Genomic DNA, 72,089 nt, shown 5'->3' on the forward strand with positions numbered 1-72,089 from the left:
CCCAGTGTGAAGGCCATGTGTAAGAATTTGTGTCCATCCTAAAATAAAAATAAAATATTTTCTAAATAGAAAAACAATGTCCGTTATAATAAAAAAGAAATAAAAAACATGCTATGCATATTTAATTAGTTGTTCATATGGCCTAATATAATTTCATGTAAAGCAATTAGAAGTAAAAAAAGAATATGTGAGTAAGATGTTTAAACCTTATACTTTTCAAAAATATTTTAACACGTGATATCAACTTCATATATATCTATATATATATATATATATATATATATATATATATATATATATATATATATAAATGTTAAAAGAAAACATTTAAATGTTGTATAGAATTAAATATCAATGTGGGTTAAGAATAAAATATTTAATATGAATTAAAATTAACGTATACTTAAAAATATAGGAATAACAACATAAACTAGTTTAATGTGCACTTATAAAATGACTCAATGCATATGTTATGTAATCTCTAAAAAATTTGAGAATACAATTTAAAAAATAAAAAATTACACATTATTTTTTATACTTTAAATTAAGTTTGCACTTGAAAACTTTTGATGACTCTCTATTCATGTTAGATCTGTGGTTAAAATGAATCTATATTGGTAAATAGTGTTAAAATAATTATTTATCTTCCTATATTTTTTATTGTATATGTTGATATCTTTTTAAAATTCCTAACATATTTAACATTTATAAAAAATTAACAAATATTTTAAATTAAAACTAAAACATTAAATTTATTAGTTTAAAACCCAGGGGAATCTTCATGAAAGATTCATACCTGTGAGTGTCACTGCTGAGACAAATATCACGAGTAACAACAGCAGAAGGCGAGGCAAAGAGATTCATTGCTGTACTCTTTGCCATGTGAGTGTTGTGATGTTGAGGATTCCCGATGGCTTCAATGGAGCTAGCTAAAATTTTACCAATTGGGTAGATGATTTTAATAGTATAATTCTGGAAGATGTCAGAAAATCTGATGGTATCTCAAAACTGTTTAGCAAAAAATAGTTGTTTGATTATTTATTAAAAATATCTATTAAATATTTTAACTGTTATTTTTTTTTATAATTATTAATATTATTATCTAAAACTCTTTCATCATCTAACATTCCATCCAATAATACAAACTAATACGCAATGGCGGCCAGGGAAATTGTTCTCAAAAACAAACTGAAGTTACGACGTAATTAAAAATTTTAGCTTGCTTAAAGGGACATAATATTGTTAAAGAAGATGCTCGTGGTCGCTGCTATTCTCAGGAGGTTGTTCTCTTTTATTCGCAATCTCTATAATAGTTAACCCTTGTAAACTTTTCACTAACCAAGCCCTTTAACATATTTAAAAGAGATATAACTATATCATAGAGAAGGTGCATAATTAGTTCTTGAGAATCATAACGCATTCAAATTCATTTGCTTAGTACTAATAATAAATAAAATAAAAACCACTAAATGACAAATCTGTATAAAAATTTGCAAATTGAATAGCATACAATTTCACAGCATTTCATTTTTTTCTTACAAACATTATTGACCAAAGCATTCATACCCCACCAATCTCCAACATCTTATTAAACAAATTGTGCCCAACCACATGTAGGTCCTAACTACTCCAACTGCTCCGAAACCATTTTATTTTAACTTTAAAGAATATTTCTTTTAAGTCGTCGTTATCACGTCATTTCAAACACAAGCTCGCAATGTCAGCCGCATAATAGATTTTCCTAGCTCAACTCACACATATTAAACACCAGTTTATCATTGATCATTTTAGTTGTTGGAACTTGGAAGAGACGGGCGCACAGTACTTTAGTCCATAGGTTGCCATGGATAAAGCTATGCGCGCGGACTAGGTGGTTGTAATGGTTGTCACGTCTAGACAATGGAGAAACCCCACACAACAAAAGTTGAGACATAGACCAGCTAGGGTTTATGCGGATATTCCATTGGCTTCTTAAGTTGAATATGGACTTCATGTAGTGAACGCGTGACCGCGATACCATACCAACACTCGGCTATAATAATTCTGGATACGTTGAATATGGACTCCATGCAGTGAACGCGTGACCGCGATACCATACCAGCGCTTACCTATAATAATTCTCGATACGTTGGTTTTTTTTCCTAAGTTGAATCTTTCCTTGACATAATTTTTTTAGGTTATTTTATCTTCACGTTTGAAAAGGAAAAATGCAATATATGTACCGATATTTTCTTCTTTTTCTTTTTTTTTTAATTTTCAAATGTAGTATTGTTTTATAAATTTTTTTGTAATTTTCTCAGAAACTAACCCATAATGACATCAATTGGCAATGGTTTTTTTAAGACCCTAAGTAAAAATAACGGAAAAACGATAGTTTTTTTTTTAATCTTTTTGAAATTCCATCAAATATGAATATATATTATCATTTCGAAACTTCAAAATTATAAATATTTTTCTTTTAACGGTCTTAAAAATGAAAAGTTCAAAAAATAAATGAACCAATACAATAAAATAATAATTATTTCATATGAACATCATTAAAGTGTTTCTCCGTGGATGGTCACAATTATAACTAATCACGAGTAATAAAAATATGCTTCATCCTAATTTGAAAATGTCTTCATGGTGATAAGCTACAATTATAACTAATAAGGAGTAATAAAAATATGCTTCATCCTTATTTGAAAATGTCTTCATGATGATAAGCTTTATTTATGAGCAAAAGATGAAATTAGTGATGTGTGATTCGCATGTGATAGGGAATTGTTTGTCTAGATTCCAAGCTACAAAGGACTTGGCCACTCAAAGTTGGTCTAAGTATCTAAGTTACCAGAAAACAAGAAATTACCGAGCTACAAAGGATTTGGCCATTCAAAGCCGGTCTAAGTGTCTAAATTACCAGAAAACAAGAAATTCCGTAACCCAGTGTTAAAATGCTATTGTTGCCCTCCCATATATCATGTGGATTGATGTTTATGGAACAAAATCGTACTCACACCCATCGTGGCCTACAATGCAATGACCAAATGGCCATCCCAAATCAAAGCCATAATCAAATGAAATATTAGATGATTTTACTGTGCAGAGATGCGATTAACAAAAATTGCAGAGAAACCACTTACTTGGATCACTTTCAGAGATGAGAGCTGCAGAATTGAAATAGCAGGAAGCCCCCTGATGCTGCCAGTAACTGTTAAACGCAATGGAGGCATGGGAGGCCAGACTTTCTCGCAAGAAGCACTCTGGATTAGGCTATATTTTAGTGCAGTCTACTCCTCCATAACCACGTACCCAATCTATTGCGCTCTGCAACATGTCATGAAGTGACTATGGATATGTTATACACCACTTTGCCACAGCTCCCTCTGCTCAACACTCAATATACCCAAATACTAATACATTATTCCAGTGGGGGAAATGACTGTGTAACTAATACAAGACATTTGCCTTCCTTCCTGAATTGACAGGTAACATCCATAGATTCTTTGGGGAAAAACAAGAGAATTCATGTCCACAGAAAAGACAAACTGAATATAATTCAAAACATATGGGAATCAAATTATTCATTCAATGCCGAAGAAGAGACGAAATTCAAAGATTCAGAGTTGTGAGGGTTGCTGCTAAAACACATATCATGAGTACCAGCAGCACGGGGCGAGCCCAGAGACTCATTGCTGTACTCTTTTCCATGTGAGTGATGTGATGTTGACGATTCCCGTACATTCAGTGCTGAAGAAGAGAAATGTATTCTTGGACATAGTCAGTTCATTAATTATGCGTGAGTCTTATATTAGGATTTAGTTCCTACATTTTAAGAGTTTGTTCTAACTCTCTTATCTCATATTTACTTGTAAACTATATATTCTTGATGCTTAATGAGAAAAGTGTAGAGCATTCTGCCAAAGGCACTCTCCAGGTGAAGAGCTTTATCTGGGCTGCTCAGTTTAATGAATATATCTTCTGTCTTCCATTTTTAACATAGTATCAGAGCTTTAATGTGGAGTGAGTCAAAGCCTGAGTTCTTTGGTGATTGAGAGTGCCTAAGTGGATGTATTGTGGCCCTGAGTGATATGAAGGAGGCCTGGTAGTGAAGAGGCAAAGTGTTGATGTATAGCATGAGGATTTTTTTTCTTTGAGGATAATTGTTGCAGCGCTTGGATTTATACAAGGAATTCGCGCTTTAAAAAACGCGCTTATTAGTGTTTACTCTGAACGTTTCCCGTCAGCGTGCCCAATAAGCGCGGACCTGACACCAGGATTGCGCGTTGCGGCTGTTGAGCTGGTAGATCGCGTGAGATCGGGAGAGATCGGATTGCTTGAAAGGACCAATCTACATATTGACTGCCGAGCAGTTGAGTAGGCGGTGCAACGTGGTCGAGCCGGCGGAGTTGGTAAGTGTTGAGGCAAATCTGCTGGTTTCGTGGCTCCCATCTGCATCAGGAGACTGGTGGATCCTTGAGTTTAAGCCGGAGACATTGAGTCGTGGTCTATGGGGGAAACAGTGAAGTGTGGTGCCCTCGTTACAACTCCAACGTCGTTTGTTCAACACCACTACTACCATTATATTGGCCACTCTTTGTTTAAATTGCAGATGCTCCACCATTGTTGATAGAAAACCACACCGTGCAGTAGGAGATCTGCAGGCACTGTTGCAGTTCAAAGTCGACATTAGCGATGATCCCTCTGGTCGTTTACTGTCATGGAAGGGCGCCAAATGTTGCTAGTGGTCGGGGGTATCGTACAATAGACAAACCGGACACGTCGTGGGGCTTTTGCTGCCGAGGCTCATACTTAGTAATTCAACATATGCATATATGAAGGGCATAGTCTCGGAGTCATTGGGAGATCTTGATTTTCTTGAAATATTGGAACTGTCGGGCCTGCAAGGGCTAGCTAGATCCATTCTATCAGTGCTTGGCAATCTCACGAATTGTGAGCTGTTGGATTGAGTGGTGGTGCCTTCGCGTGTGAGGTGTGGGAGGTATTAGATTCTTGTGCACGGAGTGATCAAATTGATCAAATATTTGTTTGCGCGTGGAGCCAGTTGAGAAAGCAGCGTGAGGAGGGCAGAGTTGGTGCAATAAAAAAAATGGATACCTGTGGGGAGGAGCGACTGCAAGTATTTCTGGTTTCCGTTAATACCCGTCTTTGAAATTGTTTCTTCTCCTTTGAATATTTTTAAAGGGGTTGTAATATCTTTGAGAGGGAAAGTGTTTGGGGCGCATTTAAAAATGGGGTCGTTTATTTTGAAGAGGGTTTCTATATCCTTAAAAAGGATTTATTTTTTGAGCATCCATTGGAAGGAATTGTTTTTATAGAGAGAACACCCATTTCTTTTTGAGATCGCTCCCGGAGATACATCCGTTTTTAATTGATCGAGGTCCATTTTGTTTTTGAGGTAGCACTGTCAAGATGAATAACTAGATGGCATAAACATATATGAACGAGAGTAATAAGCTCGACGGATCCAATTAGTCTAATTGAAAATTTAAGTTGCAGACCTTGCTTGAGGGGAAAAACACATGGGCAATTGCAAGCAGTGATGAGTTGAATCGACCATAGCTACAGGCGGAACAACAAAAACAATCGAGGACTGGGAAGAGAGGAAGAACAAAGAAAAAGTGTTGTTAAAATTGTCAGTGAAAGATTGTATTATCCCTCACATCCGAGAATGTAAATCAACAAACGACATTTGGACAACTCTCAAGGACCTGTACGAGATCAAAAACACAAATCGCCTGTTGTTTCTGAAAAGAAAGATTCTCTCCATTAAAATGGAGGAGAATGAATCAGTGGCTGTGTTCATCTCTCAAATCAAGGATCTCAGAGATAAGTTGGGTGACATAGGGGAGACAATGTCAAACACTGATCTTGTCACAATTACCATGAATGGTATGACTGATGACTATCAAATGTTTATCACAGGCTTGAATGCGAGAGAGAAAGCCCCCAAATTTGAAGAATTGACAGGGATCCTGATGCAAGAGGAAGAAAGGTGGATGACTCTGAAACCCCAGAGTTCAGATCTTGCTTTAATGGTGAAGAAGAAGCCCTTTAGAGGGAAGGCAAGTGCAGGACAAAAAGGTGGAGGTACACCACAAAGAAAACCACCTCAAGGTATGTCTTCAAATAGAAGTGATCAGGGACCTAAACGTTTTTATTGTGGTAGAGTTGGTCACATTGCTAAAAATTGCCATAAGAAGAAGCTTGATGAAGGTCGACATAGACATAAGAAGTATGCAGGGAACTTTTCCGATGAAGATCAAAATCAGAATCTTATATTGTTTGTATCTCATTCTGCATTCTTTGCTGAGGATGATGAAGGAGAAACTTGGTTTGTGGATTGAGGATCTTCCACTCACATGACAAGTAACAGACATTGGTTTGAAAATTTCAAAGAAACCAGGAGTGGTGCTAATATCTACCTTGGTGATGATAGAGGGTACCAAATCAGAGGGTATGGTAATGTTCTTGTCGTCTTTCCCGATGGAAATATTAGGAATATTCAAAATGTAATGTATGTACCGTGAATAAAAAAGAATCTGATCTATGTTTCTATGATAACAGACCAGAATATTAAGGTAGAATTTTTTAAGTCTTATTATGTTATTAAAGATCTGCTAGATCATATGGAGCCAATTGCATAAGGTATTCTAGTAGGAGGATTGTATAAGCTGAATGTCAGAAGCCGACTACACTAAGCCTTGACTTCAAGAGTTATGACTGCAAAAGACTTATGACATCAAAGATTTGGTCATATCAATTTCAATGACCCGCTGCTACTTCAAAAATGAGGTATGGTCGATGGTCTTCCTGTATTAAATAATGTTCATGTTGGTTGTGAAGCGTGTGCTCTTAGGAATATGCGCATAGATGATTTTCCTTTAAATTTAAATAGAAAGAAGAGAGATATAATATATCTTGTGCACACTGATTTATGTGGGCCAATGAAAATGAGGGCATTAGGAGGTGCCTATTATTTCTTATTATTTTTTGATAATTGCATGAGATTTACTTGGGTATATTTTATCAAAAAGAAGAGTCATACTTTTGAATATTTTAAGGAGTTTATAAGCATGATTGAAAAACAGACAAGGAAATTCATCAAAATTATCTTCTCAGATTAAGGGGGAGAATACAAGAATGGTGGTTTCATGAAATATTACAAGGACCATGGGATAGTTCAGTAGTTCATAGTACCCCACACTCCTCAACAAAATGGGGTTGCAGAGAGGAAGAGCAGATTCCTTGTGGAGTGTGCTCGAAGCATGTTAGAAGATAAGAACCTGTCTAATGACTCTTGGGTAGAAGCAATAAATACTACAGTATATTTGAAGAATAGGAGCGCAACAAAAAGCCTTGATTTTAAAACTTCATTTGAAGATTTATTAGGTTTTAAGCCTACATTTAATCATTTAAGAGTCTTTTCCTCCAAAGCTTTTGCTCATGTTCCAAAAGAGGATAGAAAGAAACTGGATTCAAAGGCCATTAAATGCATTTTTATTGGGTAATGCACAAAGTTTCAAGCTTATAAATTGTTTAATCCCTCTACTCATAAAGTGTTTGTACGTAGAGATGTAGTATTCCATGAGAAATTTGATGATGGAAACCCTGATAGAAGCAATGAAGAATGGCACATGATTTTTCTAGTGGAAGATGGAAGTGATGAAAGGGACAACCATGAGCAACAGCAGCAACACCAACAACAAAAAAAGGAAGAAGTGGATGGTAAAAATGCAGGTAGCAGACCAGGTCTACCAAGCGATCATCAAAATAGATTTTAAGCCAGTTCACCATTCAGGAGATCAGGTAGGCAAATTCAGTTTTCAGCAAGATATAGGGATCATGCTCTTATAACTAGTATGTTAAATGTTGTTGATCCCTCTAATTATAAAGAAGCAAGTCAATATAGTGAATGGAGGGCAGCCATGGAAGAGGAATATGAGCCAATGCTTAAAAACAAAACCTGGGATCTAGTTGAACTACCCAAAGGAAAACAACCCATAGGTTGCAAATGTTTATACAAGCCTAAATCTAAAGTAGATTTGAACATAGGCAAACATAACCCTAGGATGGTTGCAAAGGGGTAGTCACATAAAGAAGGCATAGAATATGAGGAAACCTTTGCCCCTGTAGCTAATTTAAACAAAATTAGAATGTCACTTGCTTTAGCTACCAAACATCATTGGATGATACACCAACTAGAAGTGAAATTTGCATTCTTAAATCGGGAATTAAAAGAAGAAGTGTATTTAATGCAACCTGAAGGGTTTGTTAAATAGGGGAAGGAACATTTAGTCTATAGATTGAAGAAAGCATTGCATGGACTAAAACAAGCACCCAGGTCATGGTATGATAAAATTGATTCATTTTTCCTACAACATAGTTATAAAAGAAGCAAGAATGACCCTAATCTGTATACCATGTTTGATGAAAAGAGGAAAATTGTTTTGATTTCTTTATATGTAGATGATCTTATCATTATAGGAAATGTTGATGAACTCATTAAAGAAATCAAAGAGAAGATGTCATAAGTTTTTGAGATGAAAGACCTTGGAGAGTTACACTATTGTTTGGGTCTTGAAGTCTGGAGGGATTCTGGCCAGACTTTTCTGTCTCAAGGAAAGTATGTCAGGAGCTTATTGAAAAAGTTCAGAATGGATCAGTGCAAAGCCGCCTCAGTGCCTTTACAACAGAATACTAAACATGTGAACAATGATGGTTCTAAGGAGGTTGATGCAACACTGTATAGACAGCTGGTTGGGAGTCTAATTTACTTGACTACAACTAGGCTGGATTTAGCTTTTGCAGTCATTGTATTGAGCCAATTCATGCCAAAGCCTCTTGAGAATGTTTGGGTTACAATAAAAGGCGTCTTAAGGTATCTTCAAGGAACCATAGACTTTGGTATTAAATATAATGATTCATTTGATGTTAGATTACAGGTTTCTTGGACTCAGATTGGGCCGAAAATCTAGATGACTGACGATCCATAACAAGTTATGGATTGAGCATTGGGTCCGGGGTCATTACATGGAGCCACAAGAAGCAGAACATTGTATCCTTGTCTTCAGCAGAAGTAGAGTATCAAGCAATGTGTGAAGCAACGTGTGAGCTAGTTTGGTTGAGGAGACTTCTCCATGATGTTGGAGAAGAAAAAAAGATGCAACAATTATCAAATGTGCCAACCAGAGCTCAATCAAACTTGCAAATAATCCAGTGTTTCATAAAAACACAAAGAATATTGATACACAGTTTCACTTTGTTAGAGATAAGGTTCAGTCAAAGGAAATCCATATTGAATATTGTAGTACTTGTTACAATGCTGCAGATATTTTTACCAAGCCTCTTGGAAGAATTAAATTTGAGTTATTTAGGGAGATGTTAGGAGTACTAATGAACCCTTTCTCCATTAAGGGGGAGTGTTAAAGTTAATGGAGAAATGTATTCTTGGAGAGAGTCAGTTCATTAGTTATGCGTGAGCCTTAGATTAGGATTTAGTTCCTACATTTTAGGAGTTTGTTCTAACTCTCCTATTTGCTTGTAAAATATATATTCTTTATGCTTAACGAGAAAGGTGTAGAGCGTTCTTCTAGAGGTAGTCTCCAGGTGAAGCTCCTCACTTGAGAGCTCCTCAGTTTGATGAATATATCTTTTTTCTTCCATTTTTAACAAAGAAAATCAAAGATTCAGACCTGTGAAAGTTGTCGTTGAGACAAATATCATGAGTACCAGCGGCGGAGGGTGAGGCCATAAACTAATTTTTGTATTATTTACCATGTGAGTGATGTGATGTCGACGATTCCCAATGGCTTCCATGGAGCTAGCTACAATTTTACTAATTGGGTAGATGTTTTTAATAGTATAATTGTGGAAGATATCACAAAATCTAATGGTATCAAGAAATGGTTCAACAAGAAATAATTGTTTGATTATTTGTTGAAAGTGATTATTACTTGTTTTAACTATTAGTTTTTTCTTAACTATTAACTCTTAATCTGGTGATATAAAAATCTTCAATCATCTAACATTTTATGTAATTGTGTACACTGGTATAGAGTAGTAGCTCCGGGAGTTGTGCTCAGAAAGAAACACCTTACGACATATACTTACGACATATATTTGTTTGGCATCTCTAATACAAAATGGAATATGGTTCAAAATAAAATATTTAAAAAATAACTTTGGTGATATAGATGAGAATATAGTAAGTATTAATTAGGTTATTAACGTTATTTTAAATGACATGTTACACAAATTTTAAATATTTATCATTTGTCTTATAGTAAAATGGAAAGCATTTTTATTTCATGATTTGAAAAGTCTCCTAATGTGAGAATAAATAGGATGGAGTAAAAATTTGAATAACACTTTTGGAGGTTGATCATTGAAATAAAAAATTCATACAAAGTAAAGGGATGGTAATGTTGGCGAAAGTTTAATGTAAACTACGTTAAGGTGGGGCATCACCATGGATAAATACACGTGTGAAGAAGAATAATTCATAACGATATTTGGGTAAATTTTAAACATTATGCTGAGGAAAAAGAAGTTTCATAAACTCCAATATAAAAAACATATAGGAAATTTTGTTGATTGAGAGGTAACTTGTAAATTATAATTTCAAAAATAAAAGTTATTCACTGTGGATGTTTCTTTATCACTTAAAATAGATGAATGCAATTCATGGTTCATAAATTCATTCTTTTTGTTCATATTACATGTCATAGAGGCTTGTTTGAAACATATTATGAGAAAACTAATGGTGCTATAAAGCCTGTTTATGTGCTGATAAATGCCATGAAATAAAAGGTTATGCTGATTTGTGCTACTTTCCTAATTGGTCATGTGAAATAAATCAATAAAGTAGTATATATATATGAGGGATGAAGAAAAAAATGAACTCAATTTCAGAATTTATGAAGCTAGGTTTTCATGTGAAGGGCATACACGCCATTACAACAATATAGTAGAAGGAATAAACTAGCATTTGCACCTAATGTTGCAAAGGAAATGCTGTAAGGTATAGAGTGGAGAAGAATAGCATAGAGTGGGGAAGAATAGGTAATCAAATCCGTCAAAATTGAGATTAAATTGATCTATTAATTTTTCATTTACATACACTGAAATCGTATGCAGCGTGGGATAAGAATCTCAAGTTATCATTCAGATAAATTTCTATAGTCCATGTTCTATTTTAAATATTTTACTCTTTTGTCATAACTGGAAGAATCTCAAGTTATCATTGAGATAAATAAACTCTATAGTACATACTCGTTATATATATATATATATATATATATATATATATATATATATATATATATATATATATATATATATATATATATATGAATGAAGATCTCTGTTATGATTTATATTACTTTCTATAGTCCATGCTCTATTTTAAATATTTTACTCTTTTGTCATCACTGGAAGAATCTCAAGCTATCATTGAGATAAATAAATCTCTATAGTACATACTCATTATATATATATATATATATATATATATATATATATATATATATATATATATATATATATATATATATATATATGAATGAAGATCTCTGCTATGATTTATATTATTGTGGCAATGCCATTTTTCTCTCGCAAAGTTGCATCCATTGGTTTTTTTTAAGACATTAAAAGAATCTAGCTGCTATGGTTTGTTATGATCGATGGGTTATCTTTCATATTATATTGTAGATGATGTTAGATACATTAAATCATTTTGAAATAAACACGGACATGCCGTTGGCATTGATTAGCGGCATATGCTACAATAACTTATCTTCATTGAAAAAGAGGTTGATGTATTGATTGAGAATCTCTCACACTAAAACTTCTTGAAACATGGCTTGAAACACCATGTGTTAATGATGTTTTTATAGAAGTTGCAACAATGAATGTTGAAGGCAACATGGATGTTGTAGAAAATAAAAATGTTAATGAAATTTCCATGCAATACTGTCCTTGAGAGACAAAATATTTTTATGATTTATTTTGGAACAAATTGATGAAGAGCAAGCTATGGAAGGTGACATGTGGTAGTCGTTTACATACAAGCCAATTTTTGAAGAAATAGAGGACGTGCATGGACAACTTGGAATAATCAAACAGTTGCACCAGCCAATAAAGACATTGAAATCTGAAGCTTACAACAAAAAGACAAAGCTAAAGCAATGAAGAAAAGAAAAGGAAATCCAACTGATGTAAAAAAAAATTAAATTGTAAGCATAGCTTAGACTTGGACCAGAAAATATCTTAGTTTAATTTTATTTTTTTGTAATTAAAGGGGAGTGTTGCATAAAATAATTTCAACCACCCATTTAAATAGGAGACAAATGTTTGTTGGAAATCTTCGAAAATTTTATATCGGAACGATCTCAAAACATACAGGTAATGACTCATTTTCTTCGGTCAAGGATAGTGTGCATTTGCATGGAGTGCACAAAACAATTACAAGTGATAAGTATATTTATTTTCAAAGTGATTGGTACATTTTTTCCCATTTGCAAATCGATGGTACAACAAACATGGTAAATAAAGTTCTAAAAACATGTTGCAGATAAATTCTGGAGAGCATATAGACAAAATGAAATTTAACTGGTGTCAACAAAGTACAAGAAAACCACCCCTCCTTATCGTCCAGAGTTGTAAACTTAGTGGAAGTACCAATATGAATAGGTCAGCAAAGGTGTCAAAGCCTCTAAAGCTCAGGAAGGATAGCGTGAGTACTGTGTATGCGAACACAGTTTAAGCTCAAGAGGGATAGCTCTTAAAGAGCTTTACCACTATATGTATAAACTTTTATGGAAACGAGCAGGGGCTTAGCATAAGGTGTTAAGAGGTTTGGCCCTTGTCCCTATGCGCGGGCACTGTAACCAAGCGTCAAGGGTGAAAGAGCCCAATCTATCTTCTTATATGCATGTGTTGTGGGTCTAGAAGTTAGGGCTCAGAGGAGCATGGAGACGCATGTCTTATAAACCATATGGCCAGGAGCCATGTCCACAAGCACATGCAAGAGAGGTCCTAGTCGTCGAATGTCGCGAACTGTTAGCGCTGACCACATGTCCCAGAGATTACGATGGGAGGCTTGACAAATCCCACCAGGAATGAATTGTTGAGATGACATGGCGGGTGGGGTCGGTTGTTCAACGATTGGCACGGTGAGGCGGAGGACCCCCAAAACACTTATAACGTGAAATTTGAACTTACTATGCAGCAGAGGGCCAAGCAGGACCCCCAATTAGTGTGGCAAGTGACTTGGACTCAGAGCCACGTGACATCCTGGAAGGTAGACACATGTTACTTGAATTCGGGGGTTTTATGGTCCCAAGTGGACTGGATCTAAGTGACACATGGCATACCTAGTGTGGGGCCATGTGGAGGGTGACATCACCCCGGGACCATGAACCCGCGATTTATGTTGGAGTGAGGTGCAACCTCGCTGAGATTTAGTCCCCAGGGTGATGTGGCACGACGAAGCCCACCTACACAGGCATAAGGGACCACAACCACATGATTGGTTAGAGCGGAGTTGAGGTGGTGAGTAGCCAGGTGGACTTCCACGAAACCTTGGCGGATTGTAAGCCTCGCAGAAGAGAATGGGTCGGGACGACATGGTGTGGTGGAGCCCGAACGTGCTGCAGTAGCAAATGACGATGGGACGCATGGAGGAGGTCTACCAAGGATCTGTGTAACCCCAGAAGATCTTTCCCAGCAGTTTCAGTGGGGAATCACAATGGAATCTGTTGGGATTTTAATCTCGGTGTGATGTGGTCGTAGAGAGGGGTTAATTTATGACCCGGTATGAACGGGCCGACGGCTAAGGTAACGCTGCCATGTGGCGATGAGGTGGCTAACTCGGATAGCTTGTGGACACCACATGGCAAATCAAGACGACATGGCACTATCTGATAGGCTAATCTTCGAATGGCCATATATTTTGATCCGAGAATCGTATTGAGACAAATCTTATATTTTCATAAAGGTCTTGACAAGATGAACACAACAACATCATCTGTTTTAAGTCTTAAGAAAGTCGAAAAAGGTCGAAAAATTTAGACCCCATTTCCATAACAAGACTTTGGAGGTTGGGTCAGCTTAATAACTGCCTCCTTCTACCCTTAGTTGGGGCTAGGGATAGTAGGGGATGTGTTACAGAAAGGCACATGCCAAAGGGTGAGCACAATGTAGAATTGGTGTTGGTTGAACAATAAGGTAACATGCTATTCTAACACACTAAGACTTGGTAAAGGTCTAGAGCTCATCAAAAGCACCCAAATGCACAAATCAATTATTCCCTTTTTCAAAAGAAAATTATAAATTTTTTCATCTCTATATTGATCAAGTTTCACGTCATCCCCTAGAAATCTTCAACCACTAAAAGTTATCACTCCATACCTAAGTTACATGACACAATGAGACGAGACATGAAGGACACTAAAATACAAGTGTCTAACACATGACATGGTGACCCCAATAACAAGACACGAAGAACAAGGTTTATATATATACCTTAAAAGAAAACAACGCATGACACAAATAGAAATTATAGACACAAAGATTCAAATTTTGTTAGAATTTAGAAACTAGAACATTTACATGATACAAATTCGATCATGCAACTAAATACTACTTAGTACTTACTTGTCCTAAGTCAATGACGTTCAAGTGACAAACACAAGAAATTAGAACCATAAACTATAGTTTCTCATTAAGTCATTAAAATCGAAATGTATTACATAAATAATGAGTCACTATTACTACAAGTGGGAATGCCAATGAAAAATACAAAATAGGGTAGATACTAGAACCGTAAATGGAAGAATCTCATAGCTTGTGATTGTCAATAGTCCTTCTCCATGTTAGAATCATCAAAATCAGCATCACTTCCATGACTCTCTCCTCCATCCTCCCCCTTCTCTTTCTCATCTATATCCAATCCAATCAATGCATATGTTGGTGTGGAGAATGAACCCTAAACTGGATCACCATCAGAAAAATTAAATGGCTCTATCACTGGTTCATTAAGATCCAAGTTTGCTAATGCCAACTCAACACTACTATCCAAACCCCATATCATTAGGAAACGCATCCCACATCTTTGTCTTTCCCTTCAACCACTCTTCCCTCTATTTAGAAATAAGACGGAGGTTGATGTGCACATACACCATACACCATTGTCTTGCACTTGGAATCCTTTCAAAGCTACACTATAACCCTCAAATGCACTCCAAAATGCCTATGAACTTCAACCTACTAAATGAAATGAGGAAAAAAGACAGACAAGTCACCTTTTTCAAACCCACGGGCCACTTTTGAATAACATGTGTCCTAAACTTGGGATACATTTAGAGCACATGTCGAACATGAGTTTGGCACATGCCCTAAACTCGTCCTCACGAATCCATGTCTGACATGTGGAAATTGTGACACGTGACCCCCTAGGTGTGTGTCATCTAACTTAGAAGACTTGTAAGATACCAAACATGAACCGGACATGTGCCAAACTCGTCCTTACAAATCCATGTCCAACATGTGGGATTCATAACACATGACCCCCGAGGCATGTGTCCTATGAATTAGAAGACTTGTAGGATACCAAACACACATCATTTTGCACACGAGAGAAATTTTCATAATGAATCCTCACACGAACGCTACAACTTTCAAGATGCAAGATAACTTTATAGTAGACAAAACATGACAAAAGGTTCATTTTCACGTCATGTGTCCAAGGTAAATGCATATTTTTATATGTAACCTCTTGCAAGACTAAAAAGAGATAGACATTGATTTTAACTTGTATCTGAACCAAAATTTAAAGCAGCAATGACTTTGGTTTTATTGGAAGGCATCCAATTTGACCCTGCTACAGGTATGTATCTATTGTGGTATGTTTATACAAAATAAAGACAACTGGAAAATTTTGATTCTTTATGATTGGTTTCAAACTCAACCACAAATATCACTTAGCATTTTACTAGACACGTGTTTGTTCTCTAAAATAAAACTCAAATCTATTGTGTATCTATAATGATCATGAATTGTAATTTGTTGTACTGTGGCCCGTAGATACTTTCAACACTCTAGGTAATACATCATTGTAGGTGGACTAATATTTTAATCTCTACTACACTATATATCACTATATATATGAAAACAATGAGAGAAATTCAAAATTGGATCTAATTTCTTTATTAGAGACTTACCATCAAGGATGTATTCTGAAGCTACATATCCCAATGTCCCTACTAGATCAATATTTGTGTTACCAGCACATCCTGCACTTGTTACTGCAAGACCAAAATCTGAAAGCTGCATCCATAGCTAGTGGTTAGAGAGCGGTGACTACAATACCGTCTACTTAGGAAATGTTTCACTTCGGACCAAGTGTTTTAAACAACATAAACCAAGATGGACAAATAAATCTATTTAGAAATTTCTCAAAGTATAATTCATGATAAGCAATAATAAATTAATACAAACAGCTGCACATGTCACAAAATTGATAGAAAAGAAAAACTGAAGTCCTACATGAAAATATTTTGACAAAAAAATAACTGATGCTTAAAACAGTTCATAAAGTAAAAAAAAATTCAGTAGGAAAGCAATGGAATTCCCATCTCACAGAATCTCCCATTGAATGCAATGCACATGCCATACATTTACAAAGGCTTTTGTCAATTACATTCTAGGAAACTTTCTTAATGCTTTACAAGAATCTTCCCAAATTAACTGATAAATATTACATAAGAAACATTCATTTCCAGGCAGATTTAATGGTATTACTATTTTTAACACTACAGTCAGTGTAAGTGGGAGATTGGAAAACCTTGCCCTCACCTTGGCATTGAAGCTTGCATCAAGAAGAATATTTGATGATTTGAAATCTCGGTGAATCACTGCAGGGTTGCAGTGCTCATGCAAGTTTCTAGACCCTGTAAAAGAAAGAAAACCATGGTAAGCTTGAGCTCCCAGGTTGATAGAGGACCAAGTGAAAAAGTGATTTCAATTGGTAAAATCTAGTAGTAGGGAATCAAATTATCTGTGTTAGAACTACCTTGCTGAATCAAGGGCTATCTTCATCTGCAAAAACCATGTAAGTGTAGATCCGTGAGATGGTACTGACAAGCAATCCAACACAGTTTCTTAACAAAGCATAGCTGTGAAAGGCTGCTTACTCATGGCCTACTAGTTTATCCATGACGAATGGTAGTATCAAGTTTGTTTGAACAAATAAAAGGCTTCAAAACATAGGCAATATTGAAATTGCCTAGTGGTTGGAGAAAGCTACCATGTAATTGGTCTTCCAAAGAGCCATTCTGCATCAGATCGTATACTAAAAACCGTGTATGTTCATGAGTACAGAACCCAAGAAAAGAAACAAGGTTTGGATGTCGGATTTTGCTCATTGGCTCCACTTCATTCTGCAACCAATGACAATACCAACAGATGAAATCAGCAAAGCTTCTTCTAAGTTCTAAAATTATAGGGAGAATAAAAAAGCACAATGCAATATGTTAAATGCAGTGCATCACCAAATCCACAAAAGAAAAGACACTCAAAAGGGCAACTTTAGGGCACCCCCCCTGAAAATGCCTTCACTAATATCTTCTTAAGTTTGAAGAAGCAGCCAGCTTCCAAAATAATACCCGTAACGTTTTTATTACCTACCTGAAATTCATGCTCAGCCTGTCTACTACCCTCATCTAGCTTCTTCACAGTAGCAAAGGAATCATCATCAAACATTGCCTTGTATACACACCCAAATCCACCCTCTCCAAGTATGTTATTGCTGCTGAAGTTATTTGTAGCTGTTAGCAGCTTAGAATATTCAATTGCAGTTGCACATCCTTTTTCTTAGAAACACGGGAGTTCAAACGACTCAGGAGAGGCATGAGTGGAATACCCCTATAGGCATCTATGAAAATTCAAATTACAGGCAACTTAGTGAGCTAACCCTAGATCAAAATAGTCGTAATGTAACTAATCGAACTCTCATGTAAACAGAGGTCATCCGCACCCATGGCTTTTTATAATTTGTTAGAATCCAAAATTTTGATTTTATCAGATGATTCAGATCATGAAATCAGGTCTGATGTTTATTATGTTAACCCCCACGAAAAATAATAGTTTGACAGAGGAGAAGAATTTCTATAGTCATGGAAACCATTCCAATGCACTGGCAGTAATGCATAATAGTTAATATGTATACGTACATCCAAAAGATATCCACACAGATTCAACAGGGGAAGTCATTGAATCTCAGCCCCGAATCCAATCAAACAATATCTCCATAGGAAGCACCACTCTCTGGTGGCTGCCCTGTTGGTGTACACATCAAGAGAGGGTTTGGTTTCACACAGTGAAAGGGATAAAATATGACATAGTGGTGATACCAACCTGAGGCGTCTGGATCTAAATTTCGCTTAAATGCATGAGGTTGAGGTGAAGAAGGAGCAGAGTTGTAAGTCTTTCTATACAACCAAGTACAAACTGAAGAAATAATGATACATCCAACAAATATTGGCAGTATGATAATTGCCAATAGCAGTCCTTTGTTGATGTGATGAGATTCTTTGTCTATCTGCATTGGAGAACCTGTGTCTGAACACACAACCCATTTTGCAATCGTCAAAAGAACAAAGCGCAATGACTTCTCAGAACTTGTAGAAAGATGCAAACAAGCAATTCAAATTGAGAGATTTCAATTTCTGAAAAATCTTACACAGGCTGTATTTTTTAGCATAAATATACTCTTCAAAAATTTAATGAAAAGGCTGGCATTGAAGCCCTTACCCGTTGAATTTTCTGGTTTAGTTGACACATTTCTTTTTGCCAGGGGATCATCAAGTAGGGAAGTCGATGACAGTGCGAAATGCAAAGAAACTGGCGCAAAGGTAGGCACCAGTAAAGAACGTCCCTTTGCAGTCTCGACTTTGTTAAAAAGAGAGACTCAGAATCAAAATATGCAGTAAAACTGAATGCCCCATCTTGAAAATGAGTTCTACTTGAAAGTCAGTCAGGCTGTGGCAGAAAGCTCAGGAGATATTCAAAGAGGTAGATATCTGCATTTTCTCAAGGAAGGTTCAAACCCCAAAATGCATAGCACTGCTCTCAAATTTGTAAAATTGGTAACAAGAATACACGTGGTAGATCAAATCCCATTTACATTGGATTTCTTTGAACACTTCACGCGAGAATGTAAACAAATCTGAAAAGAGAGTTGATCTTCACTGATCACAACAAGATTTGCAGCACCAAATGCCCAACAGTCCTCCACAAGTGAAGTTCAGGCCTCCAAATGAGTGTGCGCTTAGTTGAAGAACTGTACATGCAAACTGGTCCTTCAGCGCTTATCCGTGAGCCCATACATATCACGCATTGCTGCGAAACGAATGGCTCGCTGGCGGTGCATCCGTCCCGCTTCCTCATTAACCGTTCAGTTTTGGATCAGTGTTGGATCAACGATCACACTTCATTCAATCATCTAACACCACAAATCCACGGTCAACAATAGGACATGGCGGCGGCTGGGGCAATTCATTTCAAAGGGAAACACCTTACAGCGTAAAAATTGAGGTCTTTACAAATTTGATGTTATTTATAAATATCATTAAGTAGCTCATCAACAGCTAGACATTATAGATCAAGCCTTAAAAAATTGAATTTGTGAAGTTAGGTTTTCATGTGAAGGGCATACGTGATCATTACAACAATGTGGTAGAAGGAATAAAAACTAGAGGCCTTTACTAACTCGATGTTATTTCTAAAGATCTTAAGAATTTCATCAAAAACTAAAAAGGAACTATGACAGATAAGATATGATAATTAAAATTGTAAATATCCAATTTTACATTAAAAGAATGAAATGGTGAAGTTTCTTCCAAATTCTAAAACTAAAAATACTAAACATGATGCTTGTACACTAGGAAAGAAACATCAAATTTAATTTCCTAAAAGTACATATGAAAGGGAAAGAGATATTCTTGAATTTGTCCATAATTAGTGTGTGAGACAATACAAGCTAAACCACTTGGTGGACCTATTTATTTTCTTATCTTCATTTATAATAAAAAGCACTATTTACATTTGAATATTTCAAATATTTTAAAACATGGGTAAAAAGCATATAGGAGAACATATCAATACTCATAAATGATAGGAGGAGAATACACATCAAAATATTTCATGGAAATTGTAGAGACAATGGGATTTTGAAACAATGCAACTCAATAAAATGATGTGGTTAGAGGAGAAGTATAACAGTCGTTGAATGTGCTCTAATAATGATAACATGTAAATATACTCCCAAGAATTTTGGGTCTAAAGTAGAAATTACTATTATGTATCTTAAAAATAAAAATCTAGTCAAATTATTAGACCATAGAAATCGTTATGAAATATTTTATATTTATAAACCAATTGCTAATTATTGGAGATTTTTATTGAAGAAATAATTTTATCACATTCGAAAGGAAGATAGAAGGAAACTTATGCAAAATCAATCAAATGTATAATTTTTTTTGTTATTTTGTTGACCATCAACACCACCAAGTGTATAATCCCATTACTCATAATATTTTTGGAAGGAAATAAGGTATATTTCGTGAGTATGGAAATGAGGATCAAAATAAAGATAATCAAGATGTTTGAAACCTTCCTAGAGAAGGAATTGAAAGTGTAAAAGTAGAATAAATTAAAGTTTAACGAGATGTGTTAAAGACCAAAGTGGCATTAAATATACAAGTAGTTTAAGTACACCAAGAAAAAGTAGAGAAACTTAGCAAAGAAATGATGCATTATGAAGACAAAAAGAGAAAATTTAAACAATTATTTGGTATAAATAATATGCTATGATGATTCAACTTATGAGTGTAAAATAATTTTTGACCTTTCATCATGTTAACAATTGAAAAGAATATTGGGTATGGAGCTTGATTATCTTCCTGATTCAGAAGCCTTGTTTCAACTCTGTTTGGATCCGAGTCCCTGACAAGGGGGTGTGGGGGGCTTCCCCACACTAGTGCTACCAGGGGGGTCCAAGGGTAGTGCCGCCAAAAGAAAATTTAGAGAAAAATTTCCATATAAAATATTGTAATTTCATAGTCAATCAAGGTCATTGTTTAGGTAGAAGATCTGGTGGTAGATGTTATATTAATTTATATATTTTCCCTAGAAGGAAACCCTTGGTTTATATGAGGGAATTGCATTGCAGCTATGTAATATTTTGTGACAAAAGAAAGGGAGACAATGTGAGAGTGAAAAGGAAACTATAGAGGATGTGTTGTACGTTATATCACTTTAGTTTACTAGATAATATAAAAGGAAAGACTAACTATTTCTCCTTGGATGTAGCAGAAACTGGGTGAACCAAGTATATCTGTCTCTATTGTTTTATACTTTTTGTGTGTCTAATATTTTAATTTCATTCCTCTGATATTTAATTTCTAACAATGAATGGATGAATTCTATGAAAGAGGAATATGATTTAATAATGAAAAATGAAACTTGGGAACTTAAGGACTTGCTTGAAAATAAAATTATTGTAGGTTCAGTATGTTTGCTCAAATCTATGTTCAATGTTGATGGTAGTATAGACAAATTTGAACCTGTATTGTTTGCAAAAAGTGACTAAAAAAAAGTTGCAAAGTATAGAGACATGCATGCGTTAGCTGCTAAGTATAGTTGAAAATTGATGGTAGTATAGACAAATTTGAACCTGTATTGTTTGCAAAAGGTGACTAAAAAAAAGGTGCAAATTATAGAGACATGCATGCATTAGCTGCTAAGTATAATTGAAAATTGATGATAGTATAGACAAATTTGAACTTGTATTGTTTGCAAAAAGTGACTAAAAAAAAGGTGCAAATTATAGATATGTGCATGCATTAGCTGCTAAGTATAATTGAAAATTAGATTAGCTCCAAATTAAGTCAACATTTTGAACGAAATTAAAAAAAGTGTATCTACTTTGACCAAAAGGTTTTGTAAAGCACGAAAAAAACATCTTGTTCCTTGCTTAAAGAAAGCATTACATCATCTTAAAAAACACTCAAGTCATGGTACATCAAAATTGACACTTTATTCTTTTAGAAAAGTTTCATCAAAAGTAAGAGATCCAAATTTTTAAATAAAAAATGTAAATGAGAGTATTTTTTTGATTTCATTATATGTTGATGATTATTCATGATAAGAAGTGCTATTAAATTGATTGATGAAATTAAAAGACACTTATCATAAGAATTCCAAAGGAATAAGTTTGATTAGATTTATTATTGTTTAGGGATTGATAAGAAGTGCTATTAAATTGATTGATGAAATTAAAAGACACTTATCATAAGAATTCCAAAGGAATAAGTTTGATTAGATTTATTATTGTTTAGGGATTGATATTTGGAGAGGAAATGGTAAAACTTTAATTAGTCAATAAATGTATAAAGAAACTAATAAGAAGGTGTAATATAATGTCATCTAATATCTAATGCACTAGAATCTAATATTAAGTTTTGCAATAATGATAATACAAAACAAGTAAATGGTATTTTGTATGTATATTTGGTGAGAAGTTTAAACTATTTAACCACAATATATTTTGATAATGAATGTACTAATCATTTCAGTGTTGAGTTGATAACTGATTCATATTTTGATTGGGAAAGAGATTTAGATCATAGAAAATACACCATGGTATATGCATCGAATACATGATCTAGAATTGTGTCCTGGAGTAGCAAGAAATAATTAGTTGTTTTTTGATCCTGAAATGAAGTTAATTATAAAGTGTTTGTGGTGATCCCTGTGAAGCAATTTGGGTAAAATGCCTTATTGAAAACATTGGAGAAAAGCAACATGTTTCTAGATCTATTAAATATTATAATCAAAGCTCAATAAAATTGGTAAACAATCTAATTTATAATGAAAAGCCAAAATCATTAAAAATCAACCGATAAAAAATTCAATTACAATAAATTGATTTGATTTACTATAGTACAAATAATAATGTTGTTGCCATATTAACCAAACTTACCAAAAAAAAATCGTAGTGTATAAAAACAAGTTAGAAATTATACAAAAGTCATTTCCCATTAAGCAAGAGTAATTGAAAACACTTATTAGTAAGTTGTTAAAATTCTAATAGTTAAGTAATTGAGATTGTTTTAGAATCTTAGATAGTTATAAGGGTGTATTTATTTTGATTTGAATTCGTTTTAGAATCTTAGACAATTATAGGGGCGTATTTATTTTGATGCATTCATATTCATAATAAATAATAATAAGGTAGTGAAACAAATTCATTTGTTTTTTTGTTGGGTTTGAAGTTATATACTTCTGTATATTATTTTGCAAACAAACAAGTTTATGATTATTATATTTATATCAATCATATGTTTAAATAAATTATAATATATATTTAAATCTATATATATAATCAAAATATATCTACAATGTTGATATATAATAACATTGAACTATGAAGTTATAGGTTATAGATTATGTGATAAAGCATGTGTTTTATAGTAAAAGTGAACTATGAAATTAGAGATTATTTGATAAAATGTGTTTTATAAAAATTATGAAGTTTATAGTTCAAACCCTAACACGACACATCGAAGACAAATAACAATAGAAAATATAGATTTATGAAATGGGCATTTACTGAAGCAAAGTTGGTGCAACCCTACGGCTGCACAACCAATCTACCTTGTCGGGACTTAAATTCCCCTTAATAGCCCCTTATTAAGTTTTATACCTCCATGCCCCTTATATATTGGCATATTTGTATACCTTTAAAACCCCAGGACCATGCCTTTCTTTGGTTATATATATTAAAATATGCGGAATTGCCTGAAAACTCCGCTTGAAGCGTTTATCCGGACTTTAAAAACATTACAACTGCGTGCATAACCCTATCGGGTTCACACATCACCCCTATACCATTGTATTAATGCAATATCGCTATCGCAAACCATCGCGGGCCATACATGCCGGAATATATGAATACATGAAGCAAAAACAATGATTTTTACCTTTTCCCATCGGCGCACTTATCATACGCCGAAGGCAATGTAATCGCAAAGGTTTGGGGTCTAAGCCTTTGACATACCCTGCTCCAAAATGCCGATGCGATCTAAGCACCTGGATCCGATATGACTCAAAACCTCCGTTTAAAGGATTTGAAGTCCGAACTCTATGTTTAAAAGCGTTTTGAGCCCGATACTTAGTATATCTGGGCTTTTCCACCTACGAAGCCAGAACGATGGAATGCTCTCGCCCAATAATCCTTTAACACCAGATCTCCATTAAAAAAAATGAAAAACCATAGGCCGGCATCAATATTATCCTAAAATATATAAAAACAAGCATTTTAAGGTCTCCACGGCCCAATTATGTGACTACGCATGCAACACTGATTATTCACAATAAACAAATAACAGAGCTTCGCCCTTCGGCTTAATCACACAGGTAAAGTCCTCTGTCTCAAAAAGTGCATCAATTACACAGTTCCACACTCCAATCATCAATTCTCTGTAAACATAAATACAAAACTATATTTGAAGTTCTCTGCCCTCTTTGCCCTGATTATTCTAGTTAGCAGCTTTCTCCTCCTAGGCTCCCCGTAGGTTTACAAAGCTCTCGGGTCTCTTCCCTCTCTCTTTTTCCTTCCGCATCTCCCTTCAGAAACAAAGGAAATTGCATATATGTCATACCTAAAAGTTTCCTTCCACATATGAAGGAATAGACTATACATTTAGAAACAAAATCCTATCCTAATCTAAACAAACTAGACTACTTGACTTGATCCCCAGGGAGGATCATTTGCCATTTATTCCCAATTCTGTTTAGAATTAAGTGACAAATTAACTACTTTTATAATTTAAAACTAATACAATTTGAATAACCAATTTTTCTTCCGACTTGCATTAACCACAATATGTGACCACTTCATCACATTGCTGGCTAATTCTCGATGCTCTTGCATCAAAAGTAAATCACTATTCCAAATAATAGAGACTTGGAATATGCATTAATAATTATTCTACGATAAGTGAACGCTTGATGTAACTTTCATCATTAAACCTCCACAACGAAATGTTTGAAATTTTATTTGCCCAAAATATTTTAATGATTTCAATCATAAAATATAATTAACTTCGCAAATTTGGCTAAACCAATATAGTAGCATGACTATATCTCAGGAAAATCGTAATCAACGCACGTTTCTTTCGGATACGTCCACTTTAGTGATTTCCGGGGAAGTTCCTTGTAAATACAAACAAAACAGATCGTCTTTGTTAAGATTAACAATAAATCCCGAGATTTCTCTTACTAAAATGCAGATGTAAACAACAACATGCCTCTACTTTAATACAAATGATTTGGTTTTCGGATGTGGATTTGTTTAATTTTTCGAATACTCTGGTTTTGACATAAAGTGAACTTGAAACAAGAAATCATATTTCACGTCATGGCATTCGATAAACAGACACGCCTTATAATAATCAGTGAGTGACATACCAGAGTAAGGATCTATGCATCAACGAACGACAGAGGCACAAGGTAGTTTTGTTACGTGAGGTCGAAGTTCCCAGGTTTGCAAAGAAATCTGGTCATGTATAGTAATGATCAATTCTACTTTGTTGATACTATCAACAATTTGCATGTAACTTTTTTGTACGGGTTTAAAAGAATGAAAACGTATGCCAAACTAGCATTAGTTTTTGTGGGTTGGTAAAATTAAAATATATAAATCACATTAAAAATATAATGTAGTGGATAGAGTGGAAGATTTTATAAATATAATAAAAAAATATTGTAATAGAAAAAATATTCCTATTTTATGAATGTACACATTTAAGTGATTAATCATGTATAAAATGACTGGGTTAATTTTAGCTTCAGAATAAAAACTAAATTATATATTTTATTGTAAAATTGACCATTTTACTAAGTAAAATTTACTTATATATAAATTAATGTTATAAATAATAATGAGAAACTTATCATGGAGGAACTTGTTAGAATTGAAATAATGTCAAATCCTTAGGAAATTGGTGGACTGGAGCCACTTGGTACAAATATAATATTTTAAATTTATGAAAAGAAATGGACTGTTTTGCTAAATAAAATTTGCTTATATATAAATGAATATTATAACTAGTAATGAGAAACTTATTATGGAAGAATTCATTAAAATTGGAATAAGTTAAAATCCTTAGGAAATTGGTGGGTGGGGAAAGCCACTTGCCACTAATCTAAATTTTGAATTTTATTAAAAGTCAATGCAACCTAACAAACTACAGCCCTTGATAAGCATTCAGACTAAGTATATGCTTAGTGCATTCCCTTGAAAATCAATCTAGCCCATAAATTAAAAAAAAAAAAATCAACCAATCTTTATCCACTTTAAATTGAAATAAAAACACTTTAACATTTATTGAAAATAAAATTTAAACTCAATACTATCCCTATCACAAAAACATTGTTTCAGCCAATATTGTAAACTAAAAAGTGACTCAACAAATCACTTCAAATCAAGGACAAGTAACCGCTGTATTATTAAAAATGGGATTTGAAATGAGTACAATCCCCAAAACTTAATTGTTTCAAACGATGTTGTAAACTTAAAAGTGCCATTTTAAATAAAGCAAGATAAACAAACAATTTCAAATCAAGGATAAGTAAGTCATTGAATTTACGGTTCTGACATCAATACTATATTATGAACAAATCATAACCTTCGGATAATTTCTGGGCACATCTCCACAGGTCCCCCACGTTAATACCTTGCTTTCCAAATCTAGCAGGGTCGACTACGCTTAGACTTAATTCTTCCACTCTTTTTGTTTTTTAATTCTGTATAACAAATTGTGTGGATTTATGAACGCTGGCTGCAATGAGACAGAGGTGAAGATAACTGCAGAAGGAAAAAAGGATAGTACAGATCAGTTATAGAAGTTAATTCAAAAGGATAAAATTTTATTTCAAGCTCTTATATTATTTCACAAATCTTTTCTTCTTTGAAGACAAGATTAATAACTATATCTGAAGCTTCCCAATTAAATGGTTGTGAAGCGTCTTTACATAGACATTAAGCTCTTCTCCCAAATACATAAATGATATTCACTGTAATCCTCTAATCTTATGGTTAGAAATAATGACATCACCATAGAAACCATGAATGAAGAATAAACAGATTAACAACCATAACATCATTGATCTCTATATTGAAATAAGGGGAGTTGCAAGCAACAAGTCCCTGCCGTGCTTAGTAAGCACTTTTAGGATAAAGTTCCAGATTCACCAACAACGGATCTAGTTTATCCAATTTAAGTGAATGTGCCAGTCGTAGTAGTTTCAGTCCCATTTGTTGCGGTTTAAGTTTACCTTGCACCTGTTAATGTGCCAGAATTGGAAGAACTTTCAAACTTTTACAGCACGTCAAATTGATCTCTCGGAGATTCCTTAAATGCTCTATGGAATTTGGAAGCACCTCCAAACTTTTACAGTAGCGCAGATTGATATTCTGAAGATTAGATAAATTCTCAGAGAAATTTGGGAGTATCAGAGCCTGTATATTCTGTTGCTTAAGCAGTAGAACCGCCATTAGTATATTATCTTGTTGATCCAGTCGATGACCCAGTGGGTGATCTAGTTTGTCCATAAGCATCAAAGTCTGTATAAGTGACCATTTACCACTGAGATGCAGCAAGGGTATAGGCAAATGTAAAGGGAGAGACTGCATAAGAGGCAGAGGTGGGGGCAGTATATTATTCTGTGAATTGAGTTTCTACTAAGTCTTAACAAGCAACACCCAAAGTAGTTCGAGAGCCATCAGCGCTCTATGTTCCATATCCAATTGGATAACTCGGAGCCTGTTAATTAAGAACCATTTCCAGATTCAAAAATAGTGGATTGAGTTGCCTAAGCGCTTTCACACTAGTAGATCCCGCATAGGCATAAACAAAGCTTTCTAAAGCAGGCGAGGTAGGTGTTTCAATAGCATCAAAGCATGCATAAACAAGACCCACATCCTTTCCTAAGAAAGCCAATGGTTTACCTAGCGTACCTTCCACTATCTAGTAGCATTCCAGTAGTAATAGAACGGCTTTGACAATGGGCTATTGAAAGTAAGGGACAATTTAAGCTTTATCTGAAGCCCTAATAAGCAAGCAAGGAAACGACGCCACCATAAATCCCACCTACAGCCAAGTCAGTTCATGTTAAGCCTGCACCTGTAAGAGCAACAAATAACAGATTCATGGTCTTCTGTGCACTTCTACTAAGGGAGAACCTGGGCTAGGACCAGGACCAGGTAGAGCTAAAGCTAGTGGAAGAGCAAGACTGGGAGAGTATTATTATCCAGGGGTTATAGAAACAAGCGCAAGGTAGTTGGCAGTTATATATTCACCGTTGCATAAGGTCGGAGGTTGCCTCTGCCTTCGCTAGCGCTGTCCCCATCTATGCCAACTGGTTCTTTGGCTCACTCTGGAAAAGACGGGGTGAAAATGGAATGCTCAGGGATGTTTTGTGATCGAGGCTAATAAGGTTCACCTCATGCCATGCCATTCTGCTACCTTCTATAGCTTGACTTTCTTGTACCTAGACTAAGCACTTTATGAAGTTCCTAGTCTAGCCCTAGAACATCTAGTTATTCAGCTGCAGTCGAGCCTTGCCGGGGGCATCCTCTTCCCTCTATGGAAGAACCAGAGCCCTAAACCGTAGACCCCTCAAACTAGAAATAGAAATCACTTACCGCTACCGACCATCAGTAGAAGCAAAGGCATTAGAGTAAGAAGCGAAGGAAGTTTGTTACCCAGTTAGAGATCGAGATTGATAGCTAGCATCTTAACTAGTTACAGGGTCGTAGCCCGTTCCAGATCCATTTTCAGTTGACTCCACAGAGGCAAAAGCAAAGGCGGGGGGAGTTACAAAGCAATAAGCCATGGTGGAAGAAAATCCAAATCCAGATCTGGGTAAAGAGAAAAAACGAGAAAGATCGAAACCCAGTTGCAAATGTAGCATGGGTGGTTACAGCAGTAGTTTCATCAGTAGCAATTTGAGATCAAGATCTAGAGCCATATATTGACCTGGTTCCAGGAGCACCGTTTCAACAAGTCACTTGATTTGTGCTCGAGGACAACTGTGTAGCCTTAGCTATTCAGGCTCTAGACAGTAGGCTACCTTACTGCACCAACCCATCTTATCTTTCTGCCTTCTATCCTTACCAATAGAATCATTAACTAAATATATTCCCCTCAATAAATCATTCGTTCTTACTAGTTCAAGGAAAAGGAATTGACTAAACTTATTTAGTTAAGGGGGGCTGCCAAAGAATTGACTAATAATTTAGCTGGAAATATACTTAGGAATTGACTAAGCAAGGAGGCCCTCTAAGTAAGTAACCTAAGGGGTACCAACATTTTGCCAGCATCCCAGCTTGTTCCAGCTTAGCTTCGTTCAGTTAGAGATTGATATCTATAGCCATATGCATATGCAAAGTGAGTAGTTTTGATCCTGGGTTTAGAGTGCAAAAGGGAGTCCAAAGCCCATAAATACATATTACATATATAATACATGCGTATTTAGATGGTTACAAAGCACGTATATAAAACCTAACCCATGGCCAGTGGTTTGAGATTATCCCTAGACAAAGAATAGCCAATCAGAAAAAATATGAATGTTGTTGCCCTATGCTAGAGTAAGCACCATGCCTCCCTGATGAACGGGCAATGAACGAGCCTAGCATCCACCAACGAACAGGATCATAGGGGGAGCTTTCATTCAATCATTACAAAAGAAACTACATGGCCATCCGGAAGAAATCAAAATAGATGGAAAAACACAAATCCCTAGACCAAAAACCAACCCCAACGTGGGTCACGTATCAAGCCAAATGCATAATCAGACCTTATATAAGCACCCTTTTTCATGATAATAAAGGAAAGACCAAACCGAACCAAAGCAAAAGAAGCAGTTGTAAGAGACACTAGCGGCAGAGAATACGTATGAACAGAATAGAACCTCCATGGTGATGGACTCACTACAAGACACCACCCATTCAACAACAACGATGAAGAAAAAAATACTTGTTATGGCTGAGCAGTATAAGGATATCTACACTGCAACCCAAAACTAGGTGAATCTAGTTAAACAAAGAGAACGACTAGTTGAAGAGCTATAAGACAGAATAAACAAAATGCAAGTAGACGCAGACCTATTGATAGATCATGACCGTCACACCACCAAGACTATGCTGCATTGCTACATAAATCATGATCTCTTTTAATGACTAAAATATCATGATAATGCCATTTGGGGTTCTTGTCCCTATGAAACTCCTTTGTTTGTCATCTTGTTGCATAGAGAAATTAATAAAAAATAAAAAATTAAATAAATAACAAATAGAAAAGTAAAACTTGCAGGTGGTTAAATAAAGAAACATAAAGTTAAATATAGAAAATATAAAGCTTGCGGTGGGCACGTGCAGCTTGCATGCCGCCCACGTATCCCCCCTCCACACTAAATCTTGCATGTAGCCCACGTATCCCCCCTCCACACTAAATCTTCAATATGTGTCAAGAGATTCAATTGAAACAACCTCGCTAATGAAAGACAAGAGATTCAATTGAAACAACCTCGCTAATGAGATATGGCCTTGCTACCAAGTCCAACCATACCACCTAGCAATCCCAGTTGGTTGTACCACGCTTTCATATATGGGAGTTTTAAGAGCAAATGGTGGCGTATGCGGTAATGGTAAAGAAAGGTAGGGTTGGAGCGAGCTTATAACCTTTCACCAACTTACCAAGTTGATTCAGTCAAACCAGTTGAAATCGCTGTACCACCAACAATAGAGTTGATCCAATTGAACCAGTCGAAATAGCTGCACCACCAACAATAGAGTCAGCACCGACAACAGAGGCAAAATAAGGGCAGGAACTGAGCAAGCTCGCCATTTTTCCTTTATCCAAACAAAATGAAAGCGTTTCATCACAGAGCACATTCAGAGGTGGCCTAACCCACTTCCTATATTGTTTGTCATCCTTCCTTTATCCAAACGAAATGAAAGTGTTTCTTCACGGAGCACATTCAGAGGTGGCCTGCCCCACTTCCTGTACTGTTTGTCAGGTAATACGAGTTTGGAATGTAGCTTTTCCTTTATGTGTACTTTGAAGCAACTTGACACCTGGGTAAATGATGCTAATCCATCAACATTATCTGCTGCTCACAAGAATCGCATCTAATAAAAGCAAATACAATAGCTAGGTGAAATTCATGATTACAATGAAGGCCTCTAGTGTTTCCTACATCATGAATCATTCAATCCACTACTTCAAAATTTGTCTACAAAGCAAATAAAAAAGGAACAAAGATAACCAAAAGCAGAATTGATAGGTAGGTGATGCATGTATTAAGATACCAGGCACCTTCCTCTGTGTCCGATGTGTATCTCCTTGCAAGCCAACCTGGGTGTATAGGTGAGCATTGTTTTAGGTAAAAAAATCCAGTAGAGTTAGTACAAATTTCTAATTTTTTCTAGTTATTCTAGTAGAGTTAGTATAGAAATAGGAAAATTTTCTAATTTTTTGTGTCAAGAAGTTGAAGCCAAAGTTCTCAAAACCCAAATTAGAGTATGCAAAAATTGAAGCCAGAGCTATCAAAACCCTTTAATTAGAGTAGAAGAAGTAGAAGAAGACGTTGTCAAGATAATTTACCCAAAAGCCAAGTTGAAGCCCAGTTGAAGCCCAAGCTGTCAAAACCCTTTAATTAGAGCAGAAGAAGTTGTTGCTCCTGCAGGCTCAGTGACAGAAGCTGTTGTTGCTAAACTATCATTCCTGCAGGCTCAACAAAAGAAGTTGTTGTTGCTAAACTATCATTCCTGCATGCTCTTAAGTGGTCGCCACCAAAAAACATGCTCTTAAACCTGCTCTTTTTGGTCACCACCGGAAAATATAAGTGCTCACCACCAGAAAACATTGCTGCAATTGCGACTGTAATTGAAGCAATTGCCACTATTCCATCCAAAAGAGTGAATGAACAAGAGTGAATAAACATGAATATTGTGTAGCAAACATTGAACTGTTCGAGCCAAGAGCCAAATCAGAAATATCGCCAAATCATAAATATCAGAAATATTGTTGTGTAGTAGTGTTCCCTGCCAGATCGGGTTCTCATGCAAACAAGGGTTCTCATGCAAACAACAATTGTCAAGTATGGTTATCATGCAAACCACAATTTTGACACGACAGTCGTTCTCTAGACACGTCAAAAATACATATTTAAAATAAAAAAATATAATGTCTCAATCTTATTGAAACTCTGAGATACATGTTACTAATATTTAATGTCTATGAATTAATGTTAACATTAAACCACGAGTAATCCATATAAACATTTATATGACGTCTTTACTCATTAGTTTAAGTCTCAAAATGAAAAATGGTTCATTTAAATGGATTTTAAATTGCTTTGGCCTCGATATGAGGCCAAATAAGACAATGAATCCTTTGATTGGTTAAAAAAAATATTTAATTTCGCTCATTAGTTAAAAAAGAATATTTCATTAATATAAACAAACTTTAGTTAAAATAGAAAAACAATCATTAATTTGAATGTCGGACTAATGCTTATCGGTAAAACCAATTGTTATAGTCCCTGTGAGGCCCTTTGGGCAGGGACTAATAAACATTATATACGTTACGGTAAAAATGCTTGCAAACTGTCACATTTCTACATGCTAGTTTCGTCCAAAAATGCTCATGCAAGCACGCTTCGCTTCATGCGACCTATACCTCTATTGGAAAGAGGCATTAGTGTGAGGGCAAACCATACCTCGGGCAATTCCTTATAATAACCACGAAGCAACCCCTTTAGTTTTCCTATAAAGATAGGGGCAGGTTGATATTATAGATGCATGACTTCTGTTCTGGACCCTTTATTTTTCATATAAATGTAGGGGTAGGTTGATATTATAGATGTATGACTTCTGTTCTGGCATAATGTGTTTGAATTTTGAAAACCAATTTTAAATTTCATTTAGTATTATGAAAAGATTAGAAATATATTTTAATAATCTTTATTTCTTAATAACTGATTGAGATAGAGAGCTGCTGCTGCGCTGCACGCGTCTGCCTGAACCGCGTGACATCTGAGCTCAGATCTGCTTCGGCCTGGGCCTTGGCCCAGCCATGGGCCCTTCGGATCCGTCCCATGAGGATCTTGATCCGCAAAAAGCGTTCTCTGAACTGGTGAAGTCCCTTCCCTCGCAACGACCCATACCTGTAACCACGAAATTTGTCAGGAAACTTGATGTGCTGCAGGAAGTTCAACTACCACCAACTATTCCCCGTATGGCAGCACTTTCCCTTGCCGAGAAAGGATTAATAGGGCAATTTACAGGGCTTTGGCCATCGCCCAGAACAGTTTAAATATGGGTCGAGCGAAACTGGTCAGACAAGATCCAAGGAAAAATATCCATCAGATTTTGTGGCAAAGGGTATTATACATTTCATTTTGAATCAAAGGAGGACAAAGATCTGATATTCAGGAACGGGCCATACTTCATGGACTCGAGGGGACTTTATCTCAACAAATGGACCCCAGATTTCAACCCGGAACTGGACATCCCAAGTGCTGTTCCAGTCTGGGTTCGCCTACCTCACCTTCCTCTACACTGCTGGGGGGATGATTCGGTTAAGGCCATAGGGAATGTTGTTGGCAAGTACATCGATCGCAGTGAGCCCAAGGACAACATGCAAGCATGTGCAAGGATCTGTGTTGAAGTGGATCTAGGTCGAGGATTGCCGGAAGCGATAAAGCTGAAAGTGGACGATTGGAGCCATATCCAGCAGCTGGACTACGAACAGATTCCTTTTAAATGCAAGGTATGTCACAAATACGAACATTTCGCTAATAGATGCACAAAAGTTGTTAATGTAGACAATGAAGAGCGGGATGGCCACTGGGAAATTGTCAAAAAGAAGAAACCAACCCCCCCTCCAAGCCTTCTTTGGATCCTGAAATCCCTGGACCCTCCAATCCGCGCCCTTCCTCCTCTTCCCCTTTATCCTCAGATCTACAACACCCTGAACCACCCCTTCCTCCCTCTACCAATCCCTTCTCTATCCTCTCTGCGGTAGAATCTGCCCCTGACAACCCTTCCATTGAACCCCCAATCTCTCAGCAACGTCCTTCCATCACCTCTCAGGCCCCTCCTGATCCTCTTTCATCCAGAATTACCAAAAGTTCTTCCAAGGAACATGGAGCAGCTAGTGATGTTTTGAAAAAACAAGGACCGAGCAGAAAATCAGCCAGGCAACAGAGGGATGAGAGCGCCCAAAAAGATATAGCTATGGGCACGCAAACCCCAATAGAATCTTTCATTCTTGGGCATCAAGAAAAAGAGACAAGCAGTAAAGACCAAGAGAGGCGAGCACCTCTCCGCACGCCCAATGTCCCATGATGAAAATTCTTTCTTAGAACAGTAGGGGTTTAGGGCACCCCTCCAAGCTAGCCACCCTCAAAGAACTAATTCACAATGAAAAACCAGAAATCATGCTAATACAGGACACAAAACAAGATCAGCACGAGATGAAAAAAATTATAAGCCAGCAGAGACAGTTTTTGGAAGCATCAGTGAAGCCAAAGGAGCTTCCAGAGGCATTGTAACCATATGGGACAACAACAAATGGGTTTGCAGCTCTACAAACATTCATCAGAACTGGATCAAAACCACTCTCGACAGCAGAACAGGCAGTCAAACAATAACCATTTACAACGTTTATGCTCCCAACCACTACAGAGAAAAAGAAATCTGCTGGGACGATCTGAAGGTAAGCATAGAAGGGGAACAAAACAACAATCTCATAGTTGCAGGAGATTTCAATCTGATCCTTCACGCCAATGAAAAAAGAGGAGGAACTTTCGCACCAGATCCTTTCAGAGGCCGGCTAGAAACCATCATCCAGGAGCATGATTTAGTTGATGTTATTCCCAAAAATCGCAGATACACCTGGAGCAATCGAAGGATTGGTGTTGGTAACATAATGGAATGATTAGACAGATTTCTAATTAATATAGCTTTCCTCTCTTCTTTCTCAGCAGGATACGCTAATATTCTCAACACATCGGCCTCTGATCATTACCCCATTACGTTGACTCTGCAAAATCACTGCCCTCTTGGTCCCATCCCCTTTAAATACAGCCCTATTTGGAACCGGATGCCAGCAGCTAGAGAAGTGGTCCAAACGACATGGAGCCAGCATGTCGAAGGCTCACCAAGCTTTATTTGGGAATCAAAGCTAAAAAGAGTCAAGCAGGCACTAAAAGATTGGGCTAGGGACAGCTATCAGGAACCAAAAGAGAACAAAAAGAAAGTCAAAAGAGAGCTAGAAGATGTTCAGCAAAAAATAGAAGAACAAGGACTATCTCAGCAAAACAAAGATCACGAAGGCAACTTATATGCACAGCTAAGCCAAATTAACAGGGAGGAAGAGATAAAATGGCGCCTAAAATCTAGGCAACTTTGGCTTCAAGCAGGAGATAAAAATACAACATACTTCCACAAACAAGCTACTGTTAGAAAGCTCAGGAATACTGTAAGCATAATCACAGATAGTGAAGGAAATCGGTACAGCACTCAGGAAACTATAAAGAAAGCTGCCACTAAACATTACAGGGACCTACTAACTGAAAATAAAGAGGAAGTAGATTATTCTGATTTGCTCTAGCATCTGCCCAAAGGGGTTACTCAAGAGATGAACAACAAGCTCAGCAAAGAATTAGAGGAAGAGGAAGTCAAGGCAACAATTTGGAGCTTGCATCCCGACAAGGCTCCAGGACCGAATGGATTCCCCATTTGCTTCTTTAGGGAGTATTGGACAATGATAAAAAAGGACCTGATAAAGATGATCCGTTGGGTGCTGAAAAAAGGAAAGTTAGGAGGATTCACTAACTCCACTTATCTTGCTCTCATACCCAAGGAAAACCGCCCCTCCTCCTTTTCTAGATTCCGATCCATTTCCTTATGTAACTCGTCCTATAAAATTATATCCAAAATCCTAGCAACCAGGCTCAAACCTCTTCTTCCCTCCTTGATTTCTGAAAATCAAGGAGGCTTCCTTCCCAACAGGCATATCACCGACTCCATCCTTCTTGTCCAAGAAGCCATTCACTCAAGCTTATCTAGGAAAGAAAAAGGATTTGTCTTAAAACTGGATCTAGCAAATGCCTTTGACAGAGTAAGACATTCCTTCCTTTTTGCTGTTTTAATCAGAATGGGCTTCGAGCCATCATTCATCAACATGATTGCAGCCTGCATTTCTGGGCCCTGGATATCGCCCCTGATCAACGGGAGGCCCTGTGAAGCTTTCCAATCCTCTCGGGGGCTAAGACAGGGCTGCCCCCTATCTCCTTACCTGTTCATCCTCATGGCTGAATCCTTCAGTCAAGCTTTAGATTAAAATCGTAGAGTGGGGCTCATAACTGGCGTCAAATTTTGGAATGGAGCAGAAAACATTAACCATTCTCAGTTTGCTGATGACATCTTGCTAATTGGGGGAGCATCTACCACAATAGCAAGGCGATTCAAGAAACTCCTGGACCAATTCATGGAGTATTCCGGAGGCAAGGTCAATAAGCTCAAAAGCTGCATCTATGGATGGAACACTGCAAATCATGTTATACACAGCATTGCAAGCATATTCGGAGTCACATGCAACCTGGAATGGACCCACTTCTCCTATTTAGGTATGCCTGTGAGCTTGGGGCCTTTGAAGGCCGAAACCTGGAATGGAATCCTTGACAAGATTAAGAGGAAAGTGTAGCAATGGGGTACAATGTGGCTTAATCCAGCAGGCAGGCTTATTCTCCTTAAATCAGGTATCGCTTCACTTCCCATCTATCGCTTTTCTTTATATCAAGCTCCAGCTATTTTTCATCATAAAATGGAAGTTGCTCTTAGACATTTCCTCTGGCAAGGGGGGAAAACTGATAAGAACAAGTTCAAATTAGTTAGCTGGAAGCATGTAATCCAAACCCAAGACAGAGGCGGGCTTGGCATCATATCACCAAAGCTCCTAAACCTGGCCTTTGGCGCAAAAATTATATGGAAACTAATCACAAGGCCTACAATGTGGTGGAAAAAGGTACTGGAGGTAAAATACTTGAGCTGTCCAAGACAACAACTCTTAGACACAAACATCCCTAATAGAGAATCCACAAAAATCTAGAGACTTTGCAAGAAGGCTCTTCCATTTATGCATCAAAACATCTCGAAAGTCCCTGGTAGGGGAACCAGCATAAAGTTTGGAACAGACAAAATTCTAGGGCAGCAACCTCTGGTCATGAACGCAGAGGCCATTCTTATTATAAATTGGCTTAACAATAAAGGATTATACCATTTGTCTCAAATCTCAAGATGGGACTCCCTCTCCCATGTTTGGATTGGCTGGAATTTTCCTGAGCTTCCCAATGCCTTAGAACCTAGCTTCAACTATCTGAAGATGCTCCTTCACAGTAAGGCTCACATTCAAGAAGGCGAAATGGATGGTTTTCGATGGGATGCATCTGGAACAAATTATATAGTTAAAGCTGGTCATCAATACCTCTGTAATAGCATCTATCAAATAAGCCTATGGAATCACTGGAAAATAGTATGGCGAACAGAGGCTCCTCTAAAAATGAAATTCTTCACCTGGCTCTTACTGAAAGGTAAAATACTAACAGTTGAAAATCTAAGAAGAAGAGGCATTATTGGTCCATCCAGATGTCCGAACTGTTGCAAATCAGAGGAAACGGTGCACCATTTATTCATAGAATGTCCAGTTGCCATTGGTTGTTGGGGGAAAATGGCCTCAATAGGAAATACAAATTGGGAACCCTAGCGCACTATAGCAGAGACAATATATAAATGGAGGAAAGACTGCCCCTAGAAAGAAAAAAGAAGTAGTTTGGTGAAGAGAGTATGGAACACTCTCCCACACACTCTACTCTAGCGCATCTGGCTAGCTCGAAACCATAAAGTCTTCCAGGATAAAGGCTCAAGCATTCGTAAAATTTGCCACAAAGCTAAAACACTGGCTCTGGAAACAATCTCATGTAACACCACCGGCAAGATTGATGCAGCAAACGATAGCATAGAGGAGCGAAACTTAATCAGTTACATCTTGGAGAACAATCCCAATGCTCAGGAAGCCCGCAGGAGGGAGGTTCAGACAAAAGGAGAAGTCAGTACATGGAAACTGAGATTAAAAGAAGAAGAATTTGCTAACTGGATATGCAACTGTAACATCTTCCACTTATTTTTCAACGGGGCGTCTAAGTCAAACCCGGGTCTAGCCAGAGCAGGAGGGCTGATTTGTAATGCCAATGGAGAATGTATTCTCCATTATGAATGGGGTCTCGGGAAGAACTCTAACAACAGAGATGAATCATTAGCTCTGTTCCAGGGACTAATCCAGTGAAGCAAGTTAGGAATAAAAAAGGCGAAGGTATTTGGGGACTCCTCAGTCGTCATTCACATTATGGTGCATCAGCAGAACACACCAAATACTCTCCTTCAGCAAATAAACAGACGCAACCAGATCCTTCATTAGGCAATGGAAGATATTAAATATTATCATATTCTCCTTAAATTGAATAAGAAAGTCGATGAGCGTGCCAACAAAGCATGTGAAAGACCCATCGGTATCTTGAGCTGTAACTCCAGCGAATCCTTCCAACCCTTGCCATGACTCAGTCACATCTCCTTAGCATCAAGCACTGCATCACTGACAGAATCACTGAGATGAATCATGAGATTTGGGCCGTCAGCAGAACAGTTTATGGTATAAAGATTTGGAACAGATATGAAGTTCGTAAAACACTCAAGGGCATTGAAAGTCTCAACATCCCAGCCGGTAAATGTCTTCTCGGACCCGATCCTCGAGTCTTGCAGGATTTTCTCCAGTCCTTTCTGCAGATTTACTATCTCCACAACGCGATAGGCATGCTCCCTTCCTACCTTCGCTCTATGCATTCTCCTCCTATTTATTGTCCCTCATATCGCCATTTTCATTACTCTGTTCCTTGCTGCCTCCGCGAGCAACTGTTCTCTGAGGTCCTCTCTGTCTTGTCTTCCTCATCGATTTGTTGCTCTTCCCTTAGAAACTATTCCTACTCCATCTGCGTCAATCAGAACCTCTGGACAGCTCCTCCCTACTCCCGTTTGACTATCTGCGCCTTCAAGCAAGCTCGTGTTCCTCTCTGTTCTATTTCTTTTTTTGTTGCAGGCATTTTGGACAATAACAACCCTGAAGCAAGCATGGCTCGCTCCGAGGATTGCCTACATTGTGCGGACCTGCAAGGTGAACTAGAGGAAGTAAGGGCGCAACATCGCATCTTGGAGAATCAGGTCAGGAACCTGGAGACCAGAATGGAGGATCAATACCGCACCATCAATGACAAATACATAGCAGAGATAGATCTCTTTCTGCACAGGGTAGCCTCTCTTCACGAGCAATTTAGAAATATGTCGAACCGATGTAGCCATGCTGAGGAATCCATAGCAATACTGCAGTATATGATGGACAAAAAGAATAAGGCAGCAACTAGTTCCTCCAGTGTCAAACAGATAGAACCGGACCCAAATCCGGAGGAGTCCACAGCATGGCAGATAAGCCACATAGAAATAGATTAAAGATGTTATGCAAATGTAAATTTTGGTTATTTCACTATGTAAGAGTCTATAGCAGCTCAGGAAGCTTTAGAGATAAAACTAGCAGAACAAGGATCAAGAGAGATCCCATTTTTTAACTCCTTTGATCCAAACCACCAGAAGTATATTGTACTCCAGGAGAACTGACTCCTCTTTTTTCAGCCATTAATATAGCAACCAAATTTGTAAAAAAAAATAAAATAACTGATTGATAAAAATAAAAACAGTTATCGTTATTCATTTCACTATTAATTTCTTAATTTCTGTGGAATTAATTTAAAAAAATAAAAATAAAAATAATAATTAATTATACAATAATTGACATATGAATAATTAAATATATATATATATATATATATAATAAAATTTCTAATTATTGAAATTTATTTTAATTAATTATGGAGATTTTTAAGTTGTAAATATATTTTTCTACAATATCATAGGTTAATATTATAATTTATTAATAGGCACATCCAAAAAACTATAACTCATCTTCATACTACCTATGTTCATATGACCTGTTTTTTTAGCTACCCAAATTAATTAAAAAAGTAAAAAAACAAAATATTTTTAAGATAAGTTCCAATTTTAGATATATGACTATTATTAAAAATATTTTAAAATACTTTATGAAACGTAAATATCTACTATCCATTTAATAATTATTAATAAATAAATTAAAATTCTAATCCAAAATAAATAAACCTATCTATATAATCGTTAGGTTTAATTAAAAATATAAAAATTACTATACCTAATAAATAATTATAATAAATATATAATTTGTATGTTTATTAACCTAATAATAATTATCATATAATAACATTAAATAAAATATAAAATTAATATAACTTAACTTGAAATCGTAAACAGAGGTTGCTTAAGCAAATATGACTATATTACCACGTTGAATATATACTAATAATATAACAATATGTATGTTCTAAATGTTTTAAGTATAGGAAATAAATGTCGAAAAGAACAAAAGAGACATAGAAAAGGAACAAATGACACTTATGGAGGTCTAACAATATGTAGGTACATTAATAAAATTACTATATTAAAATTGAAAAGAAAATGTAATAGGTATGGATATCAAAAACTCATAAATGGTTTATTAATAAATAAAAATAATTACAAAAGAAGTATTGGCCTCATTCTTGGTCTTTCAATCTTCTTATTCACTTAGACACTTCTACATCTTACATGTTTTATAGGCTCTCTCTAATTTATACAAATGGATTAAAACCCAACTCCCAAAATATATCTCTTAATCCATAAAATCTCTCATCTAATCCCTTATACCTAGATAAGAGCTAACTAATCCATAATCCTCTCAAACCTTCCACAATACTCTCAAATCTTCCCCTATTTACAAGAATTATCATTTTCTCTTAAAACTATTAAAAAAATACATTAATTAATTAAATCTTACTTTACAAACTAACTCCCTAAGTAACACTTAACCTAGGTTAGATGCACCTGCATCAGACTCCCGAGGGAAAAGAAAATCATGGTCTTTTGACCATTAATCTTCAATAGATGATAAAACTCCGCTTAGATCCCAAAATTTGGTTTATTGCTGATCAATTACTTTGTCATATTGTTGATGTTATGTGACTTTCTCCTTTAGTCTTCCAAGCTTCCAAACTTTATGTTGTAGTTGTCCTCCCTTTTTACTCATGTATAATTGTTCAGTAATTAGTAATCTATGGTCAAATTTTCTTTTTATTTCTTCAATGAATATTTCGTGAGATTCTTTCAACATCATCTTCTTCATATTTTCAGTTTCAATATCTAACTTATTTTCTAGTTGGTGTACATTATTGTTGGTTTGCTAAACTTTGTTGTTGATCTCTACACTTCCGTTGTGCCAAATTTCTCGATTTGAAGGCATATTGTCTTCCATCTTAATTTCCTTTGCGTCACACTCTAGCTTTGGATTGTTCAACCATTCTTCTAAGAACTTTAGTTCTGCTGCAATATCTCTCATGTTGACATTTGGCCCATCATTTTCCAATTCATTAGCAACTTGCTTCATTTCTGTATCAATTAATTGTTCAGCAACATATCCTGCATCCACACACCAATGGCTAGATTTAAAAACATGAGGTTTCACAGATGAATCTGTCTTCATGCTGGTCTTCTGAACAATTTGTAGCATCATCTGTGGGAACTGAACCCACGTTCATATCATCATCTTCGTCATGAACAAACGATCTTTGCTCTCGTTCACAAATATATATATATATATATATATATATATATATATATTTGTTTGGAATTTCTCTTCTTTTAAAACTTTCAGTTTGCGCTTCAATCTTCTTTCCATCAATTGTTTGATTGGCCATTTAACTATTCTCTTTATTACCCATCAATGTCTTTGTCTTTGTAATAGTTTTAGCAACACGTCAAGATGTACCTTTAATTCAACAATCTCTTTCTCATCATCACCAATGACAATTGCTATGGCATCATCGTGGCCTTTCTATGGAATCTTCACCTTTCGTGAACTTCACCTTGTTTATTGTAACCTGCAATTGAATTAACACTTTACCAAGTTATTTTCTCTGAACTTGGCCAATGGTTCACTTCACTTGAACCTTCTTTCTGAGCACTCCTTGGTCCTCTGCTTCCTTTTGCTGAAAACAACAACTTGGTCCTCTGCTTCCTTTTGCTGAAAACAACAACTGCAGTAACTCTTCCAATTGTCTTCACAATGAATATGCTTTGGGTGTCGGGCTTCACCGATCACTATCATGCATTCATTACAATCAAAGAATCAAACTTTTTGACTTGACTATTTCACTCTTAATTTTATTTTGACAATAGACTTTCAACCCATATACAAATTAAAACACCTTGAAAATTTGTTGATGATATATATATATATATATATACTATTCATGTTTCTTTGCATATATCATTTAATACATTACCATCATTATAATTCGTGAATAAATAAATCTATTCATTCTCAAACCCAAACATAGTTTTATGAAACCATATATCACCCACTCAAAACATATGCAACAACTCACTATTTATTATTCAACCATATGATTTTCTCATTCCTTAACCACTTATCCTCTATCTTCATAAAAACCACCCTATTTTAAAACAATTTGCTTTTACAATTTACTTTCACTTTTAAGACAACACCTACTTACTATTTACTCTCACCTTTATTATCCACCAAATTCAATGTTGAATGCCAATGCTACATTATAAATCTTTAAGCCCGCTTATAATAATTGTAAATTATCACATTTTGTGAGTCTCGTGCTTGGATTTATTAAACCACGTGGAGGGTACTTCGTTTGATTTCAAAAACCTTTTTTTTTCTTCAACTGTTGACTATTCAACAACAACATTTTTACCACACCACCCATCTAGATTTATAGCTATATAATTGGGTCTCTGTAATCCAATCTTTAGATATCCAACATTCAATTATGAATCGCAACAATGCATATATATTTTCTTTCAATCAAACTCCCATTTCTTATTAACCCTCGGCACATTATTTACTATTTTGGTCAATCGATTTTCCACATGAAACTTGGGAAACCAAATAGGCGTAATTACGAACCAGAAATCATGAGATTAATATCCACATAATTGTTGTTCCTAAATCAGTTCCACTTCAACATAGAAATACTTTGACTTCTTTCAGTCACAATGCTTCAAGGCAAGACATCAACAACAGAATTTTACTTCTTCTTCATTACACGTTACACAAAAATCAACTCAACTTACCAGGTTCTATGTCTCGCCAGTTTTCTTCACAATATGTTCTCTTTTAGTAGAGAGCTCGGCACAGAGGCGCTCGAATATGTCAAGCCCTTTGGTGGAAAAAGGATTCGACCTCTTTCAATGCTTCTGGATCTCGGCCTGAGTAAGTCAGTGATTCTTTTTGCTCCTCCTTCCAGTGTTGTAACCATTTGAACTTCCACGCAGTCTTCCAACTCTTTTCGCTAGTGATTCACATACATCAAATGCTGCAACTTAAATTGCAATCTCAATAACACGTTTCGAGCGCAGGTTCAACGCAGCTCACCACAAATTTTCTACCGATGTTACTCACACAATGGATAACCACCCCTTTTTCAACTTAGCAAGCTTGCATACTTTGATGCTCCAGCGTTGATACCAAAAATCGATGCAGGTCTCTCACAATAGGTTTTTACATTAATAAAATTAACACAATAAAACCGAAAAGAAAATCCAATAGGCATGGACACAAAAAAAGTCAGAAATAATTCATTAATAAATAAAAATAATTACTCAAGGAGTATTCCCCTCATGCTTGGTATTTCAATGATGTCACTCATTCACACACTTTTACAATTTACATGCCTCATACGCTATCTTCAATTTATACAAATGGATTAGAACCCAAGTAGGTTCTAGATCCCTCGACAAACTCCTCCCAAAATATCTCTCCTAATCCATAATATCTCTCATCTAATTCTTTATCCCCAGATAAGAACTAACTAATCCATAATTCTCTCAAACCTTCCACAATACTCTAAAATCTTCTCCTATTTACAAGAATTATCATTCTTTTAAAACTATTAAAAAAATACATTAATTAATTAAATCCTACTTTACAAACTAACTCCTTAAATAAACACTTAATCTAACGCCACATTTCAATTTCAATTTTACATTATTTTCATGGAATTTAAAATTGTAAATGAAATTTAATTATAAAATAATTATATAAATTAATAACTATTAGTTTAAGTTATGATTATTTTAATCTATTCTCATAATCTCTTTATATATATATATATATATTAAATTTCATTTATTAGTGGATTTATTAGAGGAGTTATTTTTTAAAATTTTTGATAGATTAGTATTCTGATCCCCCACTAAGCTACATCCATGAGTGTAATACAAAAAACATGTTTTATCACAATTATATGCAATCTTATTAAGTCTGCTTAATTTAGTTTAATAATATATACTATAATAAATCATAATATATTAAGTACTTGTATACATATATTTAATATATAACAATAATATTTACTTTACATGATAAATTTTATAATTTTATATCATTTTAAAAAATAGTAATAAAAAAATATTTGTATATGTTATATGAAATAATAAAAAATAAAACATTTTAGTAGAGTGTTGTTATTAAAAAGATGTTTGTATTATCAGAAATTTGTTCTCTCAAAATGTTTAGTAAATTTAAGATTAAGATGAATCTATGTTGGATATTTTTTTTTCCAAAGGAAAAAGCGAAACTTTTTATTAAGTTTATAAAAATTTTACATTGCAAATGCCATGGCATCACCGCTCCTACTGAGTTCTGTCAAAACTGAATTACAAAAATTTTCTGCCTTTTGTCTGTAGACAGTTCCGTTCAGGTGCTGTCGCTATCTCTGATATGCGCTGTCCAGTGGTTCTTTTGTGCCGATACACATAACAGTAGCTATGTATTGTTCATGAAGAAAACCAACATAAACCGGGTCTCCTCAGATTTGTGGAAAACAACCCGTCGCTGTTCATGAAATGTTAAGTAGGCCGCACTATCATAACTGTAGTGATTTTTAGGATTTATATATGGTACAAAATTTTGTTGAAAGTAAGCAAAAACAAAAATTCCTGCCAAAAATATCAGAAAGGATGGTGATAAGGTGGTTGTTCCGATCTTCTGATTTTGCCTTGGTCGACTTCCTCTATTTGCCAGCTGCCCAAATCCTGTTGAAGACCATCTTTAGAGAGCTGATCTGCCATGGAATTTCTTTCCCTGAAAATGTGACATATGGAAAAACTGTTAAACATTGATTTCAGTCTTTGAACTTCCCCCAGAATTTGTTTTAAGACCTGATTTCTGCATGTACATTGACCATTTACCCATCTGATCACGTTTTGGGAATCCCCAAAGATTTGAATAGTGAGGGTGTGCCTTTGGATGAGCTAGCATAAAAGGAGTTTTAGGGCATTCAATTCTGCATAATTATTGGAGCCTGTTCCTAGCCCCACAGAAGCTTTTAGAGAGTGAGTTGGGTTTATATGGATGACAAGTCCTGCTCCTGCTATGTTATTTTGAGATGCACCATCGAAGAAAGCCCAAGGGACTCCTTCTGAGATCTGAACTTTAGGGACAATTCTTTGGGAGGAGGTTTCCTTAGGTTCTGGAAGGCTTGAGAAGATGGCAGCTCCCTGAATGGCAGTGAGAGCTACAGGAGTATCTTTGTCTTGAAAGATGCTCCTGTTTCTAGCTATCCAAATCCCCCAACTGATGATTAGGGGAAGGTTGCGCAGGTTTCCATCCGCATGCTCATTCCACCACTTCTGCCAAGCTTCTTGAATATTGTTGCCTTCCCAGACGAGCTGTTTGTTCAAAATGTTTCCAATCTCACACCATACCTTTAGTGATTCTGGGCATTTAAGAAAAAGGTGGTTTACGGATTCTGCTTCTGCTTTGCATAAGGTGCATCTCCCAGGCCCGTGCATGAATCTGGTCTGCAGAATATCCCAAGTTGGGATTTTGCCCCTTAAAATGCACCAGAAAAGGATTTTAGATTTTGGAGGGCTCTTGAGTTTCCACAGCTGTTTCGACCACCACTCCGAATCTCCCCATCCTTTCCTTGTCATAAGGAAGTTATACCTGTTCTTTGGGGCATAATCCCCAGATTCTGCATGAGCCCAGATTAGCTCGTCTTGCCTGTCGCTCAGCCTTACATTGGACTTGAGGAGTTCCTGAGTGAAAACATTCCAATCATTCCACCATCTTTGCTCCAGTTCCAACTCTTCTCCATTCTTCCAAGCTTGCCCCCAGATGGTTGAGAAACCTGGTTTCTCCACTTGACTGAGGAAGTGGAGATCTTTCCCTTCCAACTGCTGAACCAGGTCGGGGGAGAGGGCATAGTTGCCATTGCAGCCAACCCAGGGGTCCTTCCCGATCTTTACCTTTTCACCATTCCCGATCTTCCAAGCTAATCCTTGCTCAATCACCTTAAAAGACTCCAAAGTGGCTTTCCAAATAGCAGAAACATTCTTTTGGGTCTTATTTGGGTTCCTGATCCAATCTTCCAGGGGAGTTGGATCTATGTATTTTCTTTTTACCGTTCTTGTCCAGAGATTTTCCATCTTTATGAGGCGCCAACCTGATTTGGCAGCTAAAGAAAGTCTGAAATCTGGAAGGCTTTTAATCCCCCAGCCACCCCAATCCTTTGGCCTCGCCACTTTCTCCCATGCAACCCAAGGGAGAACCGAGGATTCTTTGGTCCCTGCCCACAGAAATATGCTGCATATTCTCCTAATTTTCTCCAGGACTCCTTTTGGGACCCATGTTAGAGCTGCCCAGTAAACTGGGATGGCTAGAAGCACGGATTTTATTAAGGTCAATCTCCCTGCTCTGGATAGCCATTTGAAGCTCCAGTGACTGATTCTTGCTTCAATCTTAGCGATTAGCCAGGACCAATCCTCCTTCCTATAATCATTTGGCTTTAGCCAAAACCCCAGGTACTTGAAAGGGGCGCCCATGTTGCTTACTTCATATGGAAAGAAAGAACTGAACTGCTCCTGTTCAAGTCTGCTTAAACCTTCTTCAATGATTTGAGATTTCCTGGGATTGATCTGCATTCCAGTAGCTTTCATAAAGAGGTCAAAGATAGATTTTAGCTCCCTAAGTTCATTGGGGGATCCATTAGAAAAAATCAGGATATCATCTACAAAGAGTAGGTGAGATATGAACAAGTTTATTGCTGCCTCAATACCATTTATCTTACCTTCCCTTTTGCTTTTATGAATCAGCTGGCTCAGGCCTTCTGCCACTAGAAGGAAAAGCAAGGGGGATAGAGGGCAACCTTGCCTCAGCCCTCTCTGTCCTTTGAAAAACGAGGTGGCAGCACCGTTGATGAGAATAGCATAGCTGACATCTGTTATACACCCCATGATCCATCTGATGAAATCCACTTTGAAGCCTAGGTGCGTTAGGAGCATGCGAATGTATGTCCAGTTTATCCTGTCATAGGCCTTTGAGAGGTCAATTTTGATCACCGCTCCCTTCTTTTTTTTCATCTTAACACTGTGAAGGACCTCCTAAGCCACACCAATTGCCTCATGGATTTGTCTTCCGTTCAGGAACCCAAATTGTTCAGGAGAAATATGCCTTGATAAGATTGGTTTGATCCTGAGAGCTATAACTTTTGCGATTATCTTGTAGATGCTGTTGCATAAAGAAATAGGTCTGAAATCCTCAAAGGATTCTGGCGCTTCCTTTTTAGGGATGAGGGCGATGAAAGTTGCATTGAAAGGACTGTAGACTTCTCCCTTCGATCTTGACTCCTCTACAACTTCTGTGATTTCTTCACCTATCTACTCAAAAAAATGGAGGAATAGCTCTACTGACCAGCCATCCGGGCCAGGGCTTTTCTCTTTTGCCATAGACTTTATTACACTTTCCACCTCCTCCTTGGTGACAGGGTCCATTAGTTGGTCCGCTTCTTCCTCCTCCACATATCTGTGGAAACACTGCGCTGTTTGGATGACTTCTGCTATGGTGATCTCACCAGGGTCTTTGAAAAGGGATTGGAAATGATTCACCCCGAGGGATGCAAGAGCTTCGAAGGTCTTGGCTTCCCTTCCATCTTCAGCTTTTAGGCTCCATATAGTATTGGCACTCTTCCTCCCTTTAGCATAATTATGAAAAAAGCTAGTGTTTTCGTCCCCTGCTTTAAGCCATATTGCTCTGCTCTTGAGTCGCCATTCTTCCTCCTTAGCCAGCAGAATTTGATTCTTAAGCTTCTCCAGGCCTACAATTTTCTCCTTAGAGTCTTGTGTCGCATAGCTATCCGCCTCTATGCTTTCAAGCCTTTGGAGTTCCTCGGTTATCCTAGATAAGTCCTCATTCTGTTTTAGTTTCCTGTCCTTTGCCCATATGATTGTTGCCTTTTTCAATCTTTTGAGGTTTTCCATAAATAAGAATCCTTTATTCTCTTGGGATCCTCTGGCAGGGTGAATCCATGTTTCATTAAACAGCTTGATATAGGATTCATCTTGAAGCTAGGAGGCATTAAATTTGAAAGGAGCAGGAGGTTTTGTGGGACCTTTGGAGAGCTCAATGAATATCAGAAAATGGTCCGAGGGACCCCCTTCTTCTACCCAATTCCTCATTGATTAAGAATCGGTCTAATCGCTTAGCCACCCTTGCTTCTCCTACTCTTTTATTCCGCCAGGTAGGTTTCAGCTTGATGAGATTTGCTTCTATTAGATTGTTTGAGGCTAAGAGGTTCATGAAGAAATCAGATTGCGGATCCTCTCTTGCATTTGGCCCCCAGGTCTCTGCTCTACCTAAGGAGAAGTTTAGATCTCCTCCCATCACCACAAAATTATTTTTCACGAGCGAGCTCTCCATCAAATCATTCCAGAAGGGGATCCTTCCATGACATGGCCCGTAAATCTTAATAATAGTAAAAGGGAAATCAAAATCCGTAGATTGACATTCAATCCCCATCACCTGCTTCATTCCCCATTGATTCCGGATCTTGATTCTGCCTTCTCTGATCCCTACAGCCAAGCCACCAGAATGGCCATCAGCATCCAAAGCTGTAAAAACCCAACCTGGGAGGAGGGCTTTGAGCAGTGATACAATGTCCTCCCCTTTCCCCAGGGTCTCCTGAAGAAGAATTACATCCACCTTTGAATTCAAGACTAATTCCCTCAGTGCCAGTTTTTTGGGTTTACTAGCTAAACCCTTACAATTCCAAGAGGATATGATCATTTTGGAACATGGCCGGGGCTATGCACTGCTCTAAGTGCCCCTGTGATGGACTGCTGCTTCCCATCTGCCACACCGAAAATAGCCTGGACTTTGGCCGCAGAGAGTTTTGACTTCCTGCCCCTTTTTTTCCCAGGCTGGCACTGGGAAGGGGAAGGATCGATGCCCCCCACAGAAGGCAACGAACCGGGTTTTGTTACCAGAGAGCGAAGGTTATAAGGGCATTGGGGGAGCTGGGCCTGGGAGGCGGGGTCAAGGCAACTCCCATCACGATTCAAATCCAGGGAAGGGATAGCGGCCGATAAGTTTTCGATGCAGTTTTCAATACATGATTCCAATGTGCCATCGATTGTGCTTATACTTTTGACAGTTAATTCAGGAGGTGCCGAATTAATGAGTGGATCAGCCACCAAACGATCAACCAAGCATTCGTCATTATTTGCATTAATAGTAGAGAGGGATGGATTCAAATTCATGCCCTTTTGATCCACGACTGGGCTTGGGGCTGTGCTTGGAAACTCCTCGTCCGCGGGCTTCGAAGCTTCCTCTGGGTGCGCTCCGTCTTTCGGCATCTCCTTCGGAAGTTCCTGAGAGTCAACTTCCTGAGCATGGCGCCCCTGTAGCGGGTCTATGTCCATTAGTTCCTCCTCCTGTGTTACAAAGGGCTCTTTGTTATTTTGATGCTGAGTACGCCGATAGATCATATCCGTTCGATGGAACCTCCTCCTCCGTCTTCCCAAGGGACACTCCTTGGACAGATGCCCATATTCGTGGCATCGGTGGCAACGGAACGGCAAGTACTCGTAATCCAGAATCTGTTCAAATACATAATCCCTATATTGAAGAATGATTTTCTCTGCCAAACCTCCGCTGGGATTGAGGCTAACAAGGATCCGCGCCATGGCCCTGTTGTTTGTTTCCAGAAAAGACATATCAGTCTCTAGGTAGGTACCCAATCTATTCCCGATCGCCTTAAACACTGATTCGACCCAGAGAAACGATGGCAATCCAGGTACCCTTACCCATACCAGAAAGACATCAACCTTTTCATGATCTGCATCAAACAAGGGGCTCCAATTTTTGAACAGCACCGGAATGTGCCCAAGAGACCAGTTCCTTTGCAAGACCCATTCTGCTGCCTCTTTAGATTCAAAACAGACCGAGAACCATCCTTTTGCAAGAGTTAGAACCCAAAAATCACTGATTAGGTCCGTTTTCCAGTTCTGCTTTCCCCAGGATTTGATGAATTCAGAAGAAAAAAACCTCCCTCTTACTCTACCGACCAGGGTACTTTCAGCTACCTCCAAGGCTTCTTCAATTTTGACGTCCATCCCCAAGACCAGGTTTCCTTCATCCCCTTGGGATTTTATCACTCTCTGTTTTTTCCTTTGCCCTTCTGAGAGTTTTGAACCTCTAGGTATGTCACCTTGGGCTTCTTTCTCCTGTTGCCCTCTGAGGGCGCTAGGGCCGGGCGGAAGAGAGATGGGGCTAACCTCCAGACAATGCTCCTTCGACGAGTTTGGAAGAGAAATTTGGGAATCAAGATGAGTCTGATTAGTTACCTGAGACCCCTGAATTGACCGCCATTCGTCCCCCCTTGGATCCTGGGGCTCTTCAGGACGCTGATCCGGCCCACCTATCTCTTTTGCGCTATTCCTGCTTGCTGCAAGTGAAGCCCTTGTGATGGGTGCTGAACTTCACGCATTTCCAACTGGGCTGTGCCCTAGCTTCGATCCTAGGTTGACGATATCTTCCAGTCCGCCCGACAGGACCGGTCCAGTAAACCCTAGAGACCCGATACTTCTGAAGGGTGAGATGATCTGGTTTGACTGCGAGGTCTTCTGGCTCGAGCTTTGGAGCGAAAAATGGAGCTTTTCTTCCTGATCCACAATTGCCGTTTCACACCGGCCCTTTGGCGAAGAGGAGGGTATATGGATCTGTCTCTCTGGCTCCGAACAGAAACGACGTGTGGCTATGGCTTTCACCGATCCGAAGTAGTGTTCAACATTCTGGGGAGTTGGGTCTTTTCCCCAAACGGAGAGGATATCCTCCATGGATGGGTCTAGATCGATACCCTCATCCGCGATAACCATGGTTACTTCCGGGATAACAGTCGATGTCGGATTGTCGGGTGCTGAGAGGTCACGGACCGTAAAACCTATTCCTGTTTTCCCTCTGCAGTAAAATACCTTCGCGTTTTGCAGCTGCGATGCCCTCCAGGTGTCTGTACTTCGCCTTGGATAACCTCCACCTGCCGATAACCACCTAACTGTCAACAGGACGAGAGCGACCGCCGATGCCTACTCCCCGTCCATTGTTGTTGGGCCCTAACCTCGGCCCTACGGGCCTAGATCTGGCTCTGCGCCAGCTGCCGAGACCTCCATCCTTCAGATTAGCCCGAGCAGGCCTCGAATCTATGTTGGATATATATATATATATAAATTAACAATTTTATATAATGAAATGAATATTATATACAAAATAATATTATAATATTAGCTATAATTATATAAAAAAATGTGTATTATAATAAGTATAATATAATAACATATAGATATAGAAAATATTGAGGCAACTTAAATAAAGTGTTATGTGTGGGTTCAAATCCTTCACCTACAAGTTATAGTGGTAGCAATTGGAATCGAAATCATCCCCACGTCACATGAGTAGATTAAATCCAATTACTTCAATTATGAGTGAATAATTATATTTTGATAAAGTATATTTAATCATATTAAATTTAACTATAGGTTATAAATTTTCTAGTTTTATAATAAAGATTAGACGAGCATGCATCACTTTTTAAATAAGAAACAAGAAGTTATATAAATAATATATTTTATAAGATACAAAATTAATATTTTAATGTTTAATAAATATGTAATCAAAATCCTATGTGATTAACCTGGAAGCCTTATATATATATATATATATATATAATTTATTATTATTATTATTATTTAAAAAACATTTTTATTATTAATTTTTGATAACAATTTTAAATATAAAATGTTAATCTTAAAAGTTTTGACTTATTTAATGACTAGTATAGATCTATATTAATTCTAGATCTATCAAGGGTCTAGAGGAATCAAATCTTCTGAGGTGTAAATATTTAGTCAAGTTTGGCACGCAAAAAGAGGTTTTCATAATAAGAGATTTGATGGATGCAGGTCCCTATTAGATCCAAAGTTAAAAGGTCCCTATTAGATCCAAAGTTAAACTGCATCTATGATAGTTTATTTGTTAGAAACACTTATTTTACTAGAGAAAATTTAACTCACACAATTTTTTTTTAACTATCATATCAATTTACCTAATTTATATCTTTGAAATACTAACTATTTTTTTCTTTCAATTTCTTCATGCAACATTTTAGTTTTGTAAGTATTATACTCTCATGTTTTGTAATTATTCCAATTTCATGCAATATTTACACTAACCAAAATTACTATTTTAGTTTTGTAAGTTTTCCAAATAAAAATACAAGAATTAGCATTTTAGTTTTGTAGGTGTTCCAAATGAGAGTGGTAAGTGCTCCAAGTAAGAATAATCACATATTTAATTAGTTTCACATTTTGGTAAATAATTTTATATGATATGATAAGTAAATTTTTTGGTAAATAATTTTATATGATATGATAAGTAAATTTTATGATAAATTGAATTTATTATATTAATATGAAACTAGAGAGCAATGATCTTTATTTATTTATTATAGGTTACAAATTCTCTAGCTTTTTTTTTTTTTTTTTTAAGTTTTTTGTATCATACTCTTATGTTAAATGCACTTTATATTCATTTTATTTTCCAGACTTAATTTTCTTTCGGGAATAATAATATCCTTGTACATATGTACTTTTTGTGGAAAAAATTAATTAAATCCATATATTTAATAATATTATTTAATTTTTATTAATTAAAATATATATATATATATTTTAATACAACATCTACACCATATACTTAAATGTATAAAACCAGAAAGAAGTATTGAAAAAAAATAAAAAAATTTAAGCAAGTTGACCTAGTTTAATTATTAATCTATTCCTATACAAAAATATAGATTAAGTACGTTTCATCTTAGTTTATTGTAATTCAATAAAAATGTTAAACTTACATCAAGAAAGAATAATGTTTAAATCTCCGTTTTCATATTATCATGGAACGTGTCTGGTTTCTTGTTATTAACTAAAAGACGATGAAACGAAAGAGGTTTTTGTTAATGGAGCTATCTTAAACCACATTGGAGGAGATCATTTTTTATATAGTTTGAATCAACCCTACCTCCCCTTTTTAATTAAGATGACATTTCAACAAAGAGTTCAGATGATAGAGAAGATAAGATCCACTAGAACCAATTTGAATGACGAAGAGATTGAGCAAAGATCAAACATAGTGAGGATTGAGCTCTGGAGTAGGGCATTAATTAGATTTTAAAATATAAAATAATATTACATAGAAAATACGAAAATAAATAAGGGGAGTTGCTAAGCAGGAAGTCATTAACCATATTTAAAATATAAAATAATATTATATAGAAAAGAAGAAATAAGCCTACCAATATCATGCATTAGGGTCAAAGTTGCTCTTATTAATTCCCTCATAAGCGTTACATTTTTCTGGCACGACCCAATTCTTCTCTATATTCTTCACTATAATTAGAAGCGCATGCATGCTGTTATGTAATTTGTAATCCTTCAGGGTATATGTAACACTTGAGTACATACCGACTACAAGGAATGCAAATAAAGATCTTACTGAGTAACGACAACATTAAGATAAAAAAACTAAGCAATTCTGACACAATGAAGAGATAGGATGTCATAGCTTTACCCCACTTTGTCCGCCATAAACAACCCTTGCATTGAGTTAGAAACCAACACAAATGCCGTGGCTTCACTACTATCACTACATTTCTATCGTTGGAAATGTGTGAGGCTTCGTTGGGAATTGTTGATAATCAAATTCCTTTGTTCGTACTCCACAAACAGATCTTCCAAAATAATAAATAGGGGCCACCTTCACCTGACACAGCACTCTTCATTTCCTCTGTTTTCTAAGTTATTTTCCTTCCTTACAGCACAATCACAATGCATGGAATACAAGTTGTTATGTTTTTTATAATTGCTCCTTCATAAGTTAATGTGCCATACTGCTGAATATAGGGAGAGAAACTGCATCCTCCCTGTCTATTTCATACTACTCTAACTCAGCCCAGAAATGAGGGCATGTAATAAAGAGGTTGGGATATCAGCATGATTGGCAACTTAAGTTCACGTATCCCTGTTGCAACTCCAAATTCAATAATATAAGGCTTAAATTCTCATATCCCTCAACATATTAGGGTAAACTAGGAAACAATTTTCTGAGTAACAATTTCTAACTCCAAATCAAACTAGCGTTTGAAATTAAATGAATGAAATAGCTTTGTCCTCGGAGGAGGGAGTAAAAAATCGTATTCGACAGAACCCTCCCGTCCTTAGCAATGGCATCTAGAACTCCAATCAAGCCCAACTATAGGGATAGAAGCACAAAATCTCAGCTAAACGTGAAAAATCATATATCAATAGGTTCGATGTAATTTTTACAATCTGGAGAATAATGCAGATGCGAAAGTGTAGAACGGATATTTAAAGCCTGAAAATTATCATTTTTCATTCGATTGTGTTCCTTTTTTGTTGTCAGCTGTGGAGATACAAATAGCTATATCTAAATATGGGGCTCTCCGATATGCGACTACTACTTATTAGGGGTGGTCAGACTATGAAAAGTGTTTGGATGGATAGCATGCATTTTGTTTTCCCCCTATCATCTATCACTGGATCGTGAGGTGGGGAGACCACAAACGAATTGTGTATAGGCTGTATGAAACCTCCATAAGCCCTTGGTTTTAGTAGTGGGCTTGGTGATCCAAAATCAATTGGGAATCCATCCAGAATCAATGGGGAATCTATTTGGTTCGAGAGATGGAACTCCTGGAACTCCTGGATTATATAATGAAGATTAATATCATGTATGTGTTTTTTTCATTTACAATTTAATTCAAGTTCAAGACAACTTGACCAAAAAAGAACAAAGCCATTTCACAGTGGTTTCTTATTATTCTTTTAAATGCCAAATCTAGATAACAGTGTTCATTGAAAACAATATTAATATATAAAGTAGTAATCTTCCGAATCTAGATAAGCTACCATTGAAAAAATATTTTATATAATATTAATATATAAAATAGTAAACTTCCAAGAAAGAAATTAGTTTTTTAATCACACTGAATTGTTTTAACAAGTAATCAAACATATTGTACCATCCACTATATAATCATGACGACACATTGGTTTATGATACAATAATTAATAAGAAATACCCCAGGGGTCTAGAATATGGAATATTAGAAAATACTTGTGATAGATTTTACCATGGTACAAATTGAATAAGTGTGTACCTTATAATTATATTACATAGTGGCCACATAATACTCAGTAATCCAGTGATCCAACAGATGTAATTGCGGAACTTAAATTATGAGAGAAGGAATAAATAACATCAAAAACTTACAGGGCAACCAACTTTAGGCCGATTAGAAAGGCATAGCACAATTTGGCAGGGAGGAGGGTTTGGTTCGCTTGATAGCTAATTTCAAAATTACTCTGATCAAAACCTTTCCCACATGTCTAATTCATCCAGTTCCACGCTCATTAAGTAAGTTTTTCTCAGAAGTTCAGAACCAAAATAATATTAGTGTCAAGCATGGGTTGAATAGAATGAAATAATGAGATGATCCTAGGAATTTCTCTAAAACAAGATGTTCGTAGCATCAGGATTAAAACATTACATCTAAATTATAACTTTGAGAGAACACCTTTATTAAGCAATATCATGTTGAATGAGAAAAGAAAATATCCCAATCCAGAAATAAGGGCTTGGTTCTAAATTATAACTTTGAGAGAACACCTTTATTAAGCAATATCATGTTGAATGAGAAAAGAAAATATCCCAATCCAGAAATAAGGGCTTGGTTCTGCATAATGAAAGCATGGGAAAGCCTCTATTACTTTGTGGCTTATTATGTATGTGGAAATTGGATAAGATATACCGAATACAATTATAAAAAAACCACTTCTCATTCAACATCTCTTTCAAAATATGCAAATGTAATAAATATCAACGTATATCAATAATGTTTATTAATGTGGCGATGTTAATAAATAAAAAATACTACTTATAACATAGTAGAGAAAAATCTTACATAAGCTTATAATTTTTAAAATTTCATTATTAGAACTTTAATAATTTTGTGTCTAATTGGCTAACAATTCATTCAATCCATATTTTAAACCCACGATCGTGTAGTATTGTGTGGTGGAACCACATTAGAAGAGTTTCAAAATTTATTTATTAGAACATTAATTTTTGTGTCTATTTGGCTAACAATTCATTCAATCCATATTTTAAACCCAAGATTGTGTAGTATTGTGCAGCGGAACCAGATTAGAAGATGAACAGAGCATATCGAAGCAATGTTAGAGGCCAAAGCTGGTTTCTCATGGAGGAAGATCCCTAATTCGCTGTACTCTAGCACCGCAGTTTGCAAAAGCGCCAAACCATAGAGGAGAGTAGTTTTTCATCAAATTTTCAGTGAGAAAAACAGCTACCCTTGTTCATAAGATAACCACCATCTCTGCAAACTATAATCATAATAACAAGATCCGCTAAAGAACCACCAACTCCCCAAACTATATACATCATAACAAGATCAGCTAGCCTTAGCCAATCATCATAACAAGATCCGCTAAGGAATCACCATCTCTCCAAACTATAATCATCATAATAAGATCAGCTAGCCTTAGCCATTGTAACAAGCAGTCATTTTTTTCATCGTAGAGCAGAAGTGTTTAAAGGTCATTTGAAGTACAAGATCATAATAACCATTTGATTTTTATTTTTCTTTATTATTATTTTTTTTCCGAAGGCATTTAAGTTATTAAATTCATTAAATTTCCCAATAGTTTCTTGAGCCTACAAATTTATAGATTCTATTAATTATCTTCGCAACATAATATTTCCATTACTATTTATGTATATTGAGAGATTTGTTTTAGATATTAAAAAAATAAAAATTAATAACAAAAAGAAAAAGATAAACAAAATATAAATTTGAGGACAAAAGGAATAAACAAAACATATAGAGTGAGTAGTCATAAACACTGCAACGAAATGTGTTGAACAAGCCTTTTAGACTTTGATTTTACGATGATTATGGTGAAGAAAGTGAAGCTTTGCTCAATGGGACTGAATTGACTTGACCACACAACCTCCACATCAGCGGCCTCTGCTACCAGCGATCACCAAACCTACCTTCCTACCTTCTGCATACTTCCACATTCCTACCTTTCCTGGGATCCCCGGTGTAGAAATGCGCGGACAAATTTCACAGCTAACTCTCAGTTTCTTGAACGTCTGTGATTCAGATTTTTGGAAGTTTTCAAAATTTGATTGTGAAAAAGACATGAATCTTTTAAAAAGACAATCAAATTCAGAAATATTTCTTAAATTTGCTATCGACATAAAGATGCTCCTCTCAGTTGGGTTAAGAAGGCGATTTCTAATTTGACAATGGGAAAGAGATCAATAATTGTTTAATATTTTCAGACAGTCAAATTGAGAAATATTCCCTAAATCTACTATCGATTTTTGGAAGATTTCAAAATTTGATTGCTAAAAAGATATGAATCTTTTAACAAGACAATCAGATTCAGAAATATTCCTTAAATTTGCTATCAACATAAAGATGCCCCTCCCAATTGGGTTAAGAAAGCGATTTCTAATTTGACAATGGGAAAGAAATCAATAATTGTTTAATCTTTTCAGATATTCAAATTCAGAAATGTTCCCCAAATCTGCTACCCACGTAAGGATGCCCCTGTCAGTTTGGTTAAGAAAGAAATCTTCAGTTTGAAAAGTTTCTATGTATGGGAACAACCTGCAACCACTGGAACCAGAGAGCTAGTGCTTCGGGTGCCGGCATATTACATTTAATAACGAGAAACCTAAGTAGACGTCCATAAAAAAAATTGACTAAGTTTTTTTTAAATGATTTCTCATCGCTGAAAATAAATAACATGTTATAGGGTATTAATTGGGCAGCAACTATATATACTCACCCTATATATATTCACACCGTTCTATACCGTGAACATATACAGTCGCCACTCAATTGTAAGGTCAATTAATACCTTGTAGTATTTTTAATATTTATTGCCATTTCTCATGGGGTATAAGACACTTAAATTTCCTATTTTATTTTAATGCATTATATTTTCATTGATTTCATTTTTTGTATGTGGACTAATAATTTTTTTTTCCATTTTTTTTATACAAGCTATATTAACTTTTCATTTTTATAGTTTACAAATTCCATATATTGTATTTTAATGTTACATTAATTTTTTTGTTAGATTAAACAAAGCACAGCTGAAATAAATATAAACATACATAACACATACAAAAAAACCACACAAAACCATAACACAGAGATTTAACGTGGTTCACCCAACCAATCTGGGCTACGTCCACTAGAACAGACGCATTGGCAATCTTATTATTCAAAGAAGATTACAACAAATCTAATAATTCACACATGCTCTCAGCTCTCCCCTATTTTTTCCCTATTTTCTCTACACACTCTTACAATCCTCTACGGGATTACATTTCTATATAGCTGGAGTATAAAACTGAATCATAAATTTTCTCACAACAAATATAGGATGCATTAACTCCTCCTCAAAAAATACTGGAGCTAATATAGCAACTAATCCTATTGTTGTCACATACATGAGATTTTTCCCAAATTAAATAAAACAGAAAATCTCAACAATCTCCACCTTGACAACAATTAGCCTGATGCCTTGTTCATTTACTATTTTTATCTTTTCTGCAAGCCAAGAGAAGCCAGACACCAACACAGCTTCTCTAACAAAACTGGTTTCGTGAACATGTCTGCACAGTTTTCCTTCGTATGCACCTTTTCAAGAGAAACACCCCTTTCAGTGATAACCTGTCTTACAAAATGGTACTTGATTGGTATATGCTTTGATTTACTATGATAGGCTGGATTCTTAGCCAAGTGAATTGCACTTTGATTGTCACAAAATAATTTTATGTTGTCCTGTAACTTGCCAAACTCACCAATCAAACCTTTCAACCAAACCGCTTCTTTGCAAACATGAGAAGCAGCAATGTATTTTGCTTCAGTAGTGGATAAAGCAACAATGTTTTGTAGCTCTGACATCCAGTTAATAGCTCCACCTGCAAGAGTAAAGACATATCCTGAAGTTGACCTTCTCTTATCCAAATCCCTTGCAAAATCGGAATCAACATATCCACAAACAAATTCACTACTTTTATTATAAGTGATACAATAATCACTTGTGCCTCTCAAATACCGAAGCACCCATTTTACTGCTGACCAATGTTCTTTACCTGGATTTGCCATATACCTGCTGACAACCCCAACTGCATGTGAAATATCTGGTCGAGTACAAACCATCACATACATCAAACATCCTACTACATTGGCATACGGAATTTGAGACATATATTCATTTTCTTCATCTATATTAGGACATAAACTGGAAGAAAGCTTAAAATGGGAAGCTAAAGGGACTAACACAGGCTTCACATTGTTCATACCAAACCTCAAGAGTATTTTCTCAATATACTCCTGTTGTGATAGCCACAGCTTACCATTGCTCCTGTCTCTGAAAATCTCCATGCCCAAAATTTGTCTTGCTACTCCCAGATCTTTCATATCAAACGTCCTTGCCATCTGAGCCTTTCACCTGTTGATCTCCACTATGCTTTTGCTTGCTAACAGCATATCGTCAACATATAACACTAAGATAATGAATATGCCATCATTTAATTGCTTAAAATAAACACAATGATCATATTCACTTCTTATATATTTCCGACTCAACATGAAAGAATCAAACTTCTTGTACCATTACTGAGGGGACTGCTTCAGGCCATACAATGATTTCTTGAGCCTGCAGACAAATTTATTATTGCGATGCTGAACAAACCCTTCCGGTTGTTCCATATAAATTTCCTCATCTAAGTCTCCATGTAAAATGTGGTCTTAACATCTAGTTGCTGCAATTCTAAATCAAGCAAAGCGACTAATGCTAACACAATTCTAATTGAAACTATTTTAACAACTGGTGAAAAAATCTCATGAAAGTCAATGCCTGCTTTCTGAGAAAAACCTTTTGCAACTAGCCTCGCTTTGTACCTGTCCTCAGTATCATTCACACCCCGTTTCAACTTGAAAACCCATTTACATCCCACAGTTTTCCTGTCTTTCGGAAGTTCAACCAGATCCCATGTGCCATTCTTGTGTAATGCCATCATCTCGTCCTTCATAGCTTCTTTCCACTTTTCACTTTTTGAACCTTCTACAGCTTCCTGATAACACAAAGGTTCATCATCATTAGCGGTTAAAGCGACTGAAGTAACATAATCATCATACCTTTTAGGAGGGCGTTTGATTCTTGTAGACCTCCTTAAGGATGTTTCTGGTGCTTCCACAATTGGCTGACTACCATCTGTAGGAACTTCTTCATGATCAGCATCTGAGACCTGTTCATGATCTACATCTGAACCCTGTTCATGATCTGATTCTGAAACCTGTTCATGACTAGTATCTGAACTATGGTCATCATGACTATCATTAGAAGTGCTTTCAAACTGAATGTGCTGAAAATCAGATACATCATCCTGTTTCAATCTATTATCTACATCTAATTGTACAAGAGAGGATTCATTAAACTTTACATCTCTGTTGATGATGATCTTGCAGGTAGTAGGATCCCACAATCTATATCCCTTTGTTCCATCACCATATCCAACAAAGATATACCTTTTTGACTTTGGATCTAATTTAGTTCGCTGATGTTTAGGCACTAGAGCATATGCATCACAACCAAACACTCTGAGTTTAGAATAATCACAAGGGTGACCTTTCCATACCTCTTGAGGAATCTTGCAACCTATCGCCATGGATGGTGATCGATTTATCACATAACAAGCTGTAGCCACCGCTTTTGTCCACAATTCCTTCTGCAAACCGACGTTACTCAGCATACTCCTTGCTCTCTCTAAAAGAGTCCTATTCATGCGTTTAGCAACTCCATTTTGCTGAGGTGTATAAACAGTGGTCTTATGTCTTTCGATCCCTGCATCCTTGAAATAGTTTTCAAACTCCTTGGAAGTAAACTCACCACCATTGTCAGATCATAAACATTTTATAGTTCTACCAGTGATGTTTTCTACCAATGCTCTAAACTGTTTGAAAACTGTAAACACATCAAACTTCTTTTTTAACATGTAGACCCACACTTTCCTAGAGAAATCATCAATAAACGACACAAAATATGACGAGCCACCATATGAAGTTGTAGGGGCTGGACCCCAAACATCTGAATGGATATAATCAAGTAGTCCTTTACTAGTATGTTTGCCTGTTTTAAACTTTTTCTTACTTTGTTTTCCAAACAGAAAATGTTTACAGAAATCTAACTTTCCATACATTAGATTAGGAAGTAACTTGCGATCAACCAAAATTTTTAACCCTCTTTCGCTCATATGGCCCAACCTTTGATGCCATAAGCGAATGGAACTACTGTCATGTTCAGACACTGTAGACACATGATCTGACCCTGTTCTTCCTTCTAACTGAAATAGATTTCCTACCTTCTTAGCTTTCATTACTAGTAAAATACCTTTGTAAATTTTCATTACTCCACCTTGAATTATAGTTTTATATCCATTTGTGTCAAGTGCTCCTAGTGAAATTAGATTTTTCCTTAAATCTCGTACATGTCTTACATCAGTTAACATTTTGGTTGTCCCATCAAACATTTGCAGCTGTATACTCCCTATTCCCACAATATTACATGTGACATCATTACCCATGTACACGACTCCATCATTAACTGATCTATACGTCTTAAACCATTCTCTATGAATACACATGTGGTTTGATGCACCAGAATCTAACAGCCAATGTTGATCATGATTTGACAAATTAATTGATAACACTTCATCACTCATACATGAACCAGATGCCGAACCTGTATCTGTCGTGTTTGCTTCTTGCTTCACTGTCGAAGAGTCTTCTTTGGATGCTTTCTATCTCTTCCAACAGTCCTTATTCAAATCTCCCGATTTGCCACAAAACCAGCACTTTACCTTACTTTTCCTCCCTTTCAATTTTGATCGTGAGTCGCTCTGCTTACCAGAGCATCTTTCTCTCGAGCAACCTCTAGCCATCATTGCTTCTGATGTAGAGGTGTCGTCATTTGACCTCTTCCTTGTCTCTTCGAACAACAAAGCTCCAACAATATCATTAAATTCAAGGGTTTCTGATGTACTTAGACTGATAGAAGTAACAAAATGAACGCATGACTCGGGCAACGAGCACAATAAAGTTATAGCTTTATCTACTGATTCAAATTTTACTTATATACTTTCTAATTACACCATGAGAGTATTAAAGACATTCAAATGATCAGTAATAGTTGTACCTTCCTTCATGCGCAGACTATACAATTGTCGCTTCAGAAGAATCCTATTGGTCAAGGATTTTGTCATGTACAGCTTCTCCAGCTTTGTCCACAAACCAGCAGCAGTTTTCTCTGACACGATGTTAAACAAAACATCATCCGCCAAACACAGTCGAATACCGCTCAGAGCTCTTCCATCCAATTCATTCCATTCATCATCTGTCATGGGGTAAGGCTGTTTGGATCTTCCCAACAGCGCCTTCGCCACGCCTTGTTGCACAAGCAGATCATGCATCTTCACTTTCCAGATCTCGAAGTTATTTTTGCCATTAAACTTCTCGATCTCAAAACGAGCACTTTGAGTTTTTGCCATGTTGTATCAAACAAACAATCTCCAATTCTGAATTAAAAAACGCCTCTGTCGTACTGTGTAATCACAATTTTAAAAGAAAAAACCAAAAATTTGCAAGTTTACCAGAGGGAAAATCTGTCGGGCGCTCCTTGACAGCGAAAAAACCACGCCTAAAACACATCCACTGCCTGGCGCTCCGCTGACAGCTGATCAACCGCGCCAGAGCAAAATCCGTATAAGTGTCGCAAAATTGGCGCGCTTAATCCCGTCGATTCCGCGCCAATCTGAATATTGGATCTCTGGCGCGAGTATCAGACTCGGATCCACGCCAATTGGCGCGTCTGTTCAAAAATAAAACGTGCCAATTCGTTTACTGCCAAATTAGTGTCACTGTCTCTGCTAAAACCGCGCCAATCGCCGAAACTCCACCTTCAGCCGATCTGTCACACGCACCAGCGCCACAACCAGAGACTTGTAGGTTATGGGCCCTCCACGCTCCGCTGCGCCACTCTGATACCACTTGTTAGACTAAACAAAGTGCAGCTGAAATAAATATAAACATACACAGCACATACAAAAAACCACACAAAACCATAACACAAAGATTTAACGTGGTTCACCCAACCAATCTGGGCTATGTCCACCAGAACAGAGGCATCGGCAATCTTATTATTCAAAGGAGATTACAAAAAATCTAATAATTCACACATGCTCTCAGCTCTCCCCTATTTTTTCCCTATTTTCTCTACACACTCTTACAATCCTCTACGAGATTGCATTTCTATATAGCTGGAGCATAAAACTAAATCATAAATTCCCTCACAACAAATATAGGATGCATTAACTCTTCCTCAAAAAATACTCGAGCTAATATAGCAACTAATCCTATTGTTGCCACATACATGAGATTTTTCCCAAATTAAATAAAACAGAAAATCTCAACATTTTTTCCATCAATTTGATATCTTTATATAAAATAATTATCATTCTTTTTAAATATTTTTCTCATGATTGTTTCTATATCAATTTATTTAAATATATATTATTTTCTTGTTAGTAATTTGATTCGATTGTAAGGTTTTTTTCATTTTTTGTATGTGGACTGACAATTTTTCTTTCCATTTTTTTATACAAGCTATATTAAATTTTCATTTTTATTGTTTACAAATTCCATATATTGTATCTTAATGTCACATTAATTTTTTTCCATCAATTTGATATCTTTATATAAAATAATTATCATTCCTTTTAAATATTTTTCTCATTGTTGTTTCTATATTAATTTATTTAAATATATATTATTTTCTTGTTAGTAATTTGATTCGATTGTAAGGTTTTCACATGTGCCTGTGGGATTTCCCATAGTCTGATTTTCATAGTCCATGAGTTTTGTTATTAGGTGGCATCTATTTTTGTATTACGGTAAGTCTGGAGCATTTACCGATTGTATATGTTCTTCAAGATTTAACTCATGTCATTCATTACTTGTCCCATTTTTGATGGGGAAAAAGTTAAATTTCATTCATTTGACTTTTGTCGTTGGTCGTTTACAGCTGGTTACATGGCTGAAACGTCACATTAACTTAATTTACCTTCTAGATTCTTATTCAAAGCATCTATTGGTTGACCCTGCATGCATCTGTAAGAGGGGATAATGTGGCATGCACTCATCCCATGGTGGTAAAAAAATAGTCATAGGATAATGTGGTATCCACTCATATCATGGGGGTCAAACCTGGAAGGTTAACTTGTAGAACACATAAATTTGTATATGAACTTAGATTCATATGATTCTTGCACCATTGGAAAGGTATTTGCATGTATAACAACAAATTTGCATCCAATACTTGATCGAAACATTTTTGACCTTACAAAATTTTGTTTAGTACCTCAAAACAACTTCAATAGGTTTAAAACCCCATTTCCTCAAACTAGTACCCAATAGTAAAAGTGACCCTACAAGGTGATTCGTTGAATTGATCCATTCTAAAAGTACTGAGATAGATGAAAAATAATATAACGATCTAATTTGAAAGTTTACAACCTAAATTATGAAGCCTAAAGCCTAAACATTGAGACTCACATGGGAAGCCCATGCCCATGGGCCATTATTATGCTATATAAAACACTAATCTATGGGGATAGAGTACAAGCATTGGTATGCTATATAAAACACTAACTTTGCGGATAGAGTAATCAAATTGAAGGATTTTTAGCTATACAATAAAAATAATAGAATGAAGTTTTCTTGTCTGTTTACGTCGAATAGTTATTTTTCATTTTCAGAGAAATATTGGTACATTGGTGATAGAGCTCAATTTTTCAAAAAATTACATATTTATTAGTTTGATTATAAAACATATCATTTTGTGGTTAGATAGTCAAATCTCATGTGTGTGGCTACCATGGCCTTAATGAATTCAATACATTTGTATTATAATCTTAATGTAACTATGTTTACACCTTCAAAGTGTTAGAAAGTCGATGAGAGAGATTCATGTTTCTTACTTGTAAGAATATTATTTATTTTTTTAAATACATTGTTTGTATATTATTATTGATTGAAATGTTAGAAACCTCCACAATCCCTATTTGAAAGTGGGTCCAAACTTGTTTTATTATTTATAATATCTTGTTGATGTAATTCATCATGTTGAAAGTTGACACCCCTCCTTGAGAAATTGTCTAATGTTTCAACATAATTTTTAAAATCTTTAAAATTATATAAATACATAAAGCATTAAATCATTTGCTAATTTGACAATAAAAATAAATAATTGAATATGTTTATATAGCTACATGGTTTTTTTTTTAAATGGTTAAACATGAATTGTAAAATATCTAAAATTATATAAAGAGCACAAAATAGTTAATTAGCTAGTTTAGGAATACAAATAAATAATTAAATATATTTAAATTTTCAAAAATAATATAAAACATATATATTTATAACATTACTGGCATTAAAACAAAAAATCCATTGTAAAATAAATTGCAAAAATTATATTAATATTATAAAAAAATATACACAATACATTTAAATAGACAATAATAATAATAATAAATAAATAAAAATAAAACATTTTATGTTATAAATTAGCATAACCAAATTAATAAATATTGTTGATATACATCATAGACGTCAAATTAATATATGTTAGCATAACTACATCAATAAATGTGGGTGAAAAACACCATAGGTATTAATGATATAGATGTAATATTAATGAAAAATATTAATATACATTTTCATAAAATATATAATAATAAAAATAATAATAATAATATTACAAAAATAACTATTATAATAAATATTAAAATCACTATCAATATTGATTCATATTAATTAATTTATATAAATTAATTACATAAATTATGATATATTAATATAATAAATTAATTTTATTAATTAATTATATCATAATGATATATTATTGGCAAAAAAGACTGAAGGGGAGCAGAAGAGCGGAAAACTAAGACGGAGGGTTTTTGCGTGGGATTTTCGCCATGGATGGGGGCAGAGGAGGGAGCTCCACTCCCTCCTTCAGAGAGGTCGTGGTTAACAAGAGCAAGGCCCCTCCAAAATTAGACAGAGGCAAAACGATGGAAGGAGGAAAAAATAGGGAATAGGAAATAGAAAATAACAAGGAGAAGGAGAATGTTGGCACAAAAGACAAAGAGGAAAATGACAAAAAACAAGGAACAAAAGACAGGAAACAAAAGGGACCATGCAAGCCCAAAGTTGAAGTCACTCCCAGAGTTATCTTAAATAACCCTGAGCTGCAGGCCCACAGGGAGCACATGCAGACTTATCTATGCAAAATCATGGAACTATGGCCCACCGAAAAGGCTTTACAAACATGAATCAGATACCACTAGAAGCCTAAAGGAAGCATTGATCTTCATCTAGGATCCAAGGGTTTTTTCACTGTGGTGTTTGCAAACATTGAGGACAAAGATAGAGTTTTTGAAGGCGGGCCCTACTTCTATGCAGTAGCAGGGTTCTACATGTGACCATGGATGATGAACTTTGTGCCGGAGCGAGAAACCTTTACCTCAGTGGCGGTTTGGGTAAGACTCTATTCGCTACCTCTGGATTATTGGCAAATAGAATCACTAACAACCATAGGAAATAAATTAAGGAGGTATGTTAAAACTTCTGAAGCCACAAGAAGGGGTAAATATACCTCCTTTGCTAGGATTTCTGTAGAAATGGACCTATCTGGAGCTCTTCCGGACAAGGTCATACTGGAGGTTTATGATGAGGAATGGGTGCAGATGGTTGACTACGAGCATATTCCATTTAGATGTCAAAAATATCATGAACACGGGCACCTTTTGAGAGACTGTCCTCTCAGTAAGGTGGAGAACAAAAGCAAACCTAACACAATGAAAGAAACATATGGCTTTCACAAAGTAACTCACAAAGGTAAAAACAACAAAAAGGGGCCAAAACAACACCAAAGTGGAGACCAAAAAGTGAGGCAAAATCAGTTCCGGGCTCTTGAAGAGGAGGAAGACGCAGCAGTTGAAAATCAAGTTAGGAGGGATGAAGATGATAAACATGAAAATGAAGATGAACAAGCTCAGGAGCAGGTAAAGGAAAAATAGAAAGAGATAATGATGAGTGAATCAGAGATGGATATGGATCAGGAGATGACCCAGAGCAAGATGGAAATGGAGGACAATGAGTTACAAGAGATTCTCGACAGAGAAAACCTAGATCTAGAAGGGTTCTTGAGAAAGGGTACAACTAATAGAGTAGAATCTCTACCACAAGAAGAATGCAACCGAATAAAGCAGCTATTCTTATGGAAAACGCAGATATGAGTTTATAGAAGTCAAAGAAGAAAATACAGCAGGGGGTATCCTCATCCTATGGAATCCCCAAAAAATAGGTATTATTGATGCGGAAGCAACAAGGAATTATTTATCAGTTGTCATTCAACCTATAGGAGACAAGGAGACTTATCTGGTAACGAATGTTTACGACCCACAAAGGTTAGATGACAAAATCAAGTTTATTGAGTCCTTAGTGGACCTTTGAAACAGATTTGCAGGGATACCGTGGGTTATAGGAGGAGATTTCAACATGATTAGATCTCTCTCAGAGAAAAAAGGGGGCACAAGAGCACTAAACAAAGATTCCTCAGCTTTCCAAAGTTTTTCTAAAAACATGAAGCTGGTGGACATTGAGACAAATAATGGTCTTTGCACTTGGAACAATAAAAGAGGAGGGGATTCCCAGGTAGCTTCAAAGCTAGACAGATTCATGATCTCGGAAGAGCTCATGCTTCTAGACAAGGAAATTATAGCAGATATCCTTCCTTTTGGAGGCTCAGATCACTGGCCGATTCAAATGGAGATCAAGGGCATTGGTACCCCAAGAAACAAACCATTTAGGTTTGAAAATATTTGGCTTTCACACCCGGATTTCATCAACAACATTGAAAAATGGTGGGCTGAAGACCTACAGATACAGGGATCATCCATGTACCTGTTACACAAGAGATTAAAACACATCAAGCAGAAGCTAAAGGAATGGAACCAGAAGGAATTTGGAAATATTTTCACAAGTAAAAAAATTGTAGAAATCAAAATCCTAGAGCTCAACCAAGCTCTGATCAAGAATGGCTTTAATAAAGACAAAAATGAACAAGCGGAGAAATATCACCAAGAATGGGAAATGTTGTGTAATCAAGAAGAAATTTTTTGGAAACAAAAATCTAGGGTTCTCTGGCTTAAAGAAGGAGAACAAAATACTAAATTTATCCATAGATCTACCATTGCGAACATAAATCACAATAGAATCTCTTTGATCAAGAACGAGAATGGCTAGATTCTTCAATCCCATGAGGAGATAGATGCAGTGTTAGTAAAGAATTTTCGGGGCATTGCCAAGGAAAATTTTTCGGGAAGAGAACCTTTCGTTAAGAACTTAATAGAACATATTCATAAGCTGGTATCTAGAGAGGACAATTGTAATCTCAACAGACCTGTAGCTGAAAAGGAGATTAGTGAGGTCCTCAAGGAAATGCAAAATGGAAAGGCACCAGGTTCGGATGGATTTAACGTGGATTTCTTCAAAGCCTACTAGCATATTGTTAAAAGATATATTGTTGAGATTGTCGAAGACTCCAGGCAGAACAAGACCATTTTGAAAGCTCTCAATACCTCCTTCATTGCGCTTATTCCAAAACAGGATAATGCTCAAGCACCCGAGAGCTACAGGCCCATTGCCTTATGCAATGTGGTCTATAAGATAATTTCCAAGGTTGTGGCTAATAGACTTAAACCCCTGCTACCCACGCTCATCTCCGGGGAACAAACAGGGTACGTAGAAGGAAGACAAATTCTGGACAACATAATTCAAGCTCACAAGGTGGTTCACTCATTAAATTGCAACAAGAGAGTGGGCATGATCATGCAACTGGACATAGCGAAAGCATATGACAAAGTAAACTGGATTTACATCAAAAAAGTGCTCACAGCGTTTGGTTTTGATCATAATTGGGTCAGATGGGTCATGGCCCTTGTGACTTCTTCCAACTTTTCAATTTTAGTGAATGGCTCTCCTTCTGAACTTTTTCTCCCTTCCAGGGGTCTTAGACAGGGAGATCCGCTTTCGCCTTTTCTCTTCATCCTCATGATGGAAGGGCTGGGGCGGTCCATCAAGCATGCAAGAGTAATGGGAAAAATTCAGGGACTCCAACTTTCGGAGAATGGGCAAGTTCTAACTCATCAACAATTTGTAGATGATACCATGCTATAGGGAATTCCCACAGTTAAAGAAGCACTTGCTTACAAACAAATTTTAAATGACTTTGCGAAGGCCACAGGTATGGAAGTAAACCTTTCCAAATCAAAAGTCTTTTTCTTTAACACTCATATAGCCATACAGAGAAATGTCTCCAGAATTTTAGGCTTTCAAAGAGAATCCCTTCCCTCTAAGTATTTGGGAGTTCCTCTTACAGCTAAACCCCGTCACAAGAGTATATGGGATCCTCTAGTAACTAAAATGCAAGACAGGGTCAGGAAATGGACAAACAGATCTCTAAATTTAGCTGGTAGATTGGTTCTTACTAAAGCAGTTCTCCAAGCGATCCCAATCTTTATGCTATCAGCCCTCCCAGCTCCAATAGGAGTCTTACAGCAATTTCAGAATATTCAACGAGATTTTCTCTGGGGCAAAGAGGAAACAAGGAAAAAATGGGCCTTAGTCTCGTGGGAAAAAATCTGCAAACCCAAGAACCAAGGAGGCCTGGGTTTGGACAATCTTGAGATTCTCAACAAGGCTCTTGGAGCCAAGCTCTGGTGGAGGTGGGTTAAGGATCCTAAAGCTCAATGGGCAAGCATCTGGAAGGAAAAATATGCCAATGACTGGTCGGCTTCTGAAATCATTCGTATGACAGGAACTAGGAAAGGCTCCCCCATATGGAACAAGGCCTGGGAGAATAGAGAAGTGGTTCAAAAAAATAGTTTCTGGGAAATCAGAGAGGGAGATCTGGCACTTTTCTGGGAGGACAAATGGCAACAAGAACCGAATCTACTGAAGGAAGAATTTCTAAGCCTCAAGCATGAGACTGACAATCAAGGTTTAGTAAAAGTGAAAGACTTTTGGGAGAATCCACATAATGCTGGTAAATGGAGAATTTGGAAAAAAATTGAGGGCAGAGAGGATAGGACCCACAACAGTCAAGCAAAGTCCCTTAAAAGAATGTTGGATCAGAGAATAATTTTAGTAGCGGAAGGGCAGGACCAACTGAGATGGGGTAACAACAAAGAGGGCAACTTTAATATTAAGGAAGCTAAAGGTTTTCTCCTTGATCAAGAACCCCAAGCTCCAAATAAAACTTGGCAGAAGCTTTGGAGACACAAAGGTTGGATGAAAATCAAACTCTTCATGTGGTTAGTTCACCACAGGAAGATATTAACCTGGGACAACCTTAAAAAGAGGGGCATGCTGGGACCCTCCAGATGTCATCTCTGTGAGACCCATGAGGAGAATATTGAGCATCTTCTCAACAGCTGTATCTACACCGACAGGATTTGGGAGTTTTTTACCAATATTTTCAAGCAGTTTGATAGAGATAAAGAAAGTATTACTAACACTCTCATCAACTGGAGGAATAATTTTTCTACTAATGAAATTCTTAATTCAGCCTGGGATCTCTTGCCGAGTTTCATTATATGGAATGTGTGGAAAGAAAGGAACAAAAGAATATTCAAAGAGGTAAAGACTGCCCCTCTTAGCCTGGTGAAGCTGATAGCAAAACAACTTAAAGAGACAGTGGGCACCACAGTTAGGAATCTCCCCAAAAATCCTCCCTCAGTTGAAGAGTTGAGAATCCTCCAGCTATTAGACTTGCAGGGGCTTATTCCTCAAGATCTAGACAGAGAAGCAAGTATGAGCAATAAGAGGGAGGAATATTGGCATCCTCCCCCTAAAGATTTTCTAAAGTTCAACATTGATGGAGCTTCCAAAGGAAACTTGGGGGTGGCTGGCTTTGGGGGAGTTTTGAGGGATGATACAGGCAGCATAATCTCCCTCTTCCATGGATACTTAGGAAAAGCCACTAACAATATGGCTGAACTAATGGCCTTGGAACAATGCTTAGAATTTTCAATTCAGAACAAATGTCAAAATGTCATAATAGAAGCAGATTCAGAGTTGGTCATAAACTCTCCCAAGAGAATCAATATTGGTATAGG

General features: G+C 36.4%; 1 protein-coding gene and 1 pseudogene across 1 annotated transcript; both read right to left on the reverse strand.

Moving 5' to 3' along the window:
* Nucleotides 1-14,857: 14,857 nt before the first annotated feature.
* LOC149248504 (putative receptor-like protein kinase At1g80640) lies at nucleotides 14,858-19,449 on the reverse strand (annotated as a pseudogene).
* A 29,351-nt stretch (nucleotides 19,450-48,800) lies between these two features.
* On the reverse strand, nucleotides 48,801-49,463 carry LOC149248505 (uncharacterized). Its single transcript, XM_089450277.1, has one exon. The coding sequence runs from the start codon at nucleotides 49,461-49,463 to the stop codon at nucleotides 48,801-48,803; it is 663 nt and encodes a 220-aa protein (XP_089306403.1).
* Between the last annotated feature and the right edge of the window lie 22,626 nt (nucleotides 49,464-72,089).

The sequence above is a fragment of the Pinus tabuliformis genome, chromosome 7, assembly GCF_031772625.1.
Source record: "Pinus tabuliformis cultivar Carrire ecotype Pingquan chromosome 7, CPIR1, whole genome shotgun sequence".
NCBI lineage: Eukaryota > Viridiplantae > Streptophyta > Pinopsida > Pinales > Pinaceae > Pinus > Pinus tabuliformis.

Coding starts and splice junctions, on each gene's coding strand:
- LOC149248505 (XM_089450277.1), bottom strand. CDS start 49,463: ATGATCATATCCTCTTGGAATTGTAAGGGTTTAGCTAGTAAACCCAAA.